General features: G+C 34.3%; 1 long non-coding RNA gene across 1 annotated transcript; it reads right to left on the reverse strand.

Moving 5' to 3' along the window:
• Positions 1 to 29,209: 29,209 nt before the first annotated feature.
• Positions 29,210 to 43,968, reverse strand: LOC144340867 (uncharacterized). Its single transcript, XR_013417364.1, has 3 exons — positions 43,845 to 43,968; positions 29,558 to 29,702; positions 29,210 to 29,325 (listed from the first exon to the last, which is right to left on the reverse strand). It is a non-coding gene; the product is annotated as an uncharacterized LOC144340867 (long non-coding RNA).
• Positions 43,969 to 72,089: the final 28,121 nt, after the last annotated feature.

The following is a 72,089-nucleotide window of genomic DNA, read 5'->3' on the forward strand; positions in this document are numbered from 1 at the left end:
TCTTAAAAAGACTTGCTTACCTCCGTAATATAGCATTGCGACTGAAAAATCCAGGCAATTACACAACTCGTAACAGTTGTCTCTTGCTACTCAAAGGGTGGTCCATGAACTGCCATAGTAACATCACTTGAGCTTGTTTCATTTGCAGAAACTCATCCACATCCTGGACTTACTGAATCTGAATCTGCATTAACAACGTGCCCAGGTGATTTGAATGCATATTACATTTTGAGAACCCTGCAAAGTCATATCTTTAGTGAAATTCAAAGTTTCCTGAGCTTAGATGGGCAGTCCTGAAATACAAGTTATACCAAGCAAAGACTAAAGAGCTTCTGAGCAAAGTGTGGGTAGGATGGCCTGTACCAATTGTTAAATATTAAAATTATACCAAAAATGGTTTTCTAATGTTTTAGTAGGTGAAGATAATTTAACTAAAATAAATTTTTGCAAAATATCAAGTATTATATTCAAACTGACACTTACTCAATCAGCTTTCCCCAGCACCCTTCATTCAGATATGTAGCATGGACTCCATATAAACCTGAAGAAAATTGTTAGTGTTCATGTCCTCCAAGCCAAAGTACAATTAATAAGCTGGGCATTAACATCCCAAAATAGCAATAGCTCTCAAACCTAGGAAACAGCATCAAAAACCAAAAGTAACTTACTACACAGTTGACATATTGACTGGTTGAAATCTCTACTCTTCTTTTTGATTCCTCTTTTTAAATATGTTTTCAACATATATAAAAATTAGTGGCATATAAGTTGGGTGCAAGAATTAAGTTTTAGCTCTGAAGCTGTGGGGAAACATTTCACATTTCTTTTAGTGTTCCGGGTTTCTCAAAACATTTGGTGTCGAAGCTTCATTTTCGTTTTTCAGTTTTACAAGCTTTTCTGGTTACCTTCAGAAAGTTTCATTTTTACAATATAACCTACATAATCACAATTCATCTTCTAATATTTACATTGTCCACTTAAGTTTAGTCACATGTTAAAAAATAAGTTTAGTTTCAACTTTGAAGTTGAGAATGTAAAACAAATATTTGTTACTGATCAATAGATATGAAGATTCTAAATACAAAGAAGATGTAAGCTACTAAAATAGCTTCATTGGTTTCATTTTCTAGGACATTTAAGCTTTTATAAATAGCAATGTCATGAGGATAAAAATTCCATGATATAAGAATTTACAGGCCGGGCGCGGTGGCTCAAGCCTGTAATCCCAGCACTTTGGGAGGCCGAGATGGGCGGATCACGAGGTCAGGAGATCGAGACCATCCTGGCTAACACGGTGAAACCCCATCTCTACTAAAAAATACAAAAAAAAACTAGCCGGGCGAGGTGGTGGGCGCCTGTAGTCCCAGTTACTCGGGAGGCTGAGGCAGGAGAATGGTGTGAACCCGGGAGGTGGAGCTTGCAGTGAGCCGAGATCCGGCCACTGCACTCCAGCCTAGGTGACAGAGCGAGACTCCGTCTCAAAAAAAAAAAAAAAAAAAAAAAAGAATTTACAATACTAGCAATATATTCCTATCAAAATATTGACATGGAGAATTATTTCTTTTTTTTTTTTTTTTTTTTTTTTTTTTTGAGGCGGAGTCTCGCTCTGTCACCTAGGCTGGAGTGCAGTGGCCGGATCTCGGCTCACTGCAAGCTCCGCCTCCCGGGTTCCCGCCACGCCCGGCTAATTTTTTTGTATTTTTAGTGGAGACGGGGTTTCATTGTGTTAGCCAGGATGGTCTCGATCTCCTGACCTCGTGATCCGCCTGTCTCGGCCTCCCAAAGTGCTGGGGAGAATTATTTCTTTTAAAAATAGGTACAGTATCTTAAAATATTGAAAATAAAGGTCTATGGTTCTAAGATCTTTAAAATATCAGGGATTGAAAACTCTGCTATGTTGATATTTGTATAACATAAAATATTATTATAACTTAAACATAATTAATGGTCTGGCTGACCTTTCTGACTGACCATTATTGACCATGAAACTGTTGATAAGAAAAGCTACTTTTAAATGTACTGTTCTCATTTTATTCCTGTCTAGAGAAAGAAGAATCAATTGTAATATTTTCGGTGACCATTTAAGTGTAGATTAAAATTCAGATAACAAAGAGTAATTTTGCTAAAAGCATATATATACAGTCGGCCTTTTGTATCCATGATTTCTGCTTCTGTAAATTAAAAAATGTGTTTTAAATTGCATCTGTACAGAACATGTACAGATCTTTCTTTCTTGTCATTAGTCCCTAAACAATACAGCATAACAACCATTTACATATCATTTATATTGTGTTAGGTATTCTAGGTAATCTAGAGATTATTTGAAGAATATGGGTGGATGTGCATAGATTGTTTGCAAATACCACACCATTTTATATAGGGGACTTGAGCATCTGTATATTTTGGTATCTGTGAGGGTAACCTCACAACAATCCCCTACGGATATAGAGGGATGATTATATTTGAAATTTGAAAACACTAGTAAGAAGTTTCAGTGACTAAGACTTAACTGGGCATTTTAGATACATATAGAACATTCAAGAGAGAAAAATTTTATATTTTCAAATTTATTATTCAGCCAAGACTTTTTAACATGACCCAAATGAAAGTTAGGACATTTAAGGACTGACTTAACAACCTAATTCTGCAGCTAAATACAACTCTGCAGGCCCAGTTGTACTTTCCTCATCTAGGACACCTGACAGAAACAAAAAGTAACTTGCAATAATTGTAGGGTAATAAAGCCACAACTAATTGTTGGAAATTTCATTAATAACCTCAAGAACTCCACTGTCTTAAATAACTGCTATGAGTTACAATATCTTAAAGGCACCCTTAGAAGTAGGATTTTTAGATTTAAAAGATTTCAGGTTTTGTTTATAACTATTCTTATGAACTGAATACTGAAAAAATATTATCCTAGACCAGAGTTCTCAATTATAATGTTTCAACAGAATCACTTGGGAACTTTTAAAAATATTTATGTCTGGGTAGCACTGCTTAGGGATTCTGATAACTAAAAATGGCAGGTTCGCAGCACTGACATTTTTAAAAAAGCTATTCAGGTAGTTTCTCATGTGCAGCCAATCTTGAAAACCACTGATCTAGAGTGGTCTAGAATCACTCTAGTCTAGAGTTTAAACTGTCTCTCTCAAAAAAGACAAGGTTTATTTCCAGAGCAGTCTTGTCAGTTATAATCCTCATCATTTGTTTATCAAACATTTATTGAACACTTACAGTGGGAAGTTATTGGACTAGGTTCAGAGGATGCAAGAGTATAAAATATAATGAAACAACCCCTGCCTTTAATCTATTGACAGTCTAGTGCAAGAGCCATTTACCAAAGAAATGATTGCAACATAGTGGTAGGAAAGGGTTAAGAATGTGTTACAGAGATTCTCCAGAAGAAGACAGGCAAAGATAGCACTGGTGGGGAAAGGACATCAAAGCAAGAAGAGATGAGCAAAGACCTGTAGCAAGAAAGATCATAGCTAGATCATTGAGAACTGAACGTTGTCCTGGGATTATGAGAGGCTTTGCACGGTAAGCTCAGGAGCATAACTTCTTATTGGAAGCAACAGAGTATCATTAAATGATTATAAGAATAGCAAGAAGATGAAAAACAATGAAAAATCAGCTAGTATTGTTTTGCGATTCCATAGTTAATAATAATAGTAATCACACAATTTTAATAATATACAGATTATTTTTAAATAATCATAATCTATGTGTTACTAAATATACAGATCATTCTCCTTAGTGAAGGCAAATATTACTTAAATATTTTAAATGAATGAATTTATTTAATATTTTCCCGATTTTTACAGACGACGAAACAGTCTAGAGAAGTTAAGTGACCCCTGAAGGTCACAGAGTGTGTTGGTTTGCTCTTTCATTACTATAAAGGAATGCCTGGGACTGAGTAATTTACAAAGAAAAGTAGTTTAGTTGGCTCACAGTTCTTTAGGCTGTACACGAAGCATAATATCAGAGCATCTGCTTCTGGCGAGGGATTCAGGAAGCTTACCATCATGGTGGAAGAAGAGGGGAAGCCAGTATGTTATATGGCAAGAGAGGAAGCAAGAGAGACGGGAAGAGGAGGTTCCAGACTCTTTTTAACAACCAGATCTCCTGTGAACTAACTGAGCAATAGTTTACTTATCACAAAGGGCGTGGTGCTAACCATTCATGGGGGGATCTGCCCTCATGATCCCACCACCTTCCATCAGGCCCCACCTCCAACACTGGGAATCCAATTTCAGCATGAGTTTTGGAGGGGAAAAACATCCAAACAACATCGCATAGTAAACAAGTGGCAAAGCCAGGATTAAAACCACGGAATTTGACTCAAGAGCCAGCATTACCATGCTAATCATGACTCACATTTTTAAAATTTCATTTTGTGATTTTTTTCCAAAACACTTTTATTGTAATTTCATGGACTATTAAGTAGATAGTAATATTCCTGTATTAACTATTATTTGCAATTAACATGCTAGGAAATGATTTAAAATAACTTAGTTTTTATATTCTCAATTCCTTGAAATATTTATTTCAAATTTGTTTTTTATCATTATTTAATTATTTTCTTCAGAGTGAACAGAAATAAGACTTTTATCATCCAGAATCATCTTAATATTGCAGTTTTTCTAGAAAAACTGGTAGTACCCTTTCATTGCAAAATTGTTTAGTCCCCCCCTCATTTTTCATGAATTAATTTTATTTCATTTTCATTTTATAAAACATGAAGATTTTTACAAAACATGAGGATTCACTTTATCAAACATGGGGAGTTAAGAGGTTGGGTACGAGTTGCTACTAGAAGGTCCCCTATCCCAGCAGCTGAGCTTTGCTGGAAGGCAGGAAGAGGCACCATACCCTTGTGAACCTATGCTTCTCACTCACCAGAATACAGCACAGGAATTGTGGCTGCTCTGACTGTATTTCTCCCCTTCAAAGGAGGTTTCATTGGAAATGATGTCATGGCATGGACTGAGAAGATAAGACTAGCTGCTTTCTCCTCCATGCTAAGGAGGGTGCCCTTCACATGAAGAACCCTTTTCAATCATTCCAGGCTGACCAAAATCTATGCAAGCATTAAGATTGTTTCAACTTCCCTTTGCTGGCGGTTCACCTTTTGTGTCTCATTCTCTAAGGTTCTCAAGGCAGAGATCTTATCTTGATGGTTGTTGGTCCCCAGTAATTAGAGTGCAATTACTACTTTAAAAACAACTGAGGAAAAGCCTCAATATGTGATGGTGGTGAGAGTTCAATGGTATGCCACAACAGTTCCTGGTGAGGTTTATGAGAAGTCAAGAAATCAGTGCTCTTGGAGAAGAGTATTTGGGGAAGAAAGAATAGGATATGCAAATGTCTTGGGGGTAGGAAACATGGAAAAATGCATGGAAGAAATTAGGTACGAATATGTGTGTAAATTACACACATATTGGGTACAGCTCTCCTACCTCTACATGTATATATATATATAGGCAATATTCATATATACAGAGAGATATTAGCATCAGTGTGTGTGTGTTCCTATGATTTCTCAATGGTTTGCTTAGAAAAGCTCCAAAATGTATCATTACAAGCTACTGAAAAAAATTCATAATAATTTTGACTAAGAAAAATAGAAGTAAAATGTTCAAGAACAATAATGATTTCTACATAAAGCAAATGCTTTTGAAATAATGTGAAGAGACTTTTGAAATAATGGGAAGTTGCACAGTTTTATTTGAAGGATCGTGAACTGTGTCATTGCTGACTGTATCAGTCTGTGATTTGGCTGATCTGGAAATCTGCCACTAGTTATTCTCTTAAAAGCAGAAATAGTAAATTAATATTTTTGGAGAAAAACAGAAAAAGAAACATAAAGCAGACAGAAGAAATAGTATAATTATTCCATTAGTGATTTTTTTTCTTTCATCCACAAAGCTCTTCTTCATTTTATATATATACACACATATATAGGAAGCTTCCTATATACGTGTGTGTGTGTATATATGTGTGTATATATAGGAAGTGTATATGTGTATATATAGGAAGTGTATATGTGTGTATATAGGAAGCTTCCTATATACACACATATATATAGGAAGCTCCAATTCAACTTGTTTTTTAAAAAAACTTTATGTTAAAAAAAGTTTTATTATGTATGTGTCCTCAGTTTTCAGCAGGTTTGAATGGTTGCTTGGTCTATGAGGGCTCTTGACAATTGCTACTCACACTGGCACATGATTAATGGGGACTCAGCTTGATTTCCTTGGGCTCTCACTATTTATCAGAGTCATTCTTCACTCATAAATTTTCCTCTATCTATCGTAATTCATATCGGCAAAAAAACATAAAATGAAGAAGAGCTTTGTGGATGAAAGAAAAAAAAATCACTAATGGAATAATTATACTATTTCTTCTGTCTGCTTTATGTTTCTTTTTCTGTTTTTCTCCAAAAATATTAATTTACTATTTCTGCTTTTAAGAGAATAACTAGTGGCAGATTTCCAGATCAGCCAAATCACAGACTGATACAGTCAGCAATGACACAGTTCACGATCCTTCAAATAAAACTGTGCAACTTCCCATTATTTCAAAAGTCTCTTCACATTATTTCAAAAGCATTTGCTTTATGTAGAAATCATTATTGTTCTTGAACATTTTACTTCTATTTTTCTTAGTCAAAATTATTATGAATTTTTTTCAGTAGCTTGTAATGATACATTTTGGAGCTTTTCTAAGCAAACCATTGAGAAATCATAGGAACACACACACACTGATGCTAATATCTCTCTGTATATATGAATATTGCCTATAGCTGGAGCATTAAATAATGCTAAGGAAGCAGTTCTAAATATAAACGCTGTCTTTTAAATAGTGACAGAACACACATTTTCCACATGCTTATGAGAGATCTTCTCAATGCTTATCGGCATTCTCAGGATTAATAATATAAGTTCCTTAAATAATTATTTGGAAAAAAAGTTTGTCACAGGTCTTAAATCACTTTAATGGATTATTTCAGACTCTGTTGTAATTCCCCAAGATACAAAGAAAAATTTCAAGGAAGCATTTATGGTTATAATTTACTGTCTGCATTTATGATCTTTTGAACTCCTTCCCATTGCAGCATTTCATAGGAAAGTTTTTAATATTCTGAAAAGTTTAGACACTGGTCTGAGGCCACTGAGTCACTACTGCAGATTATCATGGAGGTAGATTATCATGGAGGTTGCCAATCTGTGAGAACAACACCTGTAATGTATTCCTATAGATCTGATCATTTTTCTCAAGGAAATTGACCAAAGACCTTGTGAATTTCATTCCTTTTCACCAAAGAAAACTCTCATTCATCTAACAAAGGCAACAAAGGCAGCTTAGTGGCAAAAATGAAATAGTAGGCATGAATTCTTGTTCTAATCATCTTGTTTTTACCATGAATATAACTATGCCTTAAATTTGCATTCATAACAAAAAACCTGTGACAGGATCTATTTCCATATTAGACTAAAAAGTCTGCATAGTACTTGGCAAAATGGTGCTTAATGTACTATTTATTTATAGACCATTCAATGTACTGCTTCCACTTATTTCTTATATGTGAAAACAATAAGCCAGTCATCTCGTGTGCAAAACACAGACATTGCAGGTAAACTGTTTACCATATCTAGTTTCCAGGGTTCCAGAAATGGTGCTACAGGCTTGGACGAACTGCAAGTGGTATATGTAGGCAGAAAGCTTGAATTCAACCTACCTAGCAACAGACTGTGGCATTCACCATATTGTATGCACATGTGGCTCGAATTCATGCTGCTGGCTGACGGGCTTCCTACGGAGAAGCATTTAATTGTCAATATCATACACTTATAATATTCAGAAGTGTAAAAGTTAACTGAGAAAAAAATGGCCTAAAGTCTAAACTGAGATGTGATTTAGACAGAAAACATGACTGTGTGACAGAGGCAGAAGCCTCTGCAAATGGAACTGGGAAGGAATTGACTGTGAACAGCTGCTCATTGAGAGATGGCTCGGGAGGGAACCGTGAGTGAACTTATACCGCCTTGGAAATCAAAACGTGCTGTGGTATCACAAGCTCTGGCTAAATAAATGCTCTGTTGTAAAGCAGAACTTTTGACCTAATTATTTTGTCCTCACAGCTTTGCTTCTCGGAATGTTTATACAATGTCTATAATTGTTCCCAACAAAATTTTTATAGAAAGAAATATTGGCTGGAGAAAATGTCTTCTCACTAGTATTGAAAAAGCGAAAGAAATAATTGCTTGGCTTAGTTTATATGCCAGCTCCTGGTGAACTTGTTTTTGAACAGATTCTTATCCATAGTAGACACTCGATATTGAACAGACGAACAAATGATTGTGGGGAGTTCTTTTATGTGCTTATGAAGAATTAAGATAATTCTTGCAATTGTTAATGAATCAATACCAAACCGTAAAGGAGTCAGTAAGAGGAAAGAGATGAAGGTCAGTTGGAGGAAGTGTTAATCTAATGATTTAGTCTTGTCATCAGTATGTCCCACAGATGTATATTTAGTGCATCCTGAACAGCATGTGTGGAGACAACGTCTCTGAAATTCACTATTGTAAAGTCCACTACAATTGCCTAACATTTTGTGTTTCTCTATATTGATTCCAAAAAGTTGGAATAAGAAGTATTTCTTAATCCTTAAATTTTTTTTGTGGTTTGATGGAGTCTAGCTAGTCAAATCTCTACTTCTTAGAAAAGGGAGATGAGCTACCCAACATGTATTTGATTGTGTATGTAAAATCTATGGAAACTATATGTAAAATTATCAGCATCTGACAATATAAAAAGCACCCAATCAGCTGTCGCTATCTCTTTTTATTGTGGTTATTGCCAATTCACAATTACAGTGGTAGCTTTTTAAGAGTCCCTAAACAAACATGGCTCTTTTTTATTTCATTATCATTTTTTCATTATGAAATTTCAGACACACAAAAGATTATATATGTGTATATATAAACACATTTATAAGTAGATAAATGAAATTTAATTCTTAACCAGTCAAACATCAGTATTTCCACCTCTGATTTAAATATGTGTGTGTGTGTGTATATATATATATAGAGAGAGAGAGAGAGAGAGATGGTAGATAGAGAGATATAGATTTATAGATAAAGATAGATAGATATGGATATGGTTTATATATATCTCTCTCTCCAATAGAGCTGTCTTCCCTCCTGTTCATGTTCACTGATGTCTATCACTGCTCACTGGTATGCCATTTCCTGTCTTCTGCCAATTTTTTTCAATAGTTGCTTTTCATTTTCTTATTGATTTGCAGATGTTCTTCATATAGTCTAAATACTAAAATTGTAATGTAAATTAGAAGCAAATATATTTTGCCAGTTTTTATCTTATATTTTTAAACTTTATTTTTTAAGACACAGGGTCTAGCTCTGTTGCTCAGACTAGAGTGACGTGGTGTGATCATAGCTCACTGCAGCCTTAAACTCCGGAGCTTAAGCTATCCTCCTGCCTCAGCCTCCAGGGTAGCTAGAACTATAGGCATACACTACCATGCCAGTGTAATTTTAAAATTTTTTGTAGACTTGTGGTCTCACTATGTCGCCAAGGCTGGTCACAAACTCCTGGCCTGAAGTAGTTCTCTCAACTCAGTCTCCCAAAGTGTTGGGATTACAAGTGTGGGCCACTGCACCTGGCCTGCTTTTATAAATTTTAATGATATATTTTGATGAACAGAAATTCTTACTTTTAATTATCAGCATTTATCAATTTTTTAATGGTTTATTCTAGACACCATTTTCCAAATAAATCATTTCTTACCCAGATTTCATATAGGCCCATATTTGTTCAAATAATTTATTGAGCGACAATCATCTGTGAGGCATTCTTCTAGTACTTTAGGTACATCACTAAATTAAATTCTTGAGCCTTTTCTTTAAACATTTAAATGTCTGATTTACCTGCAATTGAATATTTTTATGGTGTGAAGTTTGATTCTATTTTATTTATCTTTGATAGATATAATCAGTTATCAGAGCTCTTTTTAAAAAGTATATCCCTTTTTTCAGTTAATTGCAGTGCCATCTCTGTAACAAAGTATTCATGGATATGCAGAAATATTTCTATGCTCATTACTTTGCCCAGTATTTCTCTGTTTTGATCCTTATTTCTATATCTCACATTCTTAATTACTATAGCATTAAAATACACCATCATATTTAGTATGAAAGTATTTCTAATATGTCATTCTTCATAAATATTTTGTATATTTGGAGCCCTTTGCTTTGTCATATAAATTTTAGGCAAGGTTATCAAGTCCCACACAAACAATGTTAGAATTTTAATGAGAATTGCATTTTAGCTACAAAAATCAGTTTGAGATGAACTGTCATATTTATGATAGCCATGGACATGATTTGTTTCTATCTATTTATTTTTGGTCTTTTATAATGATTGTCACTATCATTGTACAGCTAGCTTTAAAAATATGCCATTTCTTATGCGTTATTTCTAGATATTTTCACTGTTATGCTATTTACATTGCATATTTTATTTAAATATTTTATCATTTTGCTCCTATCTAGAAATGCAATCCACTTTTATATGCCTTGTCACATTTTAAACTCATATTAATTTTAATACTTTGTAAAGTGGAATTGGTAATGTAAGCATCCATACCACTACAAATAATGAGAATTATATTACTTTTTTATTTAAAATACATACTTATCTTGCTTTTGTTTCTTTGACCTTTGGAGACGGCTAGGAACTCCAATACAATAAGTTGTATATTTAGATACAATTACATATCCTTGCCTTGTTCCTGATGTTAAACAAAAATGTTTATAAATGAGTCAGAATAGATTAAATTTCACTATAATAACAACCCCCTTTTGGTCTGCTTTAAAAAAATAAAAAACATAAACAGAGTACCTTATAAATGACAGAAATATATTTCTCATAGTTCTGGAGGCTGGGAAGTCCAAAATCAAGGCAGCTTCAGTATCTGACGAGGGCCCATTTTCCAATTTGTAGAAAACCTTGTCCTCACATTGTAGAAGAGACCAGGCAGCTCTCTAAGGCCTCTTTTGTAGGAACACTGATCTCATTCATGAGGGCTCTGCCTCATGTTACAAACATTCAGACCAAAGCACCCTCAAAACTCAGTAGCTTAAAACAATAAAGGCTTATTTCTTGTTCATGCTACGTGTCCATCACAGGTTGGCTGCAGCCCTACTCCATGTTGTCTGCAATCCAGAATCTATGCTAATAGAAAAGCTTCTCTCAATGCAAATCAAAACCACGATGAGATACCAGCTCACACCAGTCAAAATGGCTATTACTAAAAAGTCAAAAAACAACAGATGCTGGCAAGGTTGTGGAGAAAAAGGGAATGATTTTACACTGTTGGTCAGAATATAAATGAGTTCAAACATTGTGAAAGACAGTGTGGCGATTCCTCAAAGACCTAAAGGCAGAAATACCATTTGACCTACCAATTCCATTACTGGGTATATACCCAGAGGAATATAAATCATTCTATTATAAAGATAAACACATATGTATATTCACTGCAGCACTATTCACAATAGCAAATACTTGGAATCAACCTAAATGCCCATCAATGATAGACTGGATAAAAATAATGTGGTACCTATACACCATGAAATACAATGCAGCCATAAAAAGGAATGAGAACATGTCCTTTGCAGGGACATGGATGGAGTTGGAAGCCATTATTCTCAGGAGACTAACGCAGAAACAGAAAACCAGATACCACATGTTCTCACTTACAAGTGGGAGCTGAATGATGAGAACACATGGACACGTGGCGGGGAACAACACAGACTGGGGCCTGTCTGGGGGTGTAGGGGGAGGGAAATCATCAGGAAAAGATAGTTAATGGACGCTGGGCTTAATAACCAAGTGATGGGATAATCTGTGCAGCAAACCACTATGGCACACATTTACCTATGTAACAAACCTGCACATCCTCCATTGGTAGCCCTGAGCTTAAATAAAAGTTGAAGAGAAACAAAAAGAATGAAAAAAATATTTTTCTTTGTTGACAAATGGCAAAGTAAAGAAAAGCTTCGCTTGAAGATTATTGGTTTTATGAAAGAAAAAATAATAATCATGACTTTTGAAGTTTCTACCTGTTACTTTACTTATTTCATCAACTAAAGCAAATTGCATGCCTAAGGCTAACATAAATGTGATGGGGAAGTATAATTATTATTGTTAGAAGTTTAAAATTTTTACTATACTTTTACAAATCACCTTATTTTTGCCCTGATTAATAATTTCTCCTTGTTCTTTGCTTTCTACTTCATTAAATTCTGCTCTTATTATCACCATATCAATTATTTTATATTTTTGGATGTATCTTCAGCTGATTAGCTCAATGTAATTTTACCCTTTATCCTTTTCTGCCATTTTCATCTCTATATAGTTTTCAATTTCTAATTTATCTGCATTACAAAGTTGTAATATGCTGGTAGTCGTTATTTTTGGTATTTCTAAAATATTTTAATTAAAATATTTTGATTTAAAATGATAAAGAAGTCCTACGATTTCCTATTTGACCCCTATATTACTGTATTTTTATAGTTCTGAATATATTGAAACTTTATCTTTGTTGTTGTTATTGATATAAAATGTAATTGTATTGTGATCATAATCAATCATTTCTATAATACAAATTCTTCTATACTTTAGTTCATGTAACTCTGGGAAAAGTTTTGTATACACTGAAGAAAAGTATGTTGTTTAATTGTTACATATGTTTATAGCTATGTCTAGTAAATCAAGCTTATCAATTATACTTATTAATTTGTATATGATTTTTTAGTCTTTTATTGGTCTTTTGACTTTTTAACTATGACAGTTGTGTTAGTATTTTTCAATATAATGAAAAATGTGCCAATTTATCCTTGTAGTTATACATCTTATGGATTTATATAATTAAATGTATTTTTAGGATGCATAGAAGTTGAGAAAATTATTTTTCACCCATATATTTTTACCTTTATCTTGCCAGTTGAGCATGATCACTTTTGTATGTGCCAGGCACCATGCTAAGCACTGGACTACTATTTTTGTATTTTGATAACTTATTTCCTTTTGTAGGTATAATCTGATGTGTTCCAAAGGGGCTTCAAAATTGCTTAAAATATCTGAATACAAAATAGCAAAATAATGTAAGTTAATACTGGGAGAGAAATAGAAAAGAAATGTAAGGATATAACATATAGCCTGTCTGAAATACTGGTCTTAAATCCTAAAAACTTATTGATGGTAATAATAACATCAATAGCGAACAACTTTGCAGTTTATTATGTCTGCCACAATTTTAAGGGCTTAGTACATATACAAAGTGTTTTAATACTTACACCAACCTGATAAAGGAGGAGCTTTTTTCCATTTTTCAAATGAGAAAACTGTGAAATAAAGAGAACCAATTCAAGATCTCAAAGCCATTAAGAGCTATTAAGCAAGAGTTTCCAGAATCCATATTCTTACCCACGTTTAAACGATGAATTTTAGGTATTGTGCTATTTCATATATTCAGGTCATGATTTCTACACATAAATAAAAATTACCCAGAGCCAATTAGCATAAATAAACAAGACATATGAAAGGCATAAGGAAATTCAAAATGGTTTTATAAACTACATGTGACCTTTACAAACCTCACTGTTCTAAATTTCAAATGTTGTACATATATGCACTAAATCTTAAGCAAACTAAAACCCGAGCACTTCACTAACAAGGTAAAATTGACATTTATACTTTTCAAGAAATAAAGAGAAAATTTGATTAATGATAGAACTAATTTTTCATTATTTTCAACTTTGTAGAAAGCCCCAAACAAGTGTTTGTCATGAATAAAATATATGAGGATTGCTATAACTGAGAGACAGAATAAATAAGCTGATAATAACAAGAAGCTGAGAGTTATTGATTCTCATTTAAAAAAATGTTCACAAAAATTCAGTATGCTAGTGTAGGTCTGGCCATTAACTAGGTGAATAACTTTCTCCTGGTTACATATACTATGAGGAACTCAAATTTCCTCATTTGTAACAGAAGAGGACCAGATTAAATCATCATCCTTTCTAGATTTCTTTTGTTTCCCCAATGACTTCTTGGCCCAAAATTCTGGAGAAAAGGTTAACTTGCATTTCTAAAAGCCTGCCAGTTATCCTGGGAACTTGGTGGGAGTTTGGGGGTAGACAAAAAAAAAGCCACATTTCCAGGTGTACCTTCATACTTGAGTGGGCCATCTTCAAATCAAAGTAATTAGGAAGGTGAACAGTGAGATACCAGCCATTTGTTCTATTGCTTTTATCTTTATTTATTATTTTCTTTCTCAGAATTTTAGAATACCTTCTAGGTACCGAGCTATGTGAACCCCAGAGTTGGTCAATTATAAGTATTATTATACAGACTTCATGGAGCTGGAAATGAGGTCGCACAATAAAAGAGAATTGTAGAATTTCTCCTTGCCCTCCCCCACGTTCTAATTATCCATAATCCCTCATAGCAAGTCGCCTAATATTTCTAAATACCTAGTTACACAAGAAGAAAGTGTCTTCTGGATGCAAATATTATATGAAAACCTGAATCCTGAAAATTGGACTGCTTCCAGAACATTGTAAGAGTTCCAGCTCACGGAACAGCAGATGCTCCTCCGTAGAGGTGTCTTTTTTTCTTTTTGTAAAAAATATTCTTCTTGGTAACTTGTTATTTTTGAACCAGTTTATTTTCTAGAAAATGCCTCTCTCATTTGGCTCTTTCTTTTGTGCTTCTTAGAAGGAGAAATTCCTACACATAGGTAGGTATGCTTAGATCTGCATCAAACTTTATTCAGATTATCTCAGGCTAAATAACTTTCCTTTATCCTACTTCTCCTTAATTTTCCTTCAATTGTCTTTAATTTTGGGCTCAAAATGTTTAAGTATAGCAGGATCTAGATACATTTTTGACAAAGTAAACTAAAATCAAACCTAAAATTTCAGCTTGTAGTGACACATCAGGATCAAACATAATTTATCCCACTGAAGAAACTGACCTGACCTCAAAGATTTTGGTCCTAATTTCGAGTGACCTGATCTGCAAAAGCTCTTGACTTTAAATACTTACCTTGTCTCTGTTAATCTTAACTATTGCCTGGAGTTTATAGGAGACCAAACCCTGATTCTAAGCACTTTGAAATCAAAACATATGCTTTGGATGATTTTCTGAATGTAATGCAGTAATTTAGTTTCCCTTATGTGCACATTTACTCAGGAACTTCCATCTAGTCACTGGCCCAAGCTGTCGCATTGGCAATTAGCACTTTTCCTTCAGAACCAAGAGGAAGTGTAGTTATCTTTTATTGAACATGTTTTATCTCTAGTGAGCACTTCATTAATTGGACTTTTGTTTAGAATGCGTAGGTTTAGTCTCCTTTGGATTCATCTTTTCTCTTTAATTTTTCCCATTGGTATTACTCACTGACTAATGTCTGTTTGGCTTCCTATTCTTAACGTTACCATTATTACCTCAGTGTGGGATGTACAGACCCACAGGGCAGGCACAATACTGTTAATCTGCACTCCCTTTCTTCAAAACACCATTAGCGATCTGATCATCTCTACTTTAGTGCCTAGAGTTCATAAGAGAAGGTTACAATAAAAACTGGATCATTGAAATGAGCTTACTATGTAATCATAACTGTCCCTGAGCATTGGCTTAATATTATAAAACTTTGGAAATACATTATCCCATTGCACTTATAGACATTACAAAGAACACTTTTTTATTGCTGTTGCTGTTATTACTATTATTGAGATGGGAAATTTGAAAACATAAGAAGTTAAAATAATGCATGCATCTTATAAATTTTAAAACCTATCTACTGGCCAATAAACATTAATTAAAGTCAAATATGTACCTGAGTCTCATAACAAATAAAGTATTACACAGAAAGTGCCAGTGAGTTGTATAACAGGGAACACATTTACAGCTTAGAGTCTAGTCAGAAGGGGTTCTTTCTGGGAGGGAGGGGAATATTACCTCTGATCATTACAGCACAGAAAAACACTGATATTACCAAAGGCACTAGATACAGAATGAGATTCTCAATTAGAAAGATGGCTACTGTGCCACACAAACTGATAACGTGGTTCTTGGGATTAATACATCAAACAAACCCTACATTTTATGAATAATGTAGGAAATAAAAAATATAAAAATTAATAAATTAAAAACTGGTTCTTTAATTGAATTTTGAAAAGATTAAGCTCAATTAAGAATATGAAGTCTTCACACACTAATGAGGTCATAGAAAACATTGGTTTCTAAAAATAAGAAAAAGTTGAGCCAAGGATGAGGATAAGCAATGCTTGAGGAATCTGAGTAGATGATTCCTGACCCACTCTGGGTAGAGGAGGATCTGAAACTGGCATGAGAACACAATGAATTGAAGTGATAAGTCTATTTTAAAAAATAATTGTTATTATTAACATTGTATTGGTTAGTAAACTATGTACAGTGAATGCTGATTCTCAATCTGTTCAAGTATTTCTAACAAATATTTCTGTAATTTCCATTACATGCCACATTAAAAAAAACTGTTCTAGTTTTTACTACACCATGGCTAGATTATGGAAAGATGAATTAACTAGACTTTACTTTTCTCAGTATGCTGCAGTGAAAATTGTGTTGCAAATTGCTATCTTTATTGACAATTAATCACAAGATATATCTTAATCTCAAGAGAACTTTCCCACTGTGTCTTGAATGCTTATTCTCATGATCTTCTAAGACACATTCACACACACACGCACACATGCACACACACACACACACCCCTGACATGAACAATTCTATCACATCCTCCCATTCTGCAGCAGAAACAAGCTTGCCAAACACATTACCTTCTTATTTTTGTATAATCTAAAAAATATCCCTTTTGTCTACACCATGTTCAGTAATTTAGTTACTTAACAATATATTTATATTTTTGAGGTGACTCAAGTATCACAGAAATCAATCAAGGTAGGAAGAATGTGGATTTGGCACCCAAAATAAGTTTGAGTTGATTCTTGTTTACTTGCTGTTAACATGCTTTTTTCACTGCCATGATCCACAGCTTGCTTATTTGAATTAAAAAAAAAAAACTATAATATCTGGCTTATAGATGTGCTTAACATTTTGTAACATAACACAAACAAAACATTGTGTAGTGAGGTAGAAATCCAATGATGTCTTCTATAAATGCTACTTGTCAAATCCTATATTCATACGGGTAAAATTGAACCAGGACTCTTATCTCTTACCACCTTAATTTTAAATGGACCATAGACCTAAATGTAACAGGTAAACCAATAAGCCTTCTAGAAAAAAATTAAAATGTAGAAAAATACTTTTATGCTATTGGATTCGGAATACCTTTTCAAAGAGGTCATAACAAAAAAATTCTGGGCCTAATTTTCAGCTCAAACTGTGCTGTGACTGCAGTGGAAGAGAATACCTTTGAAACCGTCCAGACAGGCCCTCTGACTTTCAGATGATAGTCCTTGGGTTGGCTGTTACTAGTCTAAACCTGGAGCTTGAGATTGCGTTCAGATTCGTGTTGATTTACGGGTAAGTCAACCAGACTCTTTGATCTCTAAATTAGTTATTGGATACAGGCCACTCCCTGGGAAAAGGCTATGATTTTACCTAGTTTCAGAGATCAAGGTGGGGAAGAGCTCTTGTGGCCCTATATTATAGTATAAAGATTTTCTCTTAATACCTTCTTTCAGCTCATGTCAGTGCCATTCATTGGTCCTATTCTTATGAGGATTCTCGTCCCAAAGGTTCAATGGTGTACTGTCGCTTTCTAGCGACAAGTCCCTCCTTTCCTGCAGGGCTATGCATTTGGTATAATAGGAAACTTCTTTCTGAACTTGAGAATAAAAAAGAAATAGAATATTAAATATCAGGGAATTTCTCTAAATCACTTCACAGTCAAATGCAAATATTTTAAGAGACGTTTCAAATTATGAGAATGAATTTCCTTTACAATACAATAACCATCATTGTATAATCAAATACTTTTAGCTTATTGAAATTGGATATCATGAAATAAATGTTTATTTCCTCTGTTTTTTTTTTTCTTTTATAGAGACAGGATCTGACTCTGTTGCCCAGCCAGTGCAGTGGTGTGATCACAGCTTGTTGCAGCCTTGAAACCCTGGTCTCAAGCAATCCTCCAGTCTTGGCCTCCCAAAGTACAAGGATTACAGGCAATGGTCACTGCACCTGGCCTGGCTCCATTTTTAAACTTGTCAAGAGATTATGACCAAGAAAATTTAGAATGATCTATCATTCTAAATATATAAAAGTATTATGGGCCGGGCGCGGTGGCTCATGCCTGTAATCCCAGCACTTTGGGAGGCTGAGGAGGGCGGATCACGAATTTAGGAGATCGAGACCATCCTGGCGAACACGGTGAAACCCCGTCTCTACCAAAAGTACAAAAAATCAGCCGGGCATGGTGGCGGGCGCCTGTAGTCCCAGCTACTCTGGGAGCTGAGGCAGGAGAATGGCTGGAACCCCGGAGGCGGAGCTTGCAGTGAGCGGAGATCGCGCCACTGCACTCCAGCCTGGGCGACAGAGCGAGACTGTCTCAAAAACAAAACAAAACAAACAAACAAACAAAATATATATATATACACACACACACACACATATATATATATAGTATTCTCATGCAGTGTATCTACTCTAAGAAATAGACACCCTCACCTACAGACACACACACACTCACACTCTTATCTTTACTTCCACTAAAACTCGTCTCAATTTTAACTGCAGTTGGTATCTCCAGCAGAAAGAAGTTATTTAAAAAAAATAAAGAAAACTTTATACCTCAGCGTTAGACAAATTGTGATAATAAAGTGGAATCACACTTTCTACACATGAAGGGGATATGACTACCATAGTTATTATAATATTTCTTATGTGGTTAATTTAATGCAGTACTGAAAAGACAGTTTGCTAAAATACTGGGTGAGAATTCATCTCAAAGCCACAGGAGAGCCAGAGCAATAGCATATGGATGATTTCTGGAACATTAGCACGATGTATTTTGTCAAGGAAGAAATATATCAGTATGTTGTAAGTTTCGGCTCAACTAAATATTAACACTTCAAAAAGAATCAATTTCACTTATCGACAAAAAGCTTTTGACTTAATAAATGCTGAAATTTTCTAAGCGCCATTAATTGGTCAAGATATATCATTATTTTTGGCTTACATAATGAAAGAAATCTTTTCAGTTGTATCTTTTGGAATATAAAAAAAGGATTGTTTTTAAAAAGCTACTGGTTAAAAATTAGTAATAGAGATAGAATTATATTTTTATTTATGTAATTTCCCTTTTTAAACAAGTCATCCAAATGCATTTTCTTATAAGGGCACCTTATAAGTGCCCTTATGAGAAAGACAAGGTTTCTGGTCTTTTCTTATAAGGGCACTAATTCCATCATGAAGACCCCACTCTCGTGTTCCCTTCTAAATCTAATCATCTCCCAAAGGTCCCACCTCCAAATATCATCACATTGGGGGTTAGGGCTTCAACATTTTAATGTAGCAGGAAAGGGAAAACAGATATTCAGTCCATAACAGTAGGAGAACAGGCAAGGAATTTAACAATGTATTTTTGAAACTGGAAACAACTTTTCCCAGGGTTGGTTTATTCACCATTCTGTACCCTTCTGAGAATGGTAGGGTTTTGGACACTAAACTGTTCTGGTATCATAGTCATGGTGGGCTTCACTGGTACAACATTATCTTATATTGTCTCTGATTCATGATTGCCCATATCTCAGTTATTAGAAAAGGGGGGCGGTGGCCAGAGCTGGCAAGCTCTACAGAAAGTTCTAAAAGACTACATCCACCCTTTGATTTAATTTCTCTTTACTTTACACCAGTATGGTCTTATGTCACCACAAAAAGGTCACCTTTACATTTTATTGCATTGGAATTCCCATGTATTCTTGAAAGATTTGTGACATAATTTTACAGATAACTAAATAAGGCTCTGAGAGATTAGTGACTTACTCATACTTAAAGAACTAGTTAATGTCAGAAATGAGAAAATACGTATTTAGACTCTTGTTTTCTTTTAACACTTTGCTTTTCTCTGTACATAGGAGAAATTAGAATTATGTGTATATATATATATGATATTAGAAATCATGAGTTACAAATAATTTGTAGTATGGTTAAATATCTATATTAATATTATTCTACCATTTAATTTTTCTACTTCTATTTCTTTAGGACTTTTATGTTTATTTTTTCCATATAACTTGTACTCTCCATCTTTCTAATTTCATAAGGAATCTTTTTGGTTTTATTAGTTAGATTGTATTAATTCATAAATTAATTTGGAGAGATTTGAAATGTTAATAATGTTAATACACCCTATGCAAAAATAAAAGATGTCTGTCGATACATTCAGTCTACTTTTGGGCCTTTAAGAAATGTTTCATAGTCTTTATATTGGTTTTGACCAGTTCTTGTTAAGATTATTACTAATCATTTTGTATTTCTGTTGATTTTTTTTAATACTTTTTTCTATTATATTTTCTGACTGATTATGAAGGCTAGTGATTTTTTTGCATGTCAATTTTATATTTTGTTGCTTTATTAAATTATTTCATTTGATTTTCTAAAACATAATTATCGTTTAGGGATTTTCCTAGTGTTATCATGAATATCATGTTATCTGAAAATACTCATATATTTTTTCTTTTTATCTTCAAATTCTCATGTTTCCAATAGTATTACGTTTATTGTTTTTCCTTTACTATTGGGTATGTCTTCTTTGCATTTTTCCATGGAAATTATCTTTGTACTTATGCTTTAAAAAATTTTGCTGTTTGTTACATTGTTTCTTCTCAGAATATATAACACTCAGAGAGCATTCTTTCATATGTATCTTCAACTTTGTTTTAGTCTTAGTTCTACATTTCGATAAATATCAAATGTTCATCATTCACCCCAGCCATTTCTTGGAAGGGTGTAGCTCATTGTTTTTTTACATTCTTCAGAAATAATACATGTATATCATAGCTCTTGAGTTGTTTCTAAAAAGGTTTTTCAATAGCATTTGTATTTTAACAATACCTGAACTGCAAATCAAATATATAACTTACAGTTCCTTTCATTAAGTTTTTTGAAAATACTATTCAACTTTCAACTTCTTAGCATGTTGATCGTGAGAAATATGATGCAAAACCAGCTTTATTTTTTCTTGAACCATTTTAATTAGACACTTTGTATTTTTCTTATTGAGTTGAAGGGTTATTAAATAAAATCTTTGTGACATTTTGGAATGCATACACAACTATTATCTGGAAAAACATCAAATCTTGTTTAATGAAACTTTAAATTTATTGTTTTATTTCAATGAAAATGAATGAGTTAGACTACATGCCATTAAAATTTATAAGTATAAAATAAGTCAATTTGATTCATTCTAAGTGATTTATTAGGTAGTTCTACATAGAGTGAGAATATATATGCTATTTAATTCAGGGCTTCACATATTGCTCAATTTAATAACACCCATCCTTGTAAATTATTAATTTAGTACTAAGACCATGCAGATTACTCACCTGATCAATATCTTTTTAAGTTTAATTTTATGCCTTCTGTAGAGATAATTATTTTTGTTTCTATGCCTGCCCATAATACAAATACCAGGAAAAAATAGGAATTATCTGATTACATGAGATATAAAGCAAATCTAGTCATATCAATATATACAGATGTAGTTTGTTTTCATAGTTTAATAAAATGCTTTCTAGTTTTCTAAACTATTTCAGCATTCCAAAATACTAATTTTTATCTCTTTTCTGATTGGAAATGGTGCAGCAATATACATCACTATGTGTAAATCCTTGAGTATATCTCAGGGCATTTCTGCAGTAATGATATTACAGTTACAGGGTAACCAAACAATACCCCTGAATTCTTTCATCGGCAAAGTCGAAAGTAATCCTAATCCAGGTAGCCACTCTAGTAAATGCGATCACCTCAGATACATTTATATGTATAATATACGTGTATGTCTGTGTATGTGCATGCAGTTAAATAGTTATGTCACTAAATTGTCATCTCATATGTTTTTTTCATTGAGAATAAGGTATATTCATTAATTAATCAACAAAAGCCTTTGAAATTCTTAGACAATGGCAGTTACTATAGTGGCTACTTGGATTAGAATTACTGTGGGTGTTTTGGGGGTGTTTTAACTTTTTTGTAAGTTCAGGAGTACATGTGCAGGATGTGCAGGTTTATTACATACTTAAACATGTGTCATGGGGGTTTGTTGTACCAATTACTTCATCACCCAGGTATTAAGCCAAGTATCAATCAGTTATTATTTCTCGTCCTCCCTCTCCTCTCACCCTCCTCCCTCCAATAGCCCCCATGCATGTTCTTCTCCTCTGTGTTCATGTGTTCTCTTACCTTGTAAATGAATAAATAAATTGTTTTGCTTGGAGTCACCAAGGAATTTATTGTATATCTGTACACCAATTCATGTTCTTCGAATATGTTTCAAGTTGATCATTCCAGCTCAGTGCACCCAGATTAACAGTAAACTTTGCTAATATGTAGATTTATATTATTATTTTTTTCTTTTATTTGTTTATTTATTTATTTTTATTGTACTTTAAGTTCTAGGGTACATTATCTTTATAGAAAATTTTCTTGGATTCTACTCTTAAACATTAAATTCTGTTTTATTTTTACTTTCATTATATGAATGTTAGACCTTCTGTGTCTGTCTTCATTTCAATTACTTTCTTCTGTCTTTTTACTTATTTCTTCATTTTTTTTGTCTTTTTTAATGCTTATTTTTTCTGTTCCCCTTTTTTACATTATAATTGAAATCTTGTAATTTATTCTACATTTCTGAGATTAGTCTTTTTCTGCAATTTTTCCCTAAATCCTATCGACTCTTGTTGAATTTAATTTCTTAATTCATTTCTCTTTTTATTTGCATTTCTGGTTTTAGGTTTGTATTTAAAATATCTAAATCCTCATCATAATATATTTAGTTCAGATTAGCATGTTCTGTTTCAGTATGCTTCATGTTAGTTTCCTTTGGGAGAAATTTTATTTGCTAAACTGCTATGATTCATATTTTCTTTTTTCTTCATATGGTAGCTTTCTGTGGTGTTGGTGCATTTTGTTGAAAAGTTTCTTGGTTCAAGACTGTCTTTTGTCAGTGTAATAACATGAAGCTATTTAATGGATGATGTTCATGACAGTGGTCTGGGATAAGGAGAGATTTTAGTGTATCTTTTATTTTGCAGGATGTTTACTTTTATTCTATTCTTTCCTTCTTTCCCTTCACTACACATCGCCAAGGGGCTCCAAGCTTTTATAATTAAATAAAGACAGGATCTAACCCTGCATTGGTACAACTCACCTCAGCCACCTCACCTTCATCCTGGCACTGTGACGACTAAGGGAGACTGTCTTTATTTAAAATTCAATATTCTGTTAATCATGAATTATTTGCATTAATTTTTATTTTAAATCATTGCATTAAGTTATTGTTTATCTTCCTTTTCTTTTTTTCTTTTTTTTTTTTTTTGAGATGGAATTTTACTCTTGTCGCCCAGGCTAGAGTGCAGTGGCACGATCTCGGCTCACTGTCACCTCCGCCTCCTGGGTTCAGGCAATTTTCCTGCCTCAGTCTCCTAAGTAGCTGGAATTACAGGCATACGCCACCATGCCACACTAATTTTTGTGTTTTTAGTAGAGACGGGGTTTCACCATGTTGGCCAGGCTTGTCTCGAACTCCTGACCTCAGGTGATCTGCCCGCCTTGGTCTCCCAAAGTGCTGGGATTACAAGCATGAACCACTAGCTCCAGTCTATTTATCTTGATTACTAAGGTTCTGCGGCATACCTAAATTTCACCTCAAGGGTAGTGTCTCATTCACTTCTACCTAGTCCAAGTCCTAGCATTGTCAGAATTGAAGTATCACTCTACTTACATGTAATTTAAAGTTTATGGGTTTTCTTCTTTTTTTATTAACCCTGAAAATGTGAATCATGTATGATTTTGTTTGCATTCCTTGTTGAATTTACAAATTTTGAGAAAGAGTTTGAAAAAAACCAAATTCATATGATAACTGAAACCTCAAATTTTAATTTAAAATTTTTCTTTTACAAATAGTCAATAATAAGGGTAGCTGTAGTAGTTTCTGCACCAAAAAGTTAGAAGCTCTTTGGATAATACACACATTTATTTATAAATTATTTCTTTACTGTAAAAAATCAGATATTTTTATTGCTGTTTTGAAGATGGAATTGTATATCTCTATGTAGTTGGAACATTTTCTCTCTCAAAGCATTCCTGTGTATTTCTGGGCACTTTTAAAGTAACTATATCAACAAATGTTTGGCATCTTCCTATAATACCATATGAAAGTAAAAAGAATTCAAATAGGATTCACAAATATGAAAGCAGAATATATTTGTGACTTGTTCTTTAAAAGCCAAACAATTAATTTTAAATGGCATGTGTTAGGTCACTACTCAAACTGTAAATTTTCATATTCTTTATCTTCATGATTATAGACACTTTTGTCTAAGTTTAGGATGAATATCTGTCCCTACTGTGTGCTCACTTTCCCATTCTACTCACCAAGTCTAACCTCTGTTGGTTCCCCAAACATATCCTCTATTCCACTAATTTCATGCTTAACATCTTAATTAAGTTTGTTAATAAACTCCACTCTGCACCCAATTTTCGATATCATACCAGTTGCTTCAGTAAATACCACTCCATATATGGAAATTTTCTGTGTCAATTACAATCTACTCATGGATACATGTAATTATAATGCATTTGTGAAATAATAATTTGCAATAGAAATCCATCAATTTTATACGATAACAATGCATATATTTTTCACTATTTTTGCACATTTTCTCCAGTCTCAACTTATTTTACATTTCACTGGAATCTAATTTGGCAGCATATTCCACATAATACAATTGTAATATTTGTATAGAAATTGAGTGTTTTTTTTTTTATACTTTAAGTCCTAGGGTACATGTGCACAAAGTGCAGGTTTGTTACATATGTATACATGTGCCATGTTGGTGTGCTGGAAATTGAGTGATCTTAATCCAAGATGGGCTACTATATATAGTATACACACACAGCATATATATTTATATACTACGTATATACTTGTCTATGTAATATATGATAGATACTATATATCTATATATATGTGTATTATGCTTAGGACCTATAAAAATAGGTTTAGAAAGATGAGGCTTGTTTATTTTTATTTTTATCTTTAATCATGAAAATTTGCAATCCAATTAGCATACCTTAAAAAGTATCAAATTGTCTTGAAAATTATAAATATAAACTATTGAGATAGGCATTTGAGACTCATGAAGCTTCCACAATAGGCAATGTGTTCTAATACCAAAGAATTATGATATGATTTTCTCAAATTTGTGGTCATTTTATTAAAGTTACTAATATTCTATTATATATTACATCCCAGACATGTTATACTTTCAGAAAAAAGACGTGAAATATCTTAAATATCAAAAGAGTGTTAAAAATATCAGAAAATCAGCAAATAAATGACACTACAGTAATAAAATCTCAAAACTGGAGTTAATTATTCAAGATCATTTAGGACAATAGGTAGTATAGAGTAAAGGTACATTTTTCTTTCTTCTACATCTATATTGAAGACACAGAAAATAAAAGATTTTACATTTTCCAAATATTACACATATGCTTAGAAGAATAAAAATGTATCTACACAGAAACATCTCTTTGTAGACATTTCTCAAAATGTATTGTTTCCTTTGTATAAGATAAAGTTGTATATTACAATATCTGGATAATTAATCATAGTTATATTTATCAGATTTTATCTAATTAGTGTTGTAACTGAAATGTAAGGGGTCATGACATGGCTAAAACGTCGCCAGTGTATATTTATTAATTTAAAAAAGCTTTTATTTCAGAAGTTTCTACAATATCTATAAGGCTTGCATATCTTATGATAGAGCCAGTTATCTTTTTGTAGCTGACATCATCAATTAAAACATTAACCCAAAGTTTGAAAAATAAGTTTTGTAAAGAAAAAGTAAAACTAGTATTTTTGGTCATATTTTATCTCTTCTCTGAAAAATAATTCAACATAATTACACGTATAATATTGTATATATATGGCACATATACATATTTGTGTGTATGTATGTTTACATACACATACGCGCACCTTCATAGTGTTTGATGGTACAAGGCAGTAAGCCCAGATGTTAAGGTGACTTCCAGTGAGAAAATTAGAGGTGAATCTCCCTTTTTAACCAGCAAACCTCCTGTATAAGTTGTTGAATGCTGACATATCTCACCCTGCTCTGTGTGATGTCTAACTGTATGAAGTTGTAGAATTTTGAACCTGGTTTCTTACAGAAAACTAATTCTACAATTTTTATATTTGACTCTCTCTCTATATATGGCACTCTTTCTCTAAGTGAAAGCTTACACTGAAATTCAGTACATAAAAGAAATAAATTTGTGGTGCCAGGGTTCAGTGAGGGTAGGAGGGATAGGAGCTACACAAAGGACATGTGAATATCAGATAGGTGGTGTAGATTTAGTGTGCTCATATCCAGTCTGGCTGCCTCTCAATGCCTTGTGCATGGCAAGTGTCCAAATGCCAGCTCCCTTGTAGGGGCAGGTATGAGTTATTTCAGGGCAAAACTGTAAGTAGTTTCCTCACAGCACTGTCACTTAATGTGGAAATTCATTCTTTTTCTTTTCCCTTTCCCAGATCCTGCGTTTGGCAACCCAACACACAATCTATTGCTGTTTGGTGCTCTTCGGCAGCCTACCAGCAAGACATCTCACGCCCAGCTAGTTTTCATTGCCACTTAATTCATGGGGGACTAACAGCCCTTCCGCTGCCAAATCGTGGGCATGCAGACAGCTTCATGCTGCCACTTCTCTCTGCCCTGCTGGCTCTCTCCCACCCTCTTTAACCTTTAGTCACAGAGACAAAATAAATAGGTCATAGAGTATGGTACAAACACATAGCCAAAGGGAAGTGAAGCATTATCCCCCTTAGTTTTAGACAACTCCATTTCATTGAATATTTTTGAGACATACTGAGTTGGATTTTTAGGGAAGAGTAAGTCCTCCTCTTTTAATGTAGGAGGAAAAAGCTGTGGTTTTCCCCTCATGAATCCAGTGATCATCCTTCCTGTTGTTCTAGTTATGCCCACTAGGGAGAGGGAGTCTGGGATATTGACTGCGTATTGTAAAAATGATTCGGTTGTTAAGTTTTGAAGGGATGTCTTCTCCCTAAATTTGGGCACTTGATGCCATTTATTTCCTTTATTTCAGTATTTGACACTTTATAATTCAATATATTCAGAAAACACTTTTGAGAAAAGTATATGTTTATGTTTTTGAAGAAAACTTTTATTCCTAATAGCCAATACTCATAGAAATTTATATGCTTACATCCTTTTTGATTGAACCAAATGAGGACTTTCAGAAAGTAGGTGTTTTTTTTTTCCTAGGAATGAGCCCAATATTTGTTGTATAGTGTGGGGTGCATGCCGTGTGTATGTGTTGGTGGGGGGTTGTGTGTGTGTGTATTTCAAGAATTGGGTGTCTGTTTAGTTTAAGACTATATTCATTTGAAGATTACTCTGGGAAGCAAGCACTGATTTCCATGTCTGTAGAGAAATATAACATAGTACAACATAACCACTGATGGCTTTTTTAAAATAATGCTTTAAGTTTTATGTACACTTTACAAAGTGTTATGGCTGTTCCACTCCCTACATAGGTATTAAGGTACATTTTACTTTCCAAATAAATGTACGTATCCTCCTATGCAATGCATGAAACAGCTAGAGATGCTCTATCATCATTTTGCATCACTATACAGTCACTTTTTAACCAACTGCTCTTACATAACTGAGAATACAGACATCTCTCTATATACCCTGCAAAGCTTAACATGGCTGGTTCTTTAAGGTAAAGCTATTCCATAAGTCATATTCTAAATACCTTTTACTATTGTGGAGAATTTACCATATTATACATCTGTATAGCATAAAAGCCTATTTTTATTATAGAAAAATGAGATATCATGGTAAAACAAAGAACATTTTATGAAGAAATTTATGTGGCAAAAATGGAGTTAGTCACCAAAATATTGATGACTGTCATGCAAAAGAAACAAATCACTATTTCTTTTAAATGACTCTTGCAGCCCCAAATAAAATAAAAAATATAAACTAAAGGAGGACTGGGTGCCCAATATGAATAACTATAATATCAGCGAAACAAAGCACATTTAGAGGGACCAGTACACAGAAGGATTTTATATAAAAACTCATAATTTCAACATTTGTTTTGTTAGAATGAATGTTAAAACATACTGAGACTATGCGCTAGAAAATGTAAGGATAAAGAGAATTCTCATTGACATTCATGTGAAAAGGGGACCTTTTTCACAAACAGGATGTACAGTACCTAACTAGTAATTTTCAGCCCTCTGTTTTCTATTTCTGCCAACATCTATATAGAAATAAAAGCCACCTCCCCCACAAACCTCCCTTTCCTTTCACACTCAGCCAGAAGCAAAACATAATAAAACAGCCACTTCACTGGTTGACTGTGGTCAACTACAAAACCAAAAATGTTCAATTAAAGTGTCATTTTAAAACTGTAGGAAAATTTCAAGAATATGGAGCTTATTTAGTATGTGGTTTATTCACTTATTATTTATATAAAATTACTTCATTTGGTTTATGTAGTTTGATTATATAGAACAACTAGGGTTTGATTCCATTACTGACATTTTAATGAGCTTAGCCTCATTATTTTCTTGGTAGTCAAGATAAAAATAGATTTTTTTCACCCTTAAAAAGCTTTGTGGCTCAATCTGTTTGAATCTCAACTATTTCAATTTAAAAATGAAGAACAGAGGGTTATTGCTGATAGAACTTCATGTATTTGGATCACAATCCTACATTCCCCTATGGTACATCTTCATAGGAAATGGACCACCTGAATTATTCTATTGCCATATGTATTAGTCCATTCTCTGATCGCTATAAAGAAATACATGAGACCAGGTGAAGAAGAGGTTGAACTGACTCACTATTCTGCAGGTTGTACAGGAAGGTTGGTGGCATCAGCTTCTGGTGGGGTCTCACAGAACTTAAAATCATGGTGGAAGGTGAACAGGGAGTGAGGCACTTCACATGGCTGGAACAGGAGGAAGAGAGAGATGGGGGATGTGCTACACACTTTTAAACAACCAGATATCATGAGAACTCAGCATACAGTACCAAGGGGGATGGTGCTAAACCATTCATGGGAACTCTGCCCTATGATTCATTCACCTCCAACCAGGCCTGTATTAGTCATTTTCATGCTGCTAATAAAGACATACTCAAGACTGGGCAATTTACAAAAGAAAGAGGTTAATTGGACTTACAGTTCCACATGGCTGGGGAAGCCTCACAATCATGGCTGAAGGCAAGGAGGAGCAAGTCACATCTTACATGGATGGCAGCAGGCAGAGGGGAATTCTTCTTTTTAAAACCATCAGATCTCATGAGACTTATTTGCTGTCACAAGAACTGCACAGAAAAGATTTGTCTCATGATTCAGTTACTTCCCACAAGGTCCCTCCCACAACACATGGGAATTCCAATGAGATTTGGGTAGGGGCACAGCTAAACCATATCATTCTGCCCCTGACACCTCTCAAATCTCATGTCCTCACATTTAAAAACTAATCATGCCTTTCCAACAGTCCCCCAAAGTCTTAACTCATTTTAGCATTAACTCAAAAGTCCACAGTCCAAAGTCTCATTCAAGACAAGGCAAGTCCCTTCCTCCTATGAGCCTGTAAAATCAAAAGCAGTTGCTTCTTAGATACAATGGAGGTACAGGCATTGGGTAAAAACAACTATTTCAAATGGGAGAATCTTGCCAAAACAAAAGAGTTACAGGCCCCATGTAAGTCCCAAATCCAGCGGGACACTTAAATCTTAAAGCTCCAAAATGATCTCCTTTGACTCCATATCTCAGATCCAGGTCACTCTGATGCAAGAGGTGGGTATCACCCCTTGGCTTTGCGGGGTACAGCCTCCCACTTGGCTGCCTTCACAGGCTGGCATTGAATGTCTATGGCTTTTTCAGGCACACAGTGCAAACTGTCAGCGGATCTACCATGCTGGGATCTGGAGGATGGTGGCCTTCCTCTTACAGCTCCACTAGGTGGTGCCCCATTAGAGACTCTGTGTAGGAGCTCCTCCCATTTCCCTTCTGGTCTTCCCTAGCAAAGCTTCTCCATGAGAGCCCCGCCCCTGCAGAAAACTTCTGCCTGTACATTCAGGCATTTCCATACACCTTCTGAAATCTAGGTAGAGATTCACAAATCTTAATTCTTGACTTCTGTGTACCCGCAGGCTCAACACCACAAGGAAACTGCCAAGGTATGAGACTTGCACCATCTGAAGCCATGGCCCAAGCTCTACATTGGCTCTTTTCATCCATGGCTGGAGTGGCTGCAACCTAGGGCACCAAGCCCCTAGGCTGCACACAGCATGGGGACACTGGGTTTGGCCCAGGAAACCATTTTTTCCTCCGAAACCTCTGGGCCTGTGATCAGAGGGGCTGCTGTGAAGACCTCTGACATACCTTGGAGACATTTTCTCCATTGTCTTGGGGATTAATATTTGACCCCTTGTTACTTATGCAGATTTCTGCAGGCTTGCATTTCTCCTCAGAAAATGGGTTTTTCTTTTCTATCGCATTGTCAGGCTGCAAATTTTCTGAACTTTTATACTCTGCTTTCCTAATAAAACTGAATGCCTTTAACAGCACCCAAGTTACCTCTTGAATGCTTTGCTGCTTAGAAATTTCTTCCACCAAATATGCTAAATCATCTCTTTCTAGTTCAAAGTTCCACAAATCTGTAGGGCAAGGGCAAAATATCACCAGTCTCTTTGCTAAACATAACAAGAGTTTCCTTTGCTCCAGTTCCCAACAAGTTCCTCATCTCCATCTGAGACCACCTCAGCCTGGACCTTATTGTTTATATCACTATCAGGCTTTTGGTCAAAGCCATTCAACAAGTCTCTAAGAAGTTCCAAACTTTCCCACATTTTCCTGCCTTCTTCTAGGCCTCCAAACTGTTCTAACCTCTGCCTATTACCCAGTTTCAAAGTCGTTTTCACATTTTTGGGTATCTTTTCAGCAGCACCCCGCTCTACTGGTACCAATTATTAGTATTAGTCCATTTTCATGCTGTTGACAAAGACACACCCGAGACTGGGCAATTTACAAAGAAAGAGGTTTAATTGGACTTACAGTTCCACATGGCTGGTAAGCCTCACAATCATGGCAGAAGGCAAGGAGGAGCATATCACATCTTACATGAATGGCAGTAGGCAGAGAGGAGCTTGTACAGGGGAATTCCTCTTTTTAAAGCCATCAGATCTTGTGAGACTTATTAACTGTCACAAGAACAGCATGGGAAAGACTTGCCCCATGATTCAATTACCTCCCACCAGGTCCCTCCCACAACACATGGGAATTCAAGATGAGATTTGGATGGGGACACAGCCAAACCATATCAATGCCCCACTTCCAACACTTGGGATTGCAATTGATCATGAGATTTGGTTGGGAACACAGAGACAAACCATGCCACCAAAGAAAAAAAAAGTATAAAGGAAATAAAGAAAAATTTTGCATTTTATAATTCTTTAGTGATTATTAAATTCAATTAGTCAACCAATTTATAAGACTATATTGTAGACCAAATGTAAATGAGAAGAATCTCCAATGATGCCTGGGCCCTGGACGAGTCATTTAGACACTTCAGAGCTTAGGTGTTTTTTTCTGAAATATAAGTGTATTATAATGTGTAGCTTATACAGCTGTTTTCAGAATAAAACAACATCATAATTTGAAAACTTTTATAATTCAATATACAGATACTAGTATTTTATACAAACCATTATGCTAGGCAGTTCACTGATATAACAATGGGTTTTACTTAAGACTGGTACTCTGCAGCTCCCTCAACTTGTTATTACATTTCATATGCTTTTTCTTGGTGATAATTAAGATACTTATAAATGAAAATATTGAATCCTAATATATCATAAAGAATATCCTAATATCCTTGCAAGACTGGCATGCCTTCTGTCCACCAATCTTTTATATTTGACAGTCTTGAAAATATTTGATTACCTAAGTTATTTTACACCTTAATTAAAAATATTAGATTGTTGATTTATTGCCCTAGTCATAGCAATGAGTATTTTTTCAGGATAACTGATAATAGCCTCCCTTGTACTGGTTTCTTGACAAAAATAGTAAAGTCGAGAACATCAATACAAAGATCACAATACTCTTAAGCCAAATTGCCTATGTAACTATATCAGTGGTAACGTATATCTTGTTGGGAGCATTAAAAATGTTTAAATCACTTTTGATAAGCCTCTTCAGCCAGGGATAAGATTTGGACAGATGGAAATTGGAGTAGGCTTGGAGCAGAAGATGTGTCTTAGACAAAAACAGTTTGTAAGAGTATTGTTAGGTGAAAACAACCAGCATCCTGAATTTTGTTCATATATATATGGATAATGTAGAGCAGTGATTTGACTTCGAAGATCAAGTTTGTACCTTCTTTAGTAGACATTAGGGAATAGTCGCATGTCCTTAGCAGGGAATTATTAAGAAGAAAATACTGGCAACATTATTAGAAGAGTTTGTAAAGTGTGAGTTAGAAATGAAGATGTTAGAAAGTAGTGATTTATTTCTGCACTGGCAGGGTTAGGGATGCTGATCAATACCAGATGTCAGAAAACTGCAATTGAGTTCAGACCCTTTTTGATGACTTCAGCAGCTGTAGAATTCCAGATAACTGGCACTAGACAAGTCTGGACCAGTACCTTGTAGAGTATTTTGTGCTTCATCCATAAAGCAATAGAAAGCTACTGAAGGGGCCGAGCATGGTGGCTCACACCTGTAATCCCAGCAGTTTGGGAGGCTGAGGCTGGTGGATCACCTGAGGTCAGGAGTTCAAGACCAGCCTGAACAACATGGTGAAACCCCGTCTCTACTAAAAATACCAAAAATTAGCTAGGCATGGCGGCGAGCACCTGTAATCTCAGCTACTCAGGATGAGGCAGAATAGCTTGAACCTGGAGGCGAAGGTTGCAGTGAGCCAAGATCATGCCACTGCACTCCAGCCTGGCAACAGAGTGAGACTCCATCTCAAAAATAAAAAATAAAAAAAATAAAAAATAAAGCCACTGAAAATTGTGTATGAGTCAGCATTAAGTCAGGAAACTAGAAAACAGTCTATGTATTTCAAAAAGAAACTATTTTATACAGGAAAATAATCACTAACAAATCTGTTGGAAGAACTAAAAGGACAAACTCCAGAAAGGGCCATCAGTATCTTTCAGGTGCCCTTCTCAATTTGTGCTACAGAGGTTTTTTTTTTTTTTTTTTTTTTTTTTAAAAAGCTGCTATGAAACATAGAGGTGAATAAAGTTGAGAAAGCTACTACAAATGTCATCCCTACCCTATGGCCCTTGAAGAGGGAAATAAAGTCAAGTTAATCACTGTAAAATTTCATGCGTGCTCAAGTCCATTTGTCCATTGCCTCTGCCATTAAAGAATATAGTCTACTTCTCTGCTTCTCTTGTCCTGTAAGACTGTATCATATGGGTAGAATCTAAGTAATTTCTGAACCCTTTTGTCAAAGTCATCTAGGAAATGCAGTCTCCATTTTTCATGCCCTGGATAGGTGTGAAAATGGCCAACAGCCAATAGAACTGAAGAAAGATTGTCATGATAATATTTATGTTTTAAAATGTTCACTCCAGTTGACTTGTGAAGAAGAAAATGACAATAAAAAATAAATATCAGTCTGGATGATAAGTAAAGTAAGATGAATAAGATAACTGGACTATAATGTTAGCATTGGAGATGGAAAAAACTTGAAGATCTGCAGATATTTAAAACATATAATAAGCAGATTTTAAATGGGATTGTTTTTCATGCTATAATTTTATGAACTGTAGAACTGTACAGGTTTCTGTGGATTCTCCATTATCCCACTTTATTTCTCAATTAAGATTGGCTACAAGGGAATACTCTGCAATAATAAATATTCTGTAAATTATCAAAGAAAGCAAATAATTTCCTTTGCGGTTTTATTAGTGATATTTTAATATTGCAATCTAATTAAAACCTGAGTCACACAGAAATGCCATATTATTAAGAATCTTATTAGCTTACAGAGCATAAATACTTGCAACTAATGCCAAAGAGTTGCAGAATTCTATTTAGCACTTTAGATTTAGATTATCTGACTGCCACCAAATAAAAATAGAGAATTATCTCTTTATATTTTAATTTTGCAAGTAATCTACATACTAGCTCCTAGAAGTTCATCTTTGTGAGGTAATGAAAAGAGAGTATTGTTGTACGGGAATTTTATTATTAAAACATTCAACATATCTTTCAACATGCATTGACCTTTTAAAAGTTTTATGTGCATTGGAATTTGAAGCCTCTGTAAATGGCTTACAATATGTGACTATATGTGAAAATGTATCTAGTCACCTTCTACTCAACATTTTAATTATATATATCATTAAATATAGAATACATTAGATATAAAAATATAATAATATTAATTTATTCTATATACATATTGATATATACAGAATCAATAATTATATATACATGATTATATACAACAAAATTTAAAATAAAAGATTGAAAACTGAAACATCCTTCTAATTTTAGAGGACTGGAATTTCATTCTACAGCATTTTGAAGTCCCAGGCTGGTACTTTTTTCTTCGCTGTCTTACATTTCACTTTTTTTCTTATAGATCAATACCAGAGAGATCTGGTGATGAAAAATATTCATTGTGATAAAGTCTAAGACAGGATGAAATGTGCAACCTCCAAATGAATTCCTTATGCATTACTATCAAAATTCCAATAAACCAAATCTTATTTCTTTATTAAAATACTCTCAGGTATGATAGTTAAAAAATAGAACTCAACTCATTTTATTAAACGTAAAGGCTCTTAAGAGTAGAAAGATCTTTACTGAGGTTTGAAAAGGGGATGTGGTGGAATTGATGTGGCAACTTAATCATCAAAACCAAATATAATCTACTTCACAATTTTATTTAGTGCCATGGGGATATCACAAGTTACAGTGGCATGCCATGACTCTTCAAGGGTATTTTTAGCAGTAAAAAGTTGGAATCGGTCTACAGAATTAACAGTAGTTGGTAGTTATATGTGACAGGCAGGCCTTAGAGACTAGATTTATGAACTAAACACAAACAATGAGTGAGATAAGTAACAAACTCCAAAATCTCAGTGGTTTAACACTTGACAGGCTTTTTTCTCATTCATGTTACACTTACAATTCAGGTCAAGCCACTCCCCAGACTCCTTCTGCAAGTGTACCATCAATCCAGTTTTGCTTTGCTTTTTTCCATCCCATGGCTTAACCATCTTATCATTTGACTGCATGATCACCGTTGCAAAGGAAGAGAGAATGTGGAGAACTCTCAGCTGCTCTATGATAACCCCTAAATGACACATCTGACCTCCCTTCACAGCTCATTGACCGGAACTACTCATATGAATACCAGATAACCTCATGTTAGGCTAGAATATGTAGTATTTCTGTGTCCCCAGGAAGAAGAAAATAAAAAATGATTTGTTTAAAGCAAAACTGGAGCCAGTTACGTATGATAGGAGGAAATCCGACTGTACAGAAGGAGCATGATGTGCAGAAAGAATGATGACGGAAAATAGGTAATAAGCAATGTCACCTATCAGTGATAGAGTCTATCTTGGAGGATAATTGAAGAATAGTTATAGGAAGGCTGAAGGTACTCTGTATAAAAGGATGCAGGCTGACCCAGCAGCAGGTGCTTCATCTCTAACGATGAAAGTTAAATTGCCAGGCAGGATTTAAATCACTGTGGAGAACCGAAATGAAAGAGGCACTCTCCAGAAGTTTCTGTGGAGCAAGAATAAAATATGTATTCCTGAATTTAGTCTGGAATATATATTTGACACTTGGTATCTGGATCAAGGATTAAATCTAGTTACTAGAACTTAAAATAAGACACAGAAAGCTTGACTCAACCACTGATTAGTTTGTTTTAAAACATGTAAGAGAGAAACACACTGAGGTCACCTTAACTTAAAAAAAATTCCATAACAAGATCTCATGGCAATGCAAAAACAAAAATTTAAAATGTAACCATAGCATAGCCAGGATTCATCAAGACTGGACTGTAACACAGAAACTGTAAGGATGTCTAGAATGTAAAACAATTTTAGGCCCCAGGTTACAGTTGTGATCTCCCAACATCGCTGCTACCTGTGACCACTTTTGCATGTTTTAATGTTTCAACATTCAACACTATTACTCAGCTACATTTTATCGCTCTTTTAATTATTTTTCTTTGTATTCAGTGTTCAAAATCCCAAAGAGACTTCAGCTTCTTTTAGTGTGAGAACATACGATATTGTGTTCATTTTAGAACACTTACAAAAGATAGAACAAAATGATCACAATTACCATGCTCATATTTGTGGGAACAAATCTGCAAGTCACTCTTGCCTTCATATAGAAACAGTTGTTCTGAAGTTAGCACTCTGGCATACTTAATTTGTTTGGCTCTACCATTCAGAATTTAAAAAAATAAAATCACATAGATTTGAAAATAACATATGTAAATATAAAGATGATATATGTGTTTGTGTGTGAGAGTGGGCATGTGTGGTTTATGAAATCTGTATGCTCCAGGCATCACCAAACCATGAATAACAATCATGATTTTAACATTATTAGAGCATATACCTTCACCCATGTGTCAGCAAATGTCTTAACTCAAAAAATCCTCCAGTAATTTGGGGGAGAGTCTCAGAATACTTCCTCACATATATTCCAAATATGTACTCAGGTATCTCTACTTTGCCATTCTTGTCTTTCCACTTTGCTGCTTTTCTCTGCCAAGGGCTTTTTGGGTATCACTCACTACACTGGTCTCAGCAGTCCTCTATATATGGCTGGCCCCCATTCCACTAACTGACCTCTGCACAAGGAAACCTCTTTCCTCTTTGTGAATTTGTGTGAAGAGTGGTTCAGACTATCTTAGTTTCTCATGGTTCAATTAAGGCCAGACTTATTGAGGTATTCACCTATTTGAGTATACAGTTCTGTGAATTTTTACAAACTCATACAGTTACGTAACCACCACAACAACAAGATATAGAGCAATTCACTCACTTCCCCCCAAATTCTCTAGTGTTCCTTTATGATCAACTCAATTATCCAACATCCTGGCTCAGGTTACAATGGATATTGTTTTCTGTCCTAACAGTCTGCCTTTCCAAAAGGTCAAATAAATGAAATTGCACAGTTTATAGGCTTTGAATTTGGAATAGTTCGCTTAATTCATTTAAAATTCATTTAAAAATTGAATATAAAATTTTTGCATTGCGTTTTATTGCTCACTCGTATTCCATTTAATCCATTTAATGGCTATTCCACAATTGGTTTATCTATTTACTAGTTGATGAACATTTGAGTTGTTTACAGTTTCAGATAGTTGTTAATAAAATGCATAAACTTCCTTGTAAAGGTTATTTTGTGGATGTACGTTTTCATTTTTCTTGAGTAAACCCTGCAGGTAGGATTGCCGAATCAAAAGGTGAGAGTATGTTTATCTGTACAGGAAACCACTCAGCTGTTTCCAAGTAGCTGTGCCATTTTGCATTCCCACAAACAGTGACTAAGAATTCCACCTGCTTCGCATCCTCATCAGTACACGGTGTTATCTACTGTTTTGGGGCCGGGGTGGGGGGCAGGTTGTGCGTGTGTAGTTTAGTTTGCATTTCTCTAATGACTAAGGATTTTGAGCAGCTTTCATTTACTTATCACCCACAAATAAGACATCCTCTCATTTATTGCAGCTGTAAATCTTGAAATCAGGTAGCGTGCAGTCTCCAGATGTGTTCTTTTCCAAGTTGTCTTGGCTATTCTAATATTTGTGCTATTCCATATAAATTTAGAATTAATCTTGTCAAAAGCTAATAGATTTTCATTTTTTAAGTCTTTTTTGATTCTTATCAGTATTTTGTACTCATCAGTATATAAAGCAAATCAGTATATAAAATACAAATCATAAATGGCTTTTTTATTGCTAGACTATAGAAATACAGTTATTTATTTTAGCTTCTTATTTGAAATAACTGTAGACCCACAGGAACTTGCAAAACCAGTTTTTAATTATAGTCAAGTTAAAATTGTTTTATCAATTTGCTTTTCTTTTATGGATAATGACTTTGGTGTCATGCCTAAGAACTCATTAACTAATCCTGAATCAAGATTTTCTCTTATGTTCTCTTTTATAAGTTTTATAGTTTTACATTGAAATCTATGATCTGCATTGAGTCACTGTTGGTATAAGGTATAAGGTATGTGTCAAGATTCTCCTTTGATTATTGATGTCGTTGTTCCAGACCATTTGTTGAAGAGACATTCTTTCTTTATTGAATTGCATTTGCAGCTCTATGAAAAATCAGCTGAATATATTTGTTTAGCTCTATTCCTTGGTTCTCTATTCTTTTTCATTGATTTATATGTGTACCCCATTTCTAGCCCTCCACTGACTTAATTATGGTAATTATAGTATTTTAAAATTATGAAGTGTAAGTACTCCAAATTTATTCTTCCTTTAAAATATTTTTCTAGCTATTCTAATTTATGTACCTTCTTATACACATTTTAGTATAGGCTTGTATATATCCTCAGAAAATTCTATTGGGATTTTGATGGGAATTGTGTTGCATAACTGATGGTTGTATATTGACGTTTGTCTTACAACTCGTTTTTACTCCTCCTCATGTTATTTATCTTTTATCTCTGTCAGCTTTCAAGATTTTATTTTTTATCCTTAGTGATCACTATTCTGACTATAATGTGTGTATGTACTTTTATTTGTTTTCATTTGTACCTATCATTCTAGGGTGTCCCCTGGCTTTTTGGATATATAGTTTGATGGCTTTTATTAGTTTTGGAAAATTCTCAGTTGTTACCTCTTTAAATACTTCTTCACTGGGTTCTTTCTCACTTCTTCTTTGGGGATAATAACTACTCAAATGCCAGACGGTTTGATATTTTCCTCCATATTAGGAATGCTCAGTTCTTGTTCTGTATTCTTTTTGTATTTCAATGTTCCTAAATTATACAGAACTAATTTTTCTTTTGTTGTGTTTGCTATATTGTTGAGCCCCCAAAATGGAACTATTCATCTCTAATACTCTATTTTTTATTTCTTGAATTTTCTTGTAGTTCCTATCTCTATTTCAATCCCCCATCTGTGCATGCATGTTATCTGTTTTCCACTAGACTCTTTATCATATTAATTATGATTTTAAAAATTGTTTTACTGGTAATTGCAACATATGGGTCATCTAATTTTGTTCTCTTGACTGTTTTTATTCTTGATAATAGAATTTTCTTTTCTTTCCATTTTTCCTCATAAGTTTTGATTGAATACTAAATATCATGTATATAACAGTAAAGACTGATACAAATAATACGCATCCTGAAAAAATGGGCACTATTTTCTTCTGTCAGGCTATGAGTGAAGGAGTTAAGTCAATGTTGTCAGAGATTAAACTGTATTTAAGTTTTGTTGTTGCTATGGTTACCAGTAGTGCACAAATGCTTCAAATTTGTATATAATTGTCTTGCCTTTAAGGATGGGCATGGTGTGCTGGGTTTGCGTGTGTGTGTGTGTGTGTGTGTGTGTGTTTGTATTTCAGTATCCCTGATTCACTGTCAGTTTCCCTGCACTGACAGTTTCCTTGCATTTCTCAGCCATCTCTGCACACTTATGCTACAAAGGAAGTTACTCAGCCCACAATTGCACTGCCCCTAGTTGTAGACTGCTATTACTTGTTGCTTCAATCTCACTAGGCTTGTGGTGGAGGGCTTTCTGTTATCGTGGTCTTGTGCCAGCCTTCTGCAAGCCCTGTGTGCCTGGGCTATGTATGTGAGAATTTCTCAAGGTGCCTGCCTCTCTTCCTCATGGTCATCAAATTGTGTTGTGTCTGTGGTGTGTCTTATGTGGGAGAGAGATTCCTGCTTCATTTCCAATAGTAAGAGCCCTACAATGTTAATGGTGTAGGTACATGGTCTCAGGACTGTCCCTCTTTGAAGGGTGTTGGGTTTGGCTGTGTCTGCTTTTCCCCACAAAATAGCTCTCTACCTTTACCTGGAGGTGAGAGCATTGGATATCCCACATAAAGTGGCTTGAGGCTTTAGGCAGGGGCAGGGCTTTATGCCTACAGCAGTATTTAGGAAAACGTGGAGATTTTGGAGAGCTGTGAGTTCTCCTAAGTAGTAATGGTGGGGATGTCTTGTGAGCTGTGGGAGAGGGCTAGAACAAAGGAAACTGAGCAGCTTATAGTAATATTCCTGATATGTGGCCCAGTGACCCTAGACCCTGTAGAAAGAAGAAACCATTTTCTCTTTAAGGGGAAACCTCTTTCTTCATAGTATCACTGACAGTAGGACGATCAACATCTGAAGAAGTATCCTATTTTATCCACAAGGATGTCTGCTCCAGTGAGGAAAATTGTAATACTACTACTAAAAGACATTTCCCAACATCCCGTTGATTTATTTTTAACTCAGGAACCATTGTGTAAACCAAAACTACGTTTTCTTGTTTAATGCCCAAGGATCTGGTTCTTTTTACAACCTTTTTTCCATGTTGAGGTAAGGAGAAGACAGAGCCTGCATGTGCAGCTGACTGTAGTCCAGTATAAACCATTACTCTCTTACGAACTAGAGCTGGGACAATAGCAGAACCTACACACGCACTCTCTCTCACACACACACACACACACCCCATGCTATCACACACAAACACTCACAGATCTATATGACACCCACTCAAATCAAAAATTTAACAAGTTTTAGGTTACAGATATACAAGTAAACATTAAAATTAGACAAGAAAACTAACTTCTAGGGACACAATTTTGATTATATATTTACATATTTTATTTTTGTAAGAAAGTTAAAATCTTGGTCAGAACTCTCTTGGCTGCATTCTGTCACTTAACTTTCCTGGCTTACAGTTACATAATTTAAGGAGCTCACTAAAGCAGCTTTACCATTCCTCCGTCCCATCCCCTGGTAAAAATAGTCCTCTGCCTCAAAGGTAAATCTGAGTTTCCAAATTAAAAGGGAAATTTAGTTAAAAAAAAAAAATCTTTAAATCCTTCCTTCAAAGGGAACTGCATTGCATTTCTGGCAACACTAAAATTTAAATCATTTATTTTGGTCTTCTATTTATATGAGGAAACAGTATTTGGAAAGTTTTTAGACTATAGTGAAAAAAAAAAAAGAGTTTTGTGGAGTCTATTTCTCTCCAAAATTACATTTTGTTTGGCACCTCTGAGTTGCAACCTCTTCGTGTAACCACCTTTTTTTATTTTCTCACAGGGACACATCTAAGAATCAAGCCATAACTCTGTTCTCACACCTTCATCACAAATGAGAGCTAAGAAATTCTGTCATAGTGGGAATTCCCGTAAGAAGATGAACTTTGGCATTTCAGGGACTGAAGAGAGGACACTTTCAAAGTCTTTTGTGAAGATGTTATAAAATATGTTCCTTTGGAAGCAGAAAAGCAGGATAATTTTGCATTCTACTCTGATAGCATTATACATATGTGTTTACTTTAGAGAGCAGTTATGAACTAATTTTTAAATGACTTTCATAAAATAATGATACATCTGTAAACATGAGGTTATGGGAAAATACTGTAATACATGCATTGTATATTTAATTATGGCAAATTTCATTCTTTCAAAAATACAGAAAATAGTATATCAGACCCTTTGTACTTGCATGGAGATTTTAAATGTATTAATATTTTTCAGGTTTGCTTCACACCACTTTCTTTTTATTAAAAAAAAATTACAATAGTATAGTTCCAGGATAACCTTTCTCCTAACCTCTAGATAAATACCATCCTGAAGTTGATGTGTATGAATCCTATATGTTTTGGTATCTGTACTGTATATGTAGATATGCATAAAATTGTACATACTATTAGTCTTCAGGTTTAGATTTTATGTTAATGGCAACATACAGTTTCTATCACATTGTAATTTTTTTAGATTGAACATAATGTTTTTAAGTTACGTACATGTTGATACAGTAAAGTGGGTTTTTAAAAGTTAACTGCAGCAAAATCTTGCAAATATGAACAAAATAGTTTACTCATTTGTCTACTAAGGGAAATTTATATATTTTTTTATTGTTACAATCTCTGATAAGAAAAATGGTTTTGTAAGAATCTCAAGCATAGAAGAGTGTCTCAAAGGTAAATATTTTGAAGGAAAATTGCTAGGATATGCACATGTTAAGTGTATTAAACGTTATTAAAATGTTATTACATGTATTAAAATATATTTTTATCCAAAATATGTGTACCAATTTATGCTCTAACCAGCTATGTCCAAGGGTTTCTACTTCTTCACACTTATGTCAGTGTTTGGTGAATCCAGACTTTAATTTTTCCAATCTGAGGACTGAAAAATGGTGCCTTATTGTTGTTTTAATTAATTTGATTACTAGTGAGAATGAGCATGTTTTCATATATCTGTTGTTCATTTGGCAAATTGCCTGCCTGTAATCTTTGTCCTTTTTAAAAATTGGTACATTTGTCTATTTATTATTCATTTAAACATTTTTTATATTCTGGATACTAATCTTTAGTTGGTTATATTGGTTGCAAAATGATATGATTGGTACGCTGCCATTAATATGAAATCTAATAATGCAAAACCATAGCACACACACATATACACATGCACATATGTGGTAATCATACAAAGTTATATGAGATTTATTTAGATGCTAACTTCAGAGGTTATCTAGAGGTTGGGAAGAAAGTTGTGCTGACTACTATATTGTTATAATTTATTTTCTTAAAAATGAAGAAAGATAAGCCGGGCACAGTGGCTCACATCTGTAATCCCAGCACTTTGGGAGGACAAGGTGGGCTGATCACCTGAGGTGGGAGTCCGAGACCAGCCTGACCAACATGGTGAAACCCCGTTTCTACTAAAAATACAACAAAACAAAACAATCCAGGCATAGTGGCGCATGCCTGTAATCCCAGCTACTTGGGAGGCTGAGGTAGGAGGATCGCTTGAACCTGGGATGCAGAGGTTGTGGTGAGCTGAGATCGCGCCATTGCACTCCAACCTGGGCAACAAAAGTGAAACTCCATCTCAAAAAAAAAAAAAAAAAGTATAAAGCAAACATTATAAATATTAATATATTTAAATCTGTGTGGTTTGTCATTTACTTTGCTATACCTTTTCAAACATATTTTATTATACATTTATCAATATTTTTATTTTATTTTGTATTTTTTGACTTGTTTAAGAAATCTTATCCTATTCTGATATTTTAACTATTTTTTTCTAAAACGTTTATAGCAATGCTTTTCATACTTAGAGATTTAATCTACATAAATTTCAATAATTTTATTTGTATCTTTAAAAAACTTCAGGTGGGCAGATCACTAACTCAAGAGATTCAGACCATCCTGACCAACATGGTGAAACCTCGTCTCTACTAAAAGTACAAAAAAAATAGCTAGGTGCGGTGGCACGTACCTGTAGTCCCAGTTGCTTGGGAGGCTGAGGCAGGACAATCGCTTGAACCCCGGGTGGGCGGAGGTTGCAGTGCGCCGAGATCGCAGCACTGCACTCCAGCCTGGGCGATAGAGCTAGACTCCGTCTCAAAACAAACAAACAAAAAATATATTCAAACTTATAGATGAGTTGAAGGGAAAGTATATATGTTACTCAAATTCCCCAACTGTTAATATTTTGGCAACTAGTGGTATCATTTTCTTTTTCTGTCCATTGGAGAGTAAATTGTCCTTTCCTCCTTAATATTTCAGTGTGTATTTTCTATTACTTAACCCACAATATAATGATTGAAATCTGGAAATTAGCATGATACAGTATTATTTTCTTGCTACAGTTCTTATCTTATATCCCAATAATACATCCCAAAACACGTTTTATAGCATATTGTCATTATATGTCCCAATAATTATGCCAATACTATGCTTTACAGAATTGTTCCAGTAATATGCTAGGCTATGATCTCCAGTTGTTTGGTCACCCACCAATAAACATTGTTGTGGAAGTATTTTTTCAAGGTGATAAATATTTAAATCAGTAGACTGAGTAAAGGGGAGTACCCTCTATATTGTTATTGCACCTCATTAATTATTTAAAAGCCTTAAGAGCAAAGACTGAAGTACCCCAAAGAAGAACAATTTCTGCCTCCAACCTGCAAATAGGCATCTTATCTTAGTTTCCAACCTTTGTACACAAGACTGCAACATCATGCCTGCCTCAGTAGATTTCAGTCTTGCCAGCCCCTGCATTTTCATGAGCCAATTCCTTAAAAGAATTCTGAGTTCATAAAGTTTTTAAAACCTAAGTTTATGAGTTGTAAATGTGCATCTTACTGGTTCTGTTTCTTTGGAAAGCTCATATATATACACATATGTGATATAATATATATATGTTATATATATAACATATATATTATGTATATAGTTACTTTTTAAAAGGAATGGATTTAATTTAATAAGTAAATATACATTTAAGTAAAGTAAATATATGTAAGTAAGATATATTTCATGGATTTTTTATTTAAACTTTCTTTTATTCACCTTCCTATTATATTGTGTTTCCTGTCCCCCTCCCCAGCATTTTGAATTAGGAAATTAATTCATATATTTTCATTCATTCATTTTTATTGATACAGATGTTTATGGCTATGATTTGTTCATCTCTTAACTGATTTAATATAGTGTAGAATTTCAGATATGTAGTTTTTCACTCATTATTTTTTAGAGATTATGTAATTTCAACTGTCATTTCCCTCTTCACCCAAGTGTTATTTAATAGAAAGCTGTAATGTCCAGATGGAAAATCCTTTTAAAATGTGTTTATAAATTCTTTTTAAACTGCATTTTAGTTGGGTCTCAGTTTGTAGTATGTCTACACCTAATATATAATCAATGCTGTGATTGGTCTATGTAAACAAATTAAAAATATGTACTCTCTATTATTAGCGTATAACTTTCTATATTTATCCAAAATATTTATCTAGTTGATTGCATTGTGTAGATATTCTACATCCATATGTAGTTTTTGCCCGTCTGATCTTTTACTAAGAGTGGTATGTTCAAATTCCCTATTGCTAACGTGGTTTACTCCTTGCGTCTCTTGACAAATTTCTACTTAAAGAAGTGCTTGCTAAGTTACCTGGGGCATAGGTACTCACACATATTTCATTTTCATCATAAATTACGGACTTTTACATCACAATGTGTCTTTCTTTGTCGTCTATAATACATTTATTTTGGCTTAAAATTTACGTTATTTAAATTAAAATTTTGAGTTTTAAGAAAATTTAAAATTAAATTTTTAATTTTAAATTAAATTAAAATTACATTCTTTAATATTAGAATTTGTCATCGTTTCAATTTGCCAGGTATAGCTTTGCTTTTACCTTTACTTTTTAGATTTCCTGAATAATTTTGTTTTTGGTATGATTTTGTGTATATAATCAAATCTTGCTTTTGGAAGCAACCAAAAATCTTTTCTTTCTGTAATAGGTGAGTTAATCTCATTTACAGTTTTAGTAAATATCTCATTTACTTACACATTTTGTGGCAAAATTCATGTTCACTAGATATAATTTATTAATTGTGCTGCTCATATTGTCTATAACTATTAATTTTTATCACTTGCATTAACTATTCCAGTATGATGTACATGATGTCTAGTATGATTCCATTTGGCCCTTAAACTTGATAAATAACTGCAAGCAAGTTCAGAGCTGTTGTATGTTCCTAGTAAATTTTCTTCATTATATAATAATCCTCTATTCCTAATAGGCATATTTGTTTTAAAGTAAACTCTAATTACTACCAAAATATTTATGTCAGCTTTTAATTCATACTTCTCTCACTTTTTTCCATTAATTTTAAAGTTTCTGAGATCTATACTTTTTATATGTCATGGGGGATTGCTTGCATTGTTTTCCATACACAGTTTATAAAGATGATATTTGATATTTCTTCTGTTACTTTCATTATTTTAACTTTCACAAATAGTTCCTCAATTCATTTGAAGTTGAATTCAATTATTTTACTATATCATAGTGAGTAGTTTTCTCCATACCAGATACTAAAAAATGTTCTGTCTTTTCTCTAACTTTTGTTGTTTCCTTTTTATTATTTGTCTAATACTCGTATATGCAAGGGTCTTTTCATTACATTTACATTTGTTTGCATATGGTTTATTCTTCTCTGTACAGCACCATTGTCATTTCTCTGGTTTTATAACAGACAACATTTTAAAGGACAAATCTCTTATATTCATTTCATGCTTTTAAAAAAATTAGACTCGGTTATTTTTAGCATGTCGTTTTACTTTGTTAAGCAGTTAGAGGTGTTTGCACATGAAAATTCTTCAGATACTTTTATCTTACTACCTTGCCATAATCAGACATCTATAATATACTATTTGTTCCATCATAATTATCTTAGAATTTTCAGGAATATTTGGAAAAAAGATTGATATTAAAAATCTTATAGCTATTACAGAAAACCAATGTGCCAAGGAATGCATCTTTCGAAACAGCAGTGTAAAGAAAAATCATTTATAGATACTTAAGTCTTAAATAAAATATTAGTAAATGAAATCCATGTGTGTTATTAAAGGTTAATATTCCATGACCAAATTGGGATTACTTTAGCATCCAAGAGTGATTTCATATTAGAAAATCCATTTATGTAATTTATTATATTAATTAAAGAGAAAAATATATGATTACCTCAATAGAATCCCAAATGTATTTTGATAAATTTCAATATTCACTACTGGTGAGGATAAAATTTAATCATCAAAAAACCCCACAAGTCTCTTACTATATTAGTAAGAGGGAAAAATTACATCTTAAAGGTATATATTATAAAACATTCTGTGAAGGATCTAATTGATGCAATGAAATAAGAGATGGAATTAGATAATGTATTATTGTTTACAAATAATTTGCTTCTCTACACAGGAAATTCAGGAAATCAAATTAAAAAACCCAGAAAAAACAACAAATGACAGAGTTCAGCAGACATTTAAGATTAATATACATAAACAAAATACATGTATGTTATATAAATTTACTGCAAAATATGTTTGAAAATCTAAAAACAAATACTATATCATTTGAAGTGCCTACTAAAATTATTTAAATATCAAAATGTTTCTTAAAAGGAAGTTGAAAGACGAATAGACCAAAGTGTAGATTCAAAAAGAAGAATTTAATGTATGTTAAATGAGACATTAAAACTTGGTGACTAAGAAAGTAATTAATTATTATAACAAATTTCAGTCTGCTATGATAATCTTTTGAAAATAATCTTCTTCTACAAAAAATAAAAAACCTAACTCCCTATGGATTAACTTCCTGTGGATTTACATGAAAGAGATAATAACACACAACACAGAAATACAAACATTTGGCCAGGTGTGGTGGCTCATGCCTGTGATCCCAGGACTTTGGGAGGCTGAGGCGGGAGGATCATCAGGTCAAGAGATGGAGACTATCTTGGCTAACATGGTGAAACCCCATCTCTACTAAAAATACAAAAAAATTAACCAGGCCTGGTGGCCGGCTCCTGTAGTCCCAGCTACTCGGGAGGCTGAGGCAGGAGAATGGCGTGAACTGGGGAGGCAGAGCTTGTAGTGAGCCAAGATCGTGCTACTGCACTGCAACCTGGGTGACAGAGCGAGATTCCATCCCCAAACAAAAAGAAATATGAACATTTTTACATGATTAAATGAACAAAGATTTTCTTAGCATGATGCTAGATTCATAAGCCATAAATTTAAAAAAATGCTTGTGCACATAAAAATATAAAACTTGTTATATACCATAAAAGAAGAAAAATATAAATTATGCAAGAAAATATTTACCATTTATAAGACCAATAGATACCTAAATGTATATTTACAATAAAAATTTTTGTATACAACAAAACGATTACCAACATAATTTTATAATGAGTGTATCTTTTTCCTCATATGTTTTTTCTAAAATATTCGTTAATTCTTGGCTTGCCAAAAATTGAGAAAAGAGAGAGTATTTCCTCCACTCAAATGAGAATCCTTGTTCTCTTGATCATAAAAGCAGGTTCTGTCTTTTAAATTCTACCCCGTGTGTGTATGAGTGTATGAGTGTTTGCGTGGGGATAATGTTATAGATAGACATGTGAATGGGTAGGTTGTGCAGATACTGTGTTGTCAGGGTGTTTAGGCACAACCCAGCTGGCAAACGTATGATCTGATCTTACATCCACCTCTACTTCCCAAATGGCAGCCTCTACTCTGAATGTCTCTTGGTTTGGAACTCCTCCTTCAGAAGCTAGACTTGCAGAATGTTTGTTCTAAGGTCAAATGCGAGAATTCACTTTTCCTGGCTGTTTCTTCTACGAATATTATTCATCATCTCAGGCTCTTCTGACATCTTTTACAAGTAGCAACTATGTGGTCAGCAGTTCTACCTAAGCAGATTGTTTTATTTAGAAAGTTATTCTTACCCTCCACCACCCTGGACATTTAATTTACCCATGTAGCAAACTTGCACAAGTGCCACTTGAACCTAAAATAAAAGTTGAAAAGAAAAAAAAAAAAAGAAGAAAGATATTCTTAGGGATACACCCTTGGGGAATATGCCTCTGCTCCACCTCTCAGACTATTTACAAAGGATTCAGCTATCTCAGAATATAGTCTTAATTAATCACTTTGATGATTGTCCCATTGGCTTCCTTCTTTTCTGAAATTCCCTTTGTGCTTGACATTCCTCTGAGATTCTATAATGGAAAAAGTTCTCACTTGAGTAGTGGATATATATTTCAAGTATTCTTGACCAGTTTGCTCTGCTCTGGTTTCTTCTTCAATCTTATTCAATTTTCCCATGTTTCAGAAATGCCTCAAAATTTCTCATGCAGTGGTAGAACATTATTTTTTTCATTCATAGTATTGCTCTGGAGACTGATGATGTCCCTGCTTATCTCATCACTCTATTTTTATTTTCTGATGGCTCTGTTCTGACCGTCTTTTTTATTACTATTACATTTGTTTCTTTATTGTTTATGAACCCTACCTTAATGTAAATTTTCTGAGAACCTTGCCAGTCTTGTTCACTTCTGCAGCTCTTGTACTTAAAACAATGCCAGGAACACAGAAGGTACTCAATACATACTTGTTGCCAAAATGTATGACTGGATGAATAACAAAATTGAGAGAAAAGCACATGTGTTCATGGTTCAGGCCTGGTTGCTTGGCTTGCTTTCTATGTTGCTGCTTGTTGTACACTGATAAGGACCACAGCTTTTCTCTGCTTCTGGCCCCAATGTGATAAGCAACAAAGGCAGTTTCCTACTAAAGCTCATGCCACGGTCTCCATTTGTGCACCCATGACTGAATGGGCAAGCTCAATTCACGGAACAATGAGTAGGAAGCCCTCACTAGATTCCACCTGCATTCACAAATCCATCTGTCTCATTCATAGAGCTGATATTCTGATCCCCTTGTGGCCCGGTGGGGTGAGTTATATAATATAATTTGAAATAGGAAAGGAATTTCCTGAACACAATACATTCAAGAAGAGGAAACTCCACTACAGAGTTTAGTGATTCTGGGAGATTTTGTGAATGTGAAAAAAAAAAAAAAAATGTCAGAAGGATAGGTGAAAAGAAAGAAGAGAAAAAATCACGTTGAGATAGTAAGATGTGAATAAAACTATAAAAGCACAAGGCAAAAGATAAATTGAGAAAGACTGAGGACTATTTTTTGACTTAAGTAAAACATTTTATGTCATCATTTACTATTTTAGAATATTTGTTAAAATGCTTCCCTTATTCTAGCTCATGTGGATTAAGATTGCAGTATAAAGTATTACATACCCCTGTCTTCATTTCAATAGCAGTTACAAGTTCTGTTCCCCTTTTATTTTTATCTAAAACTAATTAATTTTTACATCATTCTAATACAACTACTAAGCGATTTTATGTGATCATTTGTAATAAAGGCAACATTCAGAAACAATTTCTGTCTTCCTATAGCTCTGTCCATGTTAATTAAGACAGAAAAGACAATTGGTTTAAAAATTACCTAAACAAACTGACTTGATCAATTAGAATCAATCTACTAAACTGAAATATTGCTTATTCAGTCTAACAGATAAAAGTTCTGCTGAGAATAATGATGTACTTGTAGTTTGGATTAAAAAATTTTTGCTAAAAATTTTTACAAAAGAAAAAATGGTTTCTTAGCTAAATAAGAATGATTGTCTTCACTGAAATAGAGAAGAAAGCTTCCATGAGTTGAACACTAATTTTGGGAGAGAGGAGATTCTAAAAGTGAAGCATCATCCGCTGGGCTTTTCTTTCTTTCTCAGATTTCATTTGCTTCTTATTGTAACACAAGCACGTTGACCACAGAAATATGCTCTCTCCTTCCTCCGAAAGAACATAAACATTTATTTAAATTGGCTTTCAACGACATTAAGACAGTTTGCCATTCAAAGCTATTCTTATAAAACTCACAGATTAAAGGAATATATGAAAATATAAACAAATAATTAAATAACGTAGATTTTCTAGAGAACAGATTTCTAGTCTAACTAAATAATTTATAGGAACCTATCTGCCTTCATTGTACACCAAAACTAAAAATAAATAAAAAGAGCTTCTGCTTTAGGACTTGGCCTCTCAGCACACTCTTGTCATGTGAAGAGTTGCCATCTAGTCAGTTGGAGTCACATGGCCCAGCTGACAACCAGCACCAATCACTCAATGTGTGAGGGAAGCCATTGTCAACCACACAGCCTCCATCAACCACGAAATCGCTACAGTCACCTCAGTGCCCCAAGTGAGATCAGTTCAAGTTGCTAAATTACAGAATTATCAAAAACAAAATGGTTGTAGTTTTCAGCTACAGTGTTTTGGGCTAGTTTGGTTGGCAGCAATAGATAACTGATGCTTAATTTATAAAATTTTTATATATATTAAATTAGTCAGCTAGGCACAGTGGTTCACATCTGTAATCCCAGCACTTTGGGAGGCCGAGACAGGTAGATCACTTGAGGCCAGGAGTTTGAGACTAATTTGGCCAACATGGCGAAACCCCATCTCTACTAAAAGTTAAAAAAAAAAAAAAAAAAAGCCGGGAGCGGTGGCACATGCCTGTAATTCCAGCTACTCAGGTGGCTGAGGCATGAGAATCGCCTGAACCCAAGAGGCAGAGGGTGTAATGAGCTGAGATGGAGCCACTGCACTCCAGCCAGGGCGATACAGTGAGACTCTGTCTCAAAAATATAATTAATTAAACAAATAAAAAAAAAGAGTGAATACTCCTATAATGCTTATAACTGTCTAGAAAGTTGCAAACTTTCTAGATTTTCAACTTTCTATTAATTTTTCAAATTAATAATACTTATTAGTATTTGCTCAATATAATAATAATTTTTTACTTCTGCATTCATGAGGTTTCTTAAGAATAGTAAATATGACCGTGATACATCTTTTATACATAATTTGGGGGAATAAAGGGATGGGGTAGTGCAAACACAGGGAATTAAGATTTAATATCTAAAACTAGTTTTGACATTAATTTTCACAATGACTTTGGGGGAAATCAGTACTTTTCTCTGGTTCTTAATTTCCTGTTTTGTAGAGTAGAAAAGATTTAGGTGTCTAAGTTTCTTCCCATTTGTATATTCATGAATCCACGTTTTTCAGATAACCTATGGCTTTTTATTTTTATCTTAAAAATTTTGCAGAAAATTTATTAAAACATATTATCTTTCCTCCTCTTCTTAAACGAAGTCTGCATCCAGGTCATGGCACCATTACTAAATGAGACCTGACCACTGTTGAATTTTTTTCAAATATAAAGATTGATGTATTTTGCAGAAGGAAATGTTAAATGTTATAAGGCCGTTTATATTCACATAAAAATCTCTCTGACTACGGTACTATATTAATTTTTATATTTGCTTGATATTTGTAATGCTATATTTTTATCTATATTTTCAAAACTGTAATGTCTGGCCTTTATTCTAAATATTTTAAAATATATTTCTCTTTGTAGACTGAGATACAATAAAAAGATAACTTTAGAGCTATGCTAGAAACAGAAAGTAGGCACCCATCTAAAGCCTGGAGATTTCTTTTTTTTTTTTTTTTTTGAGACGGAGTCTCGCTCTGTCGCCCAGGCTGGAGTGCAGTGGCGCGATCTCAGCTCACCGCAAGCTCCGCCTCCCGGGTTCACGCCATTCTCCTGCCTCAGCCTCCGAGTAGCTGGGACTACAGGCGCCCGCCACCACGCCTGCTAGTTTTTTGTATTTTTAGTAGAGACGGGATTTCACCATGTTAGCCAGGATGGTCTCGATCTCCTGACCTCGTGATCCACCCGCCTCGGCCTCCCAAAGTTCTGGAATTACAAGCTTGAGCCACCGCGCCCGGCCCGATTTCTTTCATAAAAGCAAACAAGGAAACTCAGTGGAATATACATACAGATAAATACATGCAATTTATATAAACAAAAATATATTAATATAATCATTTTAATGAATAATAACAACATTAATGCTTATGTACTTTGATCCCATTTTTAGAAATAGAACCTTACTAGCAGCTTAAAAGCATCACTTATGCACCCATATTGTTTTCCCACCTGCAGTCATTTTGTGTATATATGTATATATTATATATAAAAAACACAAACGTAATATGTACGTAACATAAACTATATGGTAGTAAAACTATATGAGTGTGTGTATATATACAGGCACACACACACAAACATATGTGTGTAGTGTTGCCTGTTTTTAGGTCATATATACATGAAATTATACTTATTCTCTTATTTCCTTTTTTAAAGTCAAGATTCTTTGTGAAATTAGTTTAAGTGGTTGCATATTGTTGTTGTTCGTTCAGAGTCACTGAATTTTGGAATTCTATTTATTACCAATATGAAAATCTTATTTGCTCTAATATCAACAAACATCTGGGCTGTTTCACTTGGGGGTTTTAATACACAATGCCACTGTGAGTATTGTTTGCAAGAATTCCCATAGGTGTAATGCCTAGGAGTAAATTCCTGAGTTTTAAAACATGAGCATACACGTCTTCACTATGTAATGGCAAACTGGTTTTTCAACTACTTTCATTTGAGACAAAAATAAATCTTGATAATTGTTTAACCCGCTATTTTTCTGGTTTTCTTTTTCCGACAAGCAAAAATACTCTTTAAATGTTTTTCTATAATTCAGCTACACAAATGGCATTTACTTATACATATTCAGAAATGCAAATATTTGAACAAGTGATTATATTTTGGTATGGACTTACTAGGTGCCAGGGCCTTGTCTGAATTGCTTCTTTTAATATTCATTCTGAGAACTATCATGCCTTCACAGAAATTAAGTAACTTGCCTCTGGTTAAAAAGATAAGTAACAAAGCCATGATTCAAAACTGGGTTTGCCTAAAACTAAGGAAGTTCATGTTCACGGCTACTTTGAAGTAATTTGAAAAATGCACACAGTAATTGCAATGCCTTAACGTCCAAGAACTATTACATTTGTCAAAAAAAGGGTTAACTTGGCAAAACTAAATTCAAAAGTAAATTATGAATTTTGACAAAGTAGATACAAAACGTAAAAGTTCATATTTTTATATTTTGTAATCTGAAGTTTTTATCTAAATATTGTGAAAATGGCCTTGTACAATTAAGTGAACCCTCAATATGAATGTAATAATATCGTTTTATAAAACATACAATAATACATAATCCTGTAGCTTCATCATATCATACTGTTTGCAGGTAAATATAAAGTGTGTCAATTCAGGATTTATAAATGTAGATAATTTCACTGTCACTTAGTGAAATTAATTATTTCCCAAATTTTACATGAGTAAAAATCTCTATGATGCCTTTCTGTAATGATAGGCATGGCTATTAATTCTTGTTTTCTATCGTTGTATAGCCTTCAGATTTGGTAGATAAGAATTACAAAAGGAAGTAATCAAGACTAAAGGGATGAAAGAGCCACTGTGTTTAATGAGCACACATGGTGTTCTGTCATAACAAATTACCCCATGATTAACTGGGCTGCCACTTGTTCTATAAGCTTACAGTATCATGAGCCAAGTAAGCATAATAGAAAACTGTCTACAAAATTTGGAGGCTGTTTTAATTTTGTATTTATCACCGTCTTGTCATCTGTGATAACACTTCATCATACATGTGCTCTTGCCTGGAGTTATCAAAATTAAAATTTATTTCAATAAAAGTGTTGTCGCTTAGTGCAAGACCAGTGAGGCAATTCAGTGCAACAAACAATAAGGTATACAAATTAGAATGAATTTGTTCCAGTTTGAGCACAATACCATAATCTCAAAGTGTTCCCTTTGAGAATGCTATCATTATATCCAATGCTATCATATATCCCCATTATGGGGAAATTCACATAATTAAGTCTATTGATAGACTTAATCACCTTAATCAAACTCTTTGACACCTTGTCCTCTTTCATGTTAGGATTTCAACCAACACCAATTTCAGAAAAAAAGCACTAGGTAAATGTGTTCTTGAAAAGGTTTTGTGAGGAGAGAATATTGACTGTCAAATTATGCACAGTAAAAAATGCCACTAAAAAAATGCAGAAGCATGATGAATCATACAGCAGTGTATCAAATCACAACCAATAAGGGATTACAAATTTTATATATTTAATACACTATAGACAGAGATAGAGTGTTTTTATGTTCCTGATAAACATAGCTCCCTTTTATGGCAAACATCTTCGTCCAGGAATTAAAACTTTATTTTATGGCAATCAGGCAGGGGCTGTTCATCAAATACAGATCCGTCTTCCTTGCTCATTAACTGTCATCCTATAATTTTTCCCAACCTGGAATATGCTCCTTCTTCACTCTATCTATACTAACTTTATCTATTTACCTCCATAATACTACCTAAAATTACTCCAGTTCAAACTACATCACGCTTCTCAAAATTCTTTTTGCATTCATAATCCATGAATCGCCATTTGTTTCCAACATACGTACTTTTATTTCCCCAAATTATAAGTTCTTTGAGGTCAGGAACATACTCTTATGTTGTCCCTACTGTATTTATGGCAGTGATATATATATTATAAATGCTCATATATTCTCATTAAATACGTTTTTACTCTTTGTTATAGAACTGGGGGAACCTCAACATGTAACATTCTTTTTCCAACCAAACTCTGGGACAAAATATCATCTTTGTTACCAATGAAAGAGATACACTAGAATGTGGCTTAAGTATGGAGATAACTTCCTATTCAAAAGGCTCCAATTCTGACTGAACTCTATTATTGGACAAATTGATAAGCATAGGCCAGCTCCTTCCTGTATTTTTCCTCTTGGGAGTCTGCACTCAAGAGATGTGTTTTCTGCTGTTTCTTTTATAACCTGTAAAGCATATGGAAGCTTCACAGAAGTATGCTTCTTGCATGCAGACTCCTGAGACAAAAGAGTGTGAAGGAATTAAGCTACCCCTGACCAATTCCTTTTTTCAACATCACCAGTCAGATAATAGATGAATGAGTAAGAAGGTAGACAGAGGCCAGGATTTTTACTTTAAATGGATAACCCACTACATGGAAGGACTGTAGAGTAAGGGTTCTGCCCCAATACTGTTAGCAGAGCACACAGAAGATATATTTAGACAAACTATGGTAATTTAAGATTATTTTTGAACAATTTTGAATTGTTTTAATTCAAGCATATATTCTTGGTAGCTTTCAGGAACCAAACATTTTGGTTCCCAGCCAATTTGGAAAAGCAGTTTAAAATCTGTAGACAAGTCCCAGTTTTGTTTGTTCATCTTATTGTAGATTAATATTATGAGTATGTTCAACCCTCACATAGACCAAGTGAGAAGTGTGTGTGCATAATAATATTAAATATGTAATTGAACGTGCATTCAATCTGAGCAAAATATTCATCTCTATTAGCAAGAAAAATCATCACATGGGTATTGGTGGTGGTGGATAAAAGTAAAGTCAAATATATTCAGATTCTTCTGTAATTCAATAATATAAAGTTTGAATGTGTGAAAGAAACTAATCTGCCAGTGGAGAAAAATTGTCTTCAAAAATGGAGAAAAGATGTCTTCGAATTATAGAACGAAAATTGTTTGAGTTATTCAATGATGTCTTTGTAATTTGGGGTATTTTTAAATTCCTGTTTTATTTATGGGCACACAAAGAAATAGAAGACAAGTAAATGACAGAGACTGATAATATCTATAGAAAATTATCCAATAGCAAAAAGATCTAAAAAAGAAAAATGACAGCCTACTTTTCCCTCTGTCTCACCAGAAATTCAAACATTTTCTGAGTCTACCACTGGCATGATTTCCTTTTTAATGTGGCATAACATTTTGAAGAGTCCACATGTGCCCCCTCAGAAATGTCTTTTTTTAGAAAAAGGACTTTTTGCTTGTGGGTAACTCGTCTGTTAGTGCTCTATGATAGCAGTCAGCCTTAGTTTCTTTTGAATCACACTACCCTATGTGACAATGTATATGGCCTGAATGGACCACTTTGCTCCCCAACCGATGATTTCATAAAATTAATTAATGTGTTAAACATTGATTTTTTAAAATTCTCTAATACTTACAGGCTTTTTGTCTTTAAATATGTTATTGAGTTAGCAGTAGTAATTTGAAATGGATAACTTGCTTTAAAAACACATTTAAAGGTTCACAATTATTTCTAGAACTTGCAAATTTTTTCCTAATAATCTATTTTTTTCTACTTTTATTTTAGCTTCAGGGAGTATATAAGCAGGTTTGTTACATGGGTAAATTATGTGCCACTGAGGCTTGTTGTATGAATGATCCCAACACCAAGGTAGTAAGCATGGTACCCAATAGGCATGCTTCCAACCCTTCCCCTCCCTCCCACCTCCCCCAGGCAGTTCTCAGTGTGTATTTTTCCAATGTTCATGTCTATGAGTACCCAGTGTTTGGCTCCTGCTTGTAAGTGAGAACATCCAATATTTGGTTTTCTATTCCTGCATTAGTTCAGTTAGAATTATGACCTCTGGCTACACCCATGTTGCTGCAGAGGACAGGTTTCATTAATTTTTATGGCTGTGTAGTATTATATGGTGTATATGTACCACATTTTATTTATCTAGTCCACCATTGATGGGTCTCTTTGTTGATTCCACGTCTTTGCTATTGTGAATAGCGCTGCAATGAACATACAAGTGCATGTGTTGTTGTTGTTGTTTTGGTAAAATAATTTACTTTTCTTTGGGTATATACCCAACAGTAGGAGTGCTGGGTTGAATGCTAGATCTGTTTTATATTCTTTGAGAAATCTTCAAACTGCTTTCTACAGTGGCTGAACTAATTTACATTCCCCCCAGCAGTGGTAAGTGTTCCATTTCTCCGCAACCTCACCAGCATCTGTTGTTTTTTGTCTTTTTAATTATAGCCATTCTTTTACTGTTGGAGATGATATCCCATTTGTGGTTTTGGTTTGCATTTCATTAATGATTAGTAATGAAGAGCATCTTTTCATATAATTATTGGCCACATGTATGTCTTCTTTTGAGAAGCATCTGCTTATGTACTTTGTCTATTTTTTAATGGGGTTGTTTTATTCTTGATGGTTTAAGTTATTTGTAGATTCTAGATACTAGGCCTTTGTTGGATGAATATATTATAAACATTTTCTCCCATTCTGGATGTTGTCTGTTTCTCTGTTGATGGTTTCTTTTGTTGTGCAGAGCTCTTTAGTTTAATTAGGTTCCACTTAATTTTTGGTTTTGCTGCAATTACTTTTGATGACTTAGTCATAAATTCTTTGTCAAGGCCAATGCCCAGAACTCAACCAATGATTATATAAAAGCTTGACCTAGAAGAAAGTTCAGCTTCTTTCTTTTGAGTCTTAGAGCAAACAATAATGGAAACATATTCTCATACCACATAATCTTCTTTTAAAAGATTCGTGAATGAATTGCGCATTTGAATTAGCTTATTAAACTAGTTTATATATGTCACAGGTAATTGAATGATTAAATGGATGGATAAATAGATAAATGGACGTCACTTTACTTTTTCAAACCATGCTTTTGAATGACAGGCCATAACGAGACCACTTGGAGATGTTACACATATCTAATCTTTATAGCCATTATCAGTCAAGGCTTATCTCTTCTCTTTTCACTGTTTTCGTATGATTCCATTACTTTGCCTTCAATAATGAAAAGAAATTCTGACTTTCCTAACAATCCCCAAATCTACATCATAATCTATCAATCCCCAAATCTACATCATAACAACATTCCCTCCTTTGAACTCCAGATGCACATTTCAATTATCTAATAAAAAATCTATGCTTGCATACTTGTAGCTCTATGTTTCAGATATTGTATATATATATAAACTGTATAGACCATATATATACTTGTACCTGTACTAGTTAGTACAGTATATCTCAAGAACATTTATGTTTTGTACATGAAATTCCTATCTTTAAACTTATTATTTTTCCCCATTCTATTCTTTCTCCCTTGTCCCTTTTCTCATTGAATGGCATAATCCACCCAGTTACACAAACAAGAAAATTCAGCACAATCGTTTAGACCTTCTTCTTTGCCATTCCCTATATAAAATATATTGTTTCTCTCTCTCCTAAAACAGTGAAGAAGTGATGGGCTTCCTGATTCAGGTACAGGGACATCCTGATTCCCCTCTTCAAAACTGCTAGAAATTCTTTGCATATTTGTTTGTTTTGTTTTTAATAATAGAATCCTATAATAATTAACTATAGACATCTGAAATTGTTTCCCAATTCTGTTCTGTTTCATAGATTATAATTATTATTCTACATGTTAAGATTTAACAACATTTTCCTGACAGTTTGTGTTTTAGTATGTATAAAAGCCAACTTCCTCGTATAATTTTTGGAAAATATATCCAATAAAATACACTTACATTTGTACTTCAGAGGCTTAGTATGTGTTATAGAATTCAATAATAAAATACGTAACTTTAGAACACTACACATTGAGATTGTACATATTTCATAGTACTTGAGAGAATACATTTTCCTAAAATATTCGCCACAATGAGAGATTTCAATACCTATGACTTCCATCTGGTAAAACTGACAATTGTCGTAAGTCTGTTCTCAAAAATAGCTTGATGTTTAGACTCAAATGTGGTGATTGATCTAACAATCTTCCAAGACTTCCCATAGCTTATGGTGAAAGAGTTAAAGAAATGAATCTGCATGTGTTGGTTGGAAAACTAAGTGATGAAGATTATCAAGAAGAGTTGCAGAATTCATCCTCTGTTACTTTCACCTGCAGTAAATACAGTTCAGGCTGATTTCACTCTTTACCCCTGGTTTTTATTTCCCGAGTTTCACTTGATTGCATTTTCTTTGATGATTTTCTCCTTGAAAGCAGTCACTGTTAGGTTCATTCTTCCCACTTCCCTTTTATTGGTCTCATGGTTTCAGATCAGTTTTTATATTGATTTTCCCAGATGCCCAACTTTAGGACAATGACTCCTGTGGGCCACTTTGTGTTATAAGTTTAATTTTAATATTTTCTAATATGAAAAATAAAACTTGTAAGAAAACACCATAAGCATGTAAAATGATGCAAACTGTTCAGTAGATCAATATTCTCAAAACTATTTTTCTTGAAACACTATTTCCTGGGATGTAAATATAGTCAAATGCCTTTACAAAATATATTTTAAAATTGTATGTCTCTTTATTTAAGAATTGCCAGAGACTTCTAAAGCTAATGTAAATTGTGAGTCTCCAAAATAGAATATGTGCATAGTATTGCCCAAATTTATTTGCTACTTTGTTTCAGATCCTCTCTCCAAACAGTTTGTGGAATATTTCATAGAAAAGACTGCACTGAATATTATGGCATCCACAGGGTAAATTTCACAAAATTTATATTAAAACTTGATACATAGTAATGAATTTCCTAATGTTATTCATGGTTATATGTTGTTCTAAAGAATAAATAACGTATTACAGAATTCCCAAATATTCAATACTATTTTTCCATAACAGTCAAAAATACTTATTGCCTTTAATCAGAAATGAGAAAAGATTGACAATTATTCGACTCCACTTTAATACATGAATATTCAGCAAATTCAGTAGAACTTATATTGCCAGCTTTTCAACAGATGCTGTGAGTACTATGAGTGAAATACAGAAACCCTGATTTTATGTAACTTTCAGCCAGGAAGAGACAGGTAAACAATCCCTACAATACTGTGTAACATTGCTGCAGTAGAGGCATAGCACAGGATTATAGAAGAACAGCCCACATCCACCTTCAGGTCTTCACGAAAGCCTTCTTCAAGATGGTCGTGTTTGGGCTAATACATGAAGGACAAGTAGACAGAAAGGCAAGTAGAAGCCCTGCAATAAGAAAATGACACATCCAGGGCACCAAAAATAGCTCTGCTTTTCTGAAGGGTATGGTGTGAAGAAAAGAATTGCCTTTTCTGGAAATTCTTAGCACACAGTTCTTATTATATGTTGTTACCTTATTCTCGTTCAAAGATAGCATCTTACCTTGATCTCATAATCCTAATTTCTCCTTAACAGAGGGTAAGAGCTGTGCTTCTTTGCCTAGATTATTCAGTGCAATAATAACTCTGAGAATAAGGTTAATGCATATAATCAAGATATTATATTATTAGGGGAGAGGATGAATGGCATCTTTCTTGTCTTGATATTAAATATAAAAAAAGAAATAAGAAAATCAGAAAAGAAAGAGAGAGTAAAAATAGATTGGTAGAAGAGATAGTAAGCTTTTAGAGAATGAATCATGTTTACCCACATTAAATACCATAAAAATATAAACTCAGCATGTTTTAGCAAAAAAACAAAAACATAAAACACACACACATACGCCCATCTTTACTTTGAATACTATCTTGGGCAAAAAAGAAAGATACAGCAATAAAATTATTAAGTATAAACATTTCTTTGGTTTAAAAGCAAAAGACAGAGAGAAGTACGGAAGTCAAGGTGATGCCAAAACTTGCAGAGCTTATTTCTTTCCATCTGGAAATCTTTCTTGTCACTTCTTTTTCTCACTTTCTGAAGATTCTCTTTTCTGTAATGCAACCAATGCTCCATTGAAGTTTTCCCAAGCTAGAAAAAAGACTAGGGAAACTGATTTACTGAACAAAATGGTAAAGTTGTCTGAATTTCTTTAAAGCCGTATCACTGAACTGTAGAAAGATCTGAGACTTGTAAAGGATAAAGAAAACAGACAACATTACAAGAATTGTTTTTAAGAAAGACACCATGGTCATGAACAGGGAGGGATACGGTGGAAATAATTACTAACATTTAGAAGAGAGTTTCTATAAGCAAAATAGTATTTCCAGCACTGCAGATGTTCAATACTTCAGTACTACAAGAGGTAGTTTCTATCATTGTCCTCACATTAAGAATAAGGTATTCAGCCACAGTGGGGCTAAGTGCTCTGCTCCAAGTGACAAAGCTGGTAAGGGACAGAGAACAATTCAAATCCATAAATTCAGGCTGCAGAATTTGTGACTTTAAGATTTACACTAAGATTTACACAAGATTTTTATATGTCGGATGCATTAAGTATTTATTATTTCTTTAAAGATTGTATCTAGGTGTATAAAAATAAATTGCAGGCCAAAACGTTTAGGTTATATGTTTTGTTGTTACTGGTATTTAAGGCCATGTCTGGAGGTATCAGTCCCACCAATAGGTCATTTTCATAATGACTCCATAATGTTAAACATCATTTTTACTCCACATGGTTGATTTGTCAATGTATCTATGTATGGATACACTTATCAGAAGCCTGATTCTTAAAAGTCTAACTATAGGCCGGGCGCGGTGGCTCAAGCCTGTAATCCCAGCACATTGGGAGGCCAAGACGGGCGGATCACAAGGTCAGGAGATCGAGATCACCCTGGCTAACACGGTGAAATCCCGTCTCTACTAAAAAAAATATAAAAAAACTAGCCGGGCGCGGTGGCGGGCGCCTGTAGTCCCAGCTACACAGGAGACTGAGGCAGGAGAATGGCGTGAACTCGGGGGGTGGAGCTTGCAGTGAGTGAAAATCGCGCCACTGCGCTCCAGCCTGGGTGACAGAGCGAGACTCCGTCTCAAAAAAGTCTAACTATAGCCAAGATTTAAGTAAATAAATCAATGCAGCAGAGAAAAATTAAAATACATATTTAATTATAAAATATTTTTATGTTAATGGTTAATATATATGCCATAATACCCTTTCTACTTGTCAGAAAAGGGTCTACAAATTATGTTCTATATCAGGCCATACTTGTATTGCTATAAAGAAATACCTGAGACTGAGTAATTTATACAGATAAAAGGTTTAATTGGCTTATGATTCTGCAGGCTGTCCAAGCATGGCCCCGACATCACTTGGCTTCTGAGAGGGTCACAGGAAGCTTTTACTCATGACAGACAGGAGGCAAAGCTGGAATAGGCACTTTACAAGCAAAAGCAGGAGTGTGGGGAATTGGTGGAGGGATGGGGTGCCACACACTTTTAAAGGACAAGATCTCATGAGAACTCACTCACTATTGCAAGGATAGCACCAACCAATGAGGGATTTGCCCCCATGAGCCAAACACATTCCACCAGCCCCACCTCCAGCATTGGGGATTACCTTTTAGCATGAGATTTGGGTAGGGACTAATGTCCAAATTATATCATGTTTTAATATTCATGACTGCCTATACAAACAAAAGACAATTAGTAAACTTGTCAGAAGAATCTCAACCATTTCTATTAGAGAGAAAATAAATAAAACTTTTCTTTTTTTTTTTTTTTTTTTTTTGAGTCGGAGTCTCGCTCTGTCGCCCAGGCTGGAGTGCAGTGGCGCGATCTCGGCTCACTGCAAGCTCCGCCTCCCGGGTTCACGCCATTCTCCTGCCTCAGCCTCCCGAGTAGCTGGGACTACAGGCGCCCACAACCGCGCCCGGCTAATTTTTTGTATTTTTAGTAGAGACGGGGTTTCACCGTGGTCTCATCTCCTGACCTTGTGATCCGCCCGCCTCGGCCTCCCAAAGTGCTGGGATTACAGGCGTGAGCCACCGCGCCCGGCCTTAAAACTTTTCTATGTATTTTTTTTTTTTTTTGAGACAGAGTCTTGCTGTGTTGCCCAGGCTGGACTGCAGTGGCCGGATCTCAGCTCACTGCAAGCTCCGCCTCCTGGGTTTACACCATTCTCCTGCCTCAGCCTCCCAAGTAGCTGGGACTACAGGCGCCCGCCACCTCGCCCGGCTAGATTTTTGTATTTTTTAGTAGAGACGGGATTTCACCTTGTTCGCCAGGATGGTCTCGATCTCCTGACCTCGTGATCCGCCCGTCTCGGCCTCCCAAAGTGCTGGGATTACAGGCTTGAGCCACCGCGCCCGACCCTATGTATTTTTATAAAGTAGTAACTATAGTCCAAGTAATCAGGCAATAAAAGCATCACCACTTTCTTCATTAAATAAACAATAAAATTGATAGGACTGTTATTGTTTTATAATGTCTTTTGTTGTAAACTGAGGACAGTATTCCAAAGCAGTATTCGATAAAAATAATTTCTATATAGTCCAGGCACACCTTTCCATGATGGTCCAGATTAACATAAAGATGAAATAGAAATAGAAAGTGCTATATGAAACACAATAAAATATATAATAGTACATATACACACACACACACACACACACACACAGAGTGAAATAACCTATACCCTTTCTGTGTGAGAGGTACTCAGACATTTTCTATTTTCTTCTAATATAGTTCAATATTAAAAAGTTGGTCAGGAACTACTAAATTAATTTCCTGACCCACAAATGGCTTCGACCTATGGATTGAATAATATGGATTTGAGTAAATTGGAATCTCACATTGCCTATTACATTTCTTATAATAAAACTTGATAGATATTAGTTTTTTATTCCCAAAATAGTAACTTGGGCATACATGTTACATTTTAATGAGACAGTCTTTCACAGTTTGGAGAAAGTAGAAATTCTTGGAAAAAGTTGTTACCTTATATAGGTGCAGAAGGCTGAGAAAAATTGCTGACATGATATGTGTTTACTCAAAATTCCAGTTTCAAATGGGCCAAGGGAATAAATATGAGTCTGACAACAGTGTAACTCAGAAAATCATTTCTAGCTCACTCTGACACTGGGGTAAATGGACAATGAAACCCCACAGCTTTAGGTCATTGAAAATAGCCTCAAATATTTTATCCTGAAAATTTTAAATCTCCAAAAGAACCCTAATAATGACTAACTTTAAGCAGTGTGATTTATTTGCAAATTCTAAAAAATAAGCTGAGTTGCAAAATATGCCATATGCTTGGATTTGGAAATAGGTCATTCAGAGTAGTGCAGACAAAATTATGTATTGCATTTCACAATGGGATCCATCTCAAAGAGATTGGCTTATGGTATGCTGACTAATCTTGAAGTACTTTTTAGAGTTGGTACATGATAAGGAGACAACAAAATAAAAGCTTCTAAAATAAACGAATTAATAACTAAATAAATTAAGAAGAGACAGATAGAAAAAGCCAGTTTCATTAACAAGATGAACTTTCGCATTTCACGGACTGAAGACAGGACACTTTCAAATCTTCTGTGAAGATGTTATAAAGCCAATTTCTATATCTAGAAGTATAAAAACAAGTATATCTGCCTTAATTTCTGTCTTTAATAGGGAAATAAGGCTATATCTATACTTTTTAGTATTCAAAAATTCATAATTATGGTAGATGTTGAAATTGGCGAACATATTTTTAACTTAATGAAATATTAACAACCTTAGATAAAATCTACATAAAATGTTTAAACTCTTTGAAATGTTCAGTATTGAAGCTTTTAAATCTACATGATGAATTTTATGGTTTTATTAATCTACCTTCTTCTTAAACTACTGGCTCAACTATTTGAGCTACTTGAATCAACTAAGCTCTATTCCATGGAACTGATAAATTCTAACATTGTGACTATATTACTTCATCTTTTCTCATCACAAATCAGTATCATGAGTAAATATTATTGACAATGTATACTACAAAAAGCTGGAAATAAGTGTTAATAAATAAATATATGTGGTTAATTAAAGGACTGTTAGAACATAATCTTCTCTGGGATTAGAAACAGCATTTTTCAGTGCTAAAAACTATGGCACTTCATCTTGAAAGTGGTAAGATTATATTATTTACAGGAAAGAACATTGTAACAAAGATGTTCCTTTATTCCTGGTAGAATTGTAAAACTAAAGAAAGTTGTTTATCACTTTTTCATGCATAAATATCAACATGAATACTTGAAAATAAAATTCATAAAAGTATTTTAAATTATTATTTGCAATTCAAAGTTCTCCTTGGCATTTGATATAAAAATTTAGATTGATATGTAAAATTACTTATTCCTGTGCTTACAATTTCTCATTTTTCATGCATTTTAAAAGTCTTACATTTCAGAAGAATATCTGTCAAAAAGACATCTCTTTAAAATCTACTTGCTCAAAATAGAGTAGCCTAGCTTTTCTTTTCCTATTATTTATTTTTTTGATTGACAAATAAAATTGTATATATTTATGGTATACAACACGACGTTTTGATATGTCTGTATGTTGTGGGATAAATCAATGGAGCAATTAGCGCATGTGTTATCTCACATACACAATTTTTGTGGTAAGAACACTTAAAATCTATGAAGTAGCCTAATTTTCTTTTGATTTTTGAAAATGCCTTGCTGTCATAACTCTTGAAGTTTAGAAGATTAGTCTCTACCAGTTATTAGTAGTCAACTACTAATCATTACTCTAATTAACCAATTAACTTTAACTATGATGTATTTTGTAAGCCTCTGGACATATATATTTTCACTTGAAATAGGGTTGACTAGTTTATCCTTATCTAAAGATATAGATTAAACCAATCTATGTTTTCCATCAAGATAAAAATTAGTTTTATATGTTATTGATTATTGTAAAGTTAATGAATTTGTACCTATGCACATGTATTGACTACAAAACTGTGCAAATAATGCCAAAATAGTTGTCCTGAAAAATAAGGGCAATGTATACATATAAAATGAACATCCTTTTTTTATCCATATGAGGAATTATCCTGTTCTGTCATTTACTTACTCATTAAGAAACTATCTGTTTTTCTCACATTTATTTGCAAGATTTTCAGAAGAGTAGTCTGTGAATAAAGTAAAAATCACTGCTCAAAATGAATTAGCACCATCTCTAAACGAGTCAGATTTCACATAGGTGCCAAATGAAAGGTGTGATGACCCTCATAAACACCTTGTATGAGTTAATGAGAGCGAAGGTTCATTTTCATAATGACTTCATATTTGCATCTGTTGCATACCACCCAGGGCACACCATAATGTAGGCTGTGCATGGTACAGGTTGGCAAAAGTCAACGTGACTCAGACAGGTTGCGATTCTCAGCACTCCAGTAATAAAAATGACCATGTCGACATTCTGTCTGGCCCAGAGCCTAAGTAGTAACCATTAAATCGGCTTACAACCACATGGCCTCTGAAGCACACCATCTGCCAGACATCTTTGTTGCTACTTCTTCCTCTTTGTAACTACCTAAACATTCATTTACCAGCAAATATACGCTCCCAGAAGGCCCACCTAGGACAAGGTGAAAAATCAGCTTCCCCCACTCTTTTTTACTTCTGTCACCAAGACCCTCTCTGCAAAAGAAATGAGATAGCATGAAACAAGTTTTGCTATGTAGTACAGAAAAGGCAAACAATAAAACTGTGAAGAGAAATAGTGTATCTTTGGAGGCTCTGCTCACCCAGGGAGTATGGATTGTAGTCTGCGAAATCCAATGGTCATATTCTTTTTTTTTTTTTTTTTTTTTTTTTTTTTTTTTAAGACGGAGTCTCGCTCTGTCGCCCAGGCTGGAGTGCTGTGGCGTGATCTCAGCTCACTGCAAGCTCAGTCTCCCTGGTTCATGCAGTTCTCCTGCCTCAGCCTCCCGAGTAGCTGGGACTACAGGCGCCCGCCACCACGTGCGGCTAATTTTTTGTATTTTTAGTAGAGACGGGGTTTCACCATGTTAGCCAGGATGGTCTCGATCTCCTGACTTCGTGATCCGCCCGCCTCAGCCTCCCAAAGTGCTGGGATTACAGGCGTGAGCCACCATGCCTGGCCGGTCATATGCTTTAAACACAACAGCAGACTCAAAGCATGACTATGAAGAGAGAATCTCCATCTATTAGATAATGGTATACCAAAAAATAACAACTATCTCTTTAAACATCATCAAAGCCCAAATTATCTCATTTCATACTGGGGGCGGGGGCGGGGAAGGTGTGCATGTAACTTTCTTTCCCTTATGTTTCCCAGTATAGGAGAAACTAGTGTGATTGTATTAAACAAAAGAGGAAAATTTAAGTCAATGACAATAAATAAACATACGATAAGCATTCATGTATTCATATAAGGAGTAAGCCATAGCATTTCAATATGTGCCTGATAATATAAAATACTTTTAGAATCAAATGCTAAATGCAGAAATGCACAATGTGCAATTTTGTCTTTGGCTGGACCTACTCTAATTTTTATTCTTAAAGACTACTTGATAATTGGTAAAATGAAGAACATGAAAAAAAAATAGCTTACATCTCTGTTTAAGAGAAACTGCCAATGCCAACTCAGCAACTGTGAAAGTAATGACATGTGAGGGAAGAATATGCAGAAGAGAAAAAAATAAGCAAGAAGTGCATGGGAGTAACAGTAGTCAATAAGCTCTGGTACATAACTTTTGAGGGCCTGCAATAAGGAGAAACCTAATAACCATTAGATATGTTGGCCACTCACAAACTCTTCCCTAAAGGCGTAACAACTACACTTTCTTATCCAGACCTCATCCTATTACATTACTTCAATTCTTATTTCTATACTGACAGTTTTCATATCTGTAAGTGCATTTCTGTTATTCCATTCAAACTCTAGCCATTATTTCCAATTATCTTTCAGACTCTTGTATTCAGATACCTTCCTGCCATTTGAAACTCAACATTAACCACAGCTTCTTTTCTTCTCCAAAGAATGAAGGCAGCCTTGGTGATTCATATTGCATATTTTATTTGAAATCTCTTTCATCTGCCCTATCATTTTTATTTCTACTGCCATGAGTGTTGTACTCTACTTTTTTCAAGCATGAATTATTGAAATATTCAATTTGATGGTCTCCCAAACTCTAAATTTTCTCTACATTTATTCTGCTTCCTATTGCCAGACTCAGTGAATTCAAATATGGCTCCCTCCTTTGCAGCCTTACAGAGAACTAATTTCTAACCATATTAAATGCATTATTTCTTTGCTTGGTTTCATTTAAGTTTTAGCTAATATTTATTGAGCACAGACACTGAGCCAAGTACTCAACAGGGATTGTCTCATTTGCTATGCAGAATAGGGTAGATATAGTATTGTTCTTATTTTAATAAGAAGAAAATTGAAGTTTACAGAGATTAACTAACTTGCCCCTTGTCAGACATAGCTAGTGAGAGTAGAGTAGGAATATAACTCATATCAACTAAGCTTCAAAGCTGGTGCTCTGAACGACTCTGGTATATTCCTTGCATACCACTTACCTTCACTTCCTCCTAATGTCAACATTTTTTCCTTTCATTTAGAATCAAATTATGTCTCTTTTTCTCTCCATTGCTTCTCCTTCACCATCTCACCTCTTTTCTCTCCCCTCTATTTCTACACACACACACACACACACACACACATGCACACGCACACAATGTCTCCTTATGCCATCTTCTTTACATAGAACACTTTTCTTATCTTCAGGTTTTCCTCTTTCACAAGGGCTTTCATCAATACTTATCATTACATATTTTCCTATACTTTCCAATCTTACAGTACCCATAGTCTATTATACAAATTGTTAACAATTTGCCTTGCATTGTTCATTATATTTTCTCATATTCTTATCTCCAAAACTCATTCAGGGCTCCTTCAAGGCAAGGAATTTGTATTTCTCTGTAATATACTTTATAAATATACATTGTTGTAATTTCTATTATTATACTTCTGTATATTTTGATCACTACCAGTGTACTCAGCATGTAATGGGTACTCTATAGATCCACGTTCATATATTAATTGCAAGGTGGAAACTCAAATATAGAGCTTCAGTTTGCTAATTCGGTTGAATAAAACTGCAACACATAACCAACTCTCAGTCTGTTGAGCTAGAAAAGTGATTTACTGTTAGGAAAGCTTTTTGTCCTCTATAATTTGAAGGTCAGAATACTCAAATCTGTTTGAAAGCAAAGAAAAAAAAAGACAAGAAGATTTCTTATAAGTAACAACAAAATGATTCAAAATGCATATCCAGTGAAAAAATATTTAATATTGATGTTTAGAAGATAAAGCCACTAGTATTCTCAGAGAAAATTTGAAGATGTGAGAAAAAAACAATAGATTATCCCAAGCTTCACCAGAAAACAAAAATACAAAGTACAAAGGTAATTCTTAGTGAGAAGGAAAGATATATTGGTTTAGACTAAAAAAAACTTTTGCAGTTGTCAGAAATGCAATGGTATGAAACTTTACAAACACCGGAGAATCACCCATCAGCAATGTAATAAGATACATTCCTGTTTGAGGGAGAGGATAAGTTAATAAATTCTAAACTTATTTGTAAACTTTTAATTCTTGAATCTAGATTGGTAAGTTCTTTAGGGCCTGAAAATATTCAGGTGAAACCAGAGTAGATATTTTTAACCCTGGTTGCACATTAGATTCTCTCAGAAAGTTTCTTTGAAAATATTAGTGTTGAAGTAACCACTATAGACTGATTAAATCAGAATCTAAGGATAGGATCTGGATGATCAACTTATTTTAAATGCTTCCGAGGTGAATTTAATGCTCATCTATGATTAAGTACACTGCCATAAAGCATGGCTGTAAGTTCTACAAGTTGAAAAGTAGTAATTGATTGCATGGGTCATGGAAAATTTGTCAAACAGTTCTGATATCCAATCTGACTTTGATCAGAGCTACATCACAATAATACTACAATAATGACATAGATGAGTATAAATTAGATAAAATAAGTGGGTGTCTTAGTTCCTACTTTTCTATACTCAGTGGGGCCATGAACAACCAAGTCACTTATTTATTATTTCTCAACCTCATGTACCAAACTTATTCTGATTTCCAACTGTAATTTGGCCAATGGGAATGAGTTTTCCCTTAACCACCTTTACAGTTGCTAAATGTTTCAGATATGTACCATTTATATGTTAGTACAGAATCTGGTGAAATCAAATCCCCAGTCTTTGGTTGAGACACCAGACATTTTCAACTATAATTATAGCCAGAACCACAGACACACATTCCAAGATTACAATAATACTACATTAGAAGATAGTATAAAAAATACAGTCAGAAATCGAATTGATTATGAACAATTTCTACCTTTAAGCATATTTTCTTGGCAATTCTAAGATTATTGTACTTAATATAATAAATTAAAATGAGGATATGAGAATGCCAATTTGATAAAAGTCAAAATCAAAAAGTTTAAAAAGACAACTACTAAAGGAATCTATTTTAAAAAGACACAAATATATTATTAGTAATACCATATGACCTCAATGTAGTACTCCATTTTCACACTGCTATAAAGAACTTCCCTGAAACTAGGTAATTTACAAAGGAAAGAGGTTTAATTGACTCATAGTTCGTTCTGCAGGGCTGAGGAGGCCTCAGGAAACTTACAATCATGGTGGAAAGTGAAGAAGAAGCAGGCACCTTTTTCGCATGCTGGTAGGACAGAGAGAAATGCCCAGGGGAAACTGCCATTTATAAAACCATCAGATCTCATGAGAACTCCCTCACTATCGCAAGAATAGCATGGAGGAAGCCGCCCCCATGATCCAATTACCTCCTACCAGGTCCCTCCCTCAACATGTGAGGATTATTGGGATTACAATTTGAAAGGAGATTTGGTTGGGGATGCCAGACCATATCATTCAGTAATAAAAACTAAACAGAAAACGAAGTTCTGGCCCAAATTTGTAATATTTTAAGTGATAAGCTAAAGGGAAATGAATAATGCTGTACAAAAACCTAAGAAGAGAGACATAGACACTAGCTACTGTGAATTCCTCAAATACAATGTTAGCCTTTCAATTATTATGCAAATATTGCAACTTGTTTAATTAACAATATATTTGAACTGACATGTGATGTGATATAGCTAAAGTATAAAATACACCTCTTGGTGCTATTAAGAAAACTGTCATTTACAAAGCAAGAGGAAAATCACTTAAATTGGACTAAATCCTTTGTTAGTATTTAACATTCTATTTCCAAGGGAGTTCTAGTGAATATTCAGATGCTTTGATCGTCGTCTTCTGCCCATGAATACACAACATAATTTTCTCTTTGAGATTTGCTTGTGGATATGTTGTTTCACAGTCTATCTGTTATCCCCCTGACCGGAAACTGGAAGTGTGGCTTCAAACTGAGTCTCTGGGAATGTGCAAGAAAAATGGACTCCATGCTCTGATGTAACACTTCCAGATGTTTTTCTAGAATTCTTCTGTCCTTTCTTACTTGAGTATGTCACTTTGAGCTTGCTTGGGTGCGGACCACTCACTGATCTCACATTCTCTCATTTATGTGCTTTGCTTTA

This window comes from Macaca mulatta, chromosome 5 (assembly GCF_049350105.2).
Source record: "Macaca mulatta isolate MMU2019108-1 chromosome 5, T2T-MMU8v2.0, whole genome shotgun sequence".
NCBI classification, from domain to species: domain Eukaryota; kingdom Metazoa; phylum Chordata; class Mammalia; order Primates; family Cercopithecidae; genus Macaca; species Macaca mulatta.